General features: G+C 43.4%; 2 protein-coding genes across 9 annotated transcripts; one reads left to right on the top strand and one right to left on the bottom strand.

Moving 5' to 3' along the window:
- The first annotated feature begins 29,590 nt into the window (after positions 1-29,590).
- TAC1 (tachykinin precursor 1) lies at positions 29,591-36,646 on the top strand. 8 transcript variants are annotated; one of them, XM_032111499.1, is made up of 6 exons: positions 29,591-29,647; positions 30,465-30,602; positions 30,734-30,830; positions 31,453-31,476; positions 33,125-33,178; positions 35,405-36,646. In XM_032111499.1, the coding sequence occupies exons 2-6, from the start codon at positions 30,480-30,482 to the stop codon at positions 35,452-35,454; spliced, it is 348 nt and encodes a 115-aa protein (XP_031967390.1). In that variant the 5' UTR covers positions 29,591-29,647; positions 30,465-30,479; the 3' UTR covers positions 35,455-36,646. The 8 variants fall into 8 exon arrangements, with proteins under 8 accessions (XP_031967390.1, XP_031967360.1, XP_031967407.1 ...); XM_032111469.1 differs by having other exon boundaries at positions 29,635-29,722; XM_032111478.1 differs by lacking the exon at positions 29,591-29,647 and adding an exon at positions 29,692-29,757.
- Positions 36,647-45,341: 8,695 nt separating this feature from the next.
- ASNS (asparagine synthetase (glutamine-hydrolyzing)) lies at positions 45,342-71,411 on the bottom strand. Its single transcript, XM_032111437.1, has 13 exons — positions 71,125-71,411; positions 69,140-69,422; positions 65,651-65,888; positions 63,990-64,175; positions 63,585-63,686; positions 61,406-61,533; positions 60,513-60,639; positions 59,056-59,162; positions 58,606-58,706; positions 56,715-56,796; positions 56,291-56,446; positions 54,262-54,986; positions 45,342-46,946 (listed from the first exon to the last, which is right to left on the bottom strand). The coding sequence occupies exons 2-12, from the start codon at positions 69,386-69,388 to the stop codon at positions 54,777-54,779; spliced, it is 1,686 nt and encodes a 561-aa protein (XP_031967328.1). The 5' UTR covers positions 69,389-69,422; positions 71,125-71,411; the 3' UTR covers positions 45,342-46,946; positions 54,262-54,776.
- Positions 71,412-71,690: the final 279 nt, after the last annotated feature.

The raw sequence follows: 71,690 nt of genomic DNA, 5'->3' as shown, positions 1-71,690 counted from the left end.
AAATGACAGAAGAGGAGGTATCTGATCCCAGAAAATAATTTTATGCAGCCAGTGATTTAAACCACATTGGCTTCATTAGAAGAGAGGAAAAAAACAAGGAGTCAAATTAATTTTTTCTGGAGCAAACAAATTTCATTTCCTGCTCCCAAGAAACAGTAGAGAAAGACAGAGTTTTCAATGCTATGAGCTTACAGAAGGCAAAAAGTGCCAGACCATAATTAAAACGTAAGTAAGGAAAATTAAGTGATGTACTGAAAATGAAGGCAAAAGTGAAGAGAGGCCTTAATTGAGAGAGAAGTAGGAGAAAAGCAATTAAGACACCATTTGGAAGTAAACAGAAGAGATGGCAGAGCATAAATTATCCTCCAAGGAAACCTCTCTCTAGCTCAATAAATATTTCAAAATTATTTATTATGAGCAGTTCCCTGCTCACCTTCCCAAACTTTGTGCTGTGTGCCACAGTACTTGGAGTAGGAGGAGCACTCCAAGCCCTGACAGGTTGGCCAGTTCTCCTCTGGCCACAGAGAATGGTGACAGGCTGATACCCTAATCCGGTACTGCACTTTTCTAACTGACAGTACATTCTCAGCCACACTCACCTTCAGCCCTAAACACACAGACACTCTTGCTTAGCTTTCTGGTAGATGGTTTGCAAAATCTTACATGCAATGCATTTCTCATGTAAGGTGAAGGCAAAATGGAGTAACTCTGGAGGAGATCCTGGCCTCCTTGGGAGGGTTGTGCTCAAGTTTCAGAGCCATTATGCCAGTGACACACCTCTCAAACCCCTGCTCTCCTGTCACAACCTGCCCCAAGCATGTAACATTTCATGATGGACAGAGGCAATGCAACACGAAGCTCAAGTTGAGGATCAGGGCATTCAAAAGGTAGTTTTGGAGCATGGGCCTCCCATTCCAAGACTCACTCCACAGCTGCAGTACAGCACCAAGGCTTTGCTCCCACTTCTTTCTCTTCACCTCATGCCCAGCCACGACAATGCAAGAAAGAGACCACAGTGCACTGAGTAGTGATGTGAGGCGGGACCTAAGAACACAAGACTGCATGGGTGTGCCTGATGCCTGTTTAACAGATGCAATTCTCTCAGCACTCAGAACAGTTAGAAAGAATCGTTACAATGAAGATCCTTCCTCTTGTGATATCACAGGACGTGATTCTTATTGTGTAACTTGTTTGCTTTCAGATTAGAATTATTCTTCAATAATTCTTCCTGTTTGTTTCTAGTGCTGCTCACTGCCTATGGGCAGAGCCATTTAGCAGGTGTGGCCAGAAATGCTTACTGTTCTCCACTGATTCCTCTGTACATTTCATCATTTCATTGACACTTGTAGCTGCTGGTATTTGGCTTGCAAGAGTCTTCAAACAATCCTTTGAGGAAAAAAGCTCCTTTCTCCCCACTTTTACTCCACCATCAGAATATGGCCCACCACCCCTCAAGATTCCTGCCAAGTATAAATAAAAAAAGCCAAAAAACTCAAGAGAGCTGGGGACAGATTCTCAGGCCGAGTATCTTTTATCTCAGATAGAGATAAAAGTTGCCTCAGCAGATGGTTAGAGCTCCTTTTAATGTAAATGTCAATTTATGGAGCAAAACCATATAATTCTGAACATTCACTTGAGGTTTACAAGAGTGAAGTGTTTTCATATGTCTGTGTATCTGGGGTGGTGATGCACTACCCACACAGGTGGATTATGGAGCACTCCCAGCACACTGAGTCATAGGTCAGACCCTACTGAGCCCTTCTAGACAAGTGAGCAGAGCCCTGAGGTGAGAACACCCATTTGTTCCTTGCTTTTAAACCTTTACTGTTTTTTCCTTTATCTCAGTCCTTCTGTTTCCCCAGTGAGATACTAGGCAGTTGGAAAAATAGTTGTCCTACTGTAAGATTAGCTAATGCCCCAAAACTCCCTTTTTTAGAAAAGGAATTTATTTTTCTACACCCAAGGGACAGGGTGGGTGGGAGAATGGATTCTGCTACCTGCTCAGTTTGAAAGCAAAAGTGCATAAAAGGATGAACACTACTAGCTTCTCTACCATTAGCTAATTTTTGCATACTAATATATCAGCACCATAAAGTTCCTGGTAGCTTAAACATCATTATGCTGCTGCAGGATTTGACAATTTATATCACATACCACCTGGCCAGATTTTGGGAGTGGGCATGGCTAAGAGATGAGCATTGAAGCAAGTAGATGGGACCAGCTGTCCTGCAAATCTTTGTGTCCCTCCAAGGCAAGGGGCATCATTGGTCCACTAGCTGCATTTTGCTCCTTTAACAGCATCTCCAACCTCTGCTGAGCTGCTGCCAACAATGAAGATTTTTCCAGCATATTTTTTCTGCTACGTTTCTTTTGTGCTCCATGGCTTGTTTTAAAGTATCTTGAAACTACATAAAGTTTTTTGGGAGTTATGTTTATGTCTTTCAAAGGTTGAAAAGGTGGGGAAAAGGAATACTTTACACAAAGTTACAGGTTTTTCAGGGTGTGAAAATATTTTGAAATTATTTGAAATATCAGTTTTCTGTATCAGAAATAGTGTGGCCAGCAAGACTAAGGAAGTGAATCTTGCCCTTCACTTGGCACTGGTGAGGCCATGCCTTGGGTACTGTGTTCAGTTCTGGGCCCCTCAAATCAAGAAGGACATGGAGGTCCTCAGTTCAAGGAGGACATGGAGCAAGCCCAGAGAAAGGCAACGAAGCTGGTGAAGGGTCTGGAGCACAAGACCTATGAGGAGCAGCTGAGGGAGCTGCGGGTGTTTAACCTGGAGAAAAGGAGGCTCAGGGTGACCTTATCATTGTCTACAACTGCCTGAAAGGAGGGTGTAGCCGGGTGGGGGTCCATCTCTTCTCCCAGGAAACCAGTGACAAGATGAGAGGACATAGCCTTAAGATGCATCAGAGGAGTTTAGGTCGGGTATCAGGAAGAATTATTCACAGAAAGGGTGATTAGGTACTGGAATGGGCTGCCCAAGGAGGTGCTGGAGTCACTATCCCTGGAGGTGTTTAAGAAAAGCCTGGATGTGGCACTCAGTGCCATGGTCAGGTTGACAGGGGGGTGTTCAGTCAAAGGCTGGATTCTGTGATCTCAGAGGCCTTTTCTAACCTAATTGATTCTATGATTTTGTGAAATTTTTGGAGATCATGGCTGAAGTCTGCCTGCCTGCAGACCAATTTTTTTGGATACAATGTAGCAGCTGTGAATTTGAAATAGAGTTCTATTACTCTATTTATTAGTGTGAAACTATTAAGAAGACCTCTGCTTGTTATCACATTGATCTACATGTAAGACTACTGTGAACCACTTTTAGCAGACCAGAAATACATATATGCAAATATACGATAAGGAAACTCACTATGCCCTCACAGGAATTATGGTTGTCCCCAGATCTGCATCTCACATCACACACAGTCATTCTTACAGGTTCCTCATGGAGTCGGGAAATGGACCCTTTAGTTTTTGACAAGGGAATTAAAAAGTGTTTGGGCATAGGGCATGAATCATCCTCCAGAGGTGCTGGCTTATCCCCACTGAGAACAGAGTGATTCTGGGAACTAGTTTAAGGTAAATATCTAGCTGTTAAATAAAGATGCATGGGGATGACCTTTAGTAGGTCACTAAGGTTTGCATCAAATATTAATTATCCATACAAATAATTTGTTAATTCATTATACCAACACAATCCAGTCTGTAGCATGTGCTAAGTACGCCTGGATTCATAATGAAAATGCCAACGACTTCTGGTAAAAGTCTGGCTACCACAGTAGGCAACAGACATGATTTTTCTTCAGTTTTACTTTTCAAAAAGTCTTTATGCTGCACATGAAAAACCTTTATTCAATACAAGCTGAATTACAAGGCTAAATACTATGAACATTGAAGTTATTACTGATAGTAACATTAATTCATATCACAGCTTTTATTTTAAGATCCTACTTATCCTGAAAGGGCACAGTGTAAGTTAATCTTAGAATTATGATTTACCACTGTGAACTTATATAAGTTGACTAAATCACCTATAGAGCTGTAAATATTAATGAAGTGTTGGGAATAGACAGCAGTTGTGAGTTGTGTTGCTTGGCTTGCAGCTATGAATATTAATGAAGTCTAATGAGCAGCAGTTTTGGCTGTGAATGGTGTTATATGCATAAAACTGTAAATATTAATGATGTGGAAAAGACAGTCCGTTTGGTTGTGACTTGTGCTCTTTTCTAAACAAATATATATCTTTCACTCTTCAGTGTTTTGATGGGGCTTTAAGCAACAGCCTCAGCCTCCACTGCTGCTACATTAAAACAGTATTTTGACAAATATGTCCACCCAAAATGCACGGCGTGGTTCCATTTCTGAGTTTTGAACACAGCCCTGTTTGCCAAAGGCTGTCTCAGTCCCACCATCAGGGCTGCATTTCAGGGCTTTGAGAGGAGGATGTAGCTGCTGAACCTTTGGCAGCCCCAGACGTACATCTTGTACTTTATGCTATAAGCGGTGCAGATGGCAGCACTTATGTTTGACTTTTCCTGCTACTTCCCATGTAAAGCTTCAGTTTCGGTTGTTTTAACATTTCCCAGAGTTTTCTGGTGTGCCTGGCCCCAGCTCAGATTTTCCATTTATCTATCAGTGCTGCAGGGAAGGGGAGGACACAGGCCTCCCTGCATGCCAAGAGGGGGGCAGCATCCTCTTCGCCTTCATTCCTCTCTGAAGCCTGGGATGTGCCCTGATGGCGCTCCAGAAGATCTGCCCTGGCACTTCTATGCAATTTCTGGTGTAAATCAGGGCAAAACTCCTACTGTGTCACTTGTGGAAATCCACCTAACCCACCAGTACCCTCTCTGATTATGTAGTATGTGTCAACATTTACAGGATATTTAAGCACCTTCCAGTGCTGTTATGTTAGACAAATATGTGATGATTTCCAGAAAAAAAAATCACCAGGATGAGGAAGATGGAGATACAAAGAATACTCAAAAAAGGTCTACTATTATGAGCAGTTAATCAGGATGGGATAATACTTCAAGGCAACTGAGTTTCCTTTAGCTGAGTTTCTACAGACAGGCTCAGGGCCTTCTGGAAGAGGGCAGCAAATGCTCACTTCCATACTTGTTGCATTTGTTGGTTTTTTTAAGCAGAAAAAATAACACAAGTCCACCAGGAGAAAAAAAATTGGGGAAGAGATCTGAATTAGGAGAGCAGGTATTGTAGGGCATTAAAAGGAGTACAGGAGCTGCAAATGCTCACCTTTGTTAGAAATGAGAAACCAGTTCTTTGAGATTTCATTTTCCTTTTTTAGACTTCCATTTGGGAGGTTAGGTAAACACAGTTATTTCTAGATCTCCAGTAATGAATATTAGATGAAACTACATTTTCTAATAATTGTCCACGGCTTCTTGACATAGCTCATATCTTTACTTCAGTTCCAGTAAAGCCTACATTTTCTGTAACAACTACAAAATTACACTAAGCATGTTTTTTCCACGCCTTTCTTTCTCTTTTTAATTTAAGGCAATTTTTTTCAGAGTGTTTCAATTAAAAAAGAAATGGCTTTGCAAAATGACTGTAATACAAATGGAGTTTGTGACTATAGTCCAAATAATATAACACTTTGACAGAAGAAAAGGAGTATAAAAAAAAATGCAGGAAAAAGCCTTTACTGAACTTTCTTCCTTCTTTCCTCCAGGGACACAAAGCACAATGGTAAGAGATCCAGCAGTTTTCTGGAACCTGTTAAGAAAATGAGGGGTTTTGAAGATTTGTCTTTAAAGACAAGTATGAAATTAAGAGTTTCTTGTATCAAGGCTCTGGAAACCAGGCTGTAGTGGAAACCAGGCTGTAATAGTATCTTGATGTTGCTCAAGAAGTGTGAATTTAGCCAGAATAAACTTTCTCAAAAACACTTTAAATCATAGGAGGAAAGTTTCTTAGGTTGCCTGATCTTGTATAAACTGGGATTTCTAACCCAGATAAAGCCTGTCGGTTTGTAAATTAGTTTCTGTCCTAGAGTAAAGCATGCAGTGCATCCTGACTAACACCCAGACTTTCATCAGTGTTATGGATGTCCCTATGCTTGCTACAGATATTACTGACTAGACCTCAGTTTCAGGCTATAGGATATAGATTAAATAATTGCATGATATCGATATGTTTAAAATACGTTTAATGCAGCTGTAATTGTCTACCATGTATTAACAATTTGTGTTGGTGCTTTGTAGTTTGTCACATTAATCAGCAATATTGCCATCACTCATGTGAGTGTGTATGTGTGTGTTTGTATCTATTTGTGTGGGAGGGAAAAACTGACAATCAAGGCTTTGCTCTTTGATATAGCCTCATGATTAGTCTAATATCTAAAAATATTGAAATAATGAAAAAAGATACAGTCATCTATCTTTACATAATGCTACTACGAAGGTTCTCATTCCTAAAACACCATGTAATTTACATTTCCTTTTCCATCCAGGTTCAGTTGCTATTCAGCCTTTCAGCTTATGATGATTTCCTTCTCCAGATATCAGCAGTCTTGTCCATCTTGTCCTTTTGCTCATTTGGGATTATCTCCACACCAATAAATTGATTTCCAAAGTGAGGCCTCTCAAACACATCTGCTTCCTCAATTCCCTACTGGCCAGCAATAGCTTTCAGGAAAAAAACCTCACACGAAGCAGGCTCTCCTTCCTCACATTTAGAGCTACATTGCACTGGATAAAACCATGGCCAACAGGAATTAGCATTCTTTGTACAGCTTCACTTTCAAGAGCTGAAAAAATTGCTTCTGGATTTTATTTAACCATTATTTTTACTGCCTAATATGATCACGAGTAACACAGAGCTCTACATATTATGACCATTAATCATTATTTGCACACATCTCATTTCTGTGGAGGCACAACTTTCTGTATAAGAGAAATAGAGGACAAAAGTAACTATATTTTTAAATGTCTATCTGCCAAAGGACAAGAAGATTTTTCTCTATCTGACTAGCCCACCTAGCTAGTATACTAGTTTCCTACTGCTTAATATAATTAGACTAATTTAATTACTTTTGCAACCCGACCTAAGGGATGTTCCCACCATTTAATCCAAATGATGGGAACTTTTTTAGGACAGAGACTATGAATGGCAAATGACCCATATTTTTATTCCTGTGGAAGTATAAGCCTTACAGAGTTGTAAGTTTGCGAGTACTTACACAGATATGCTTACATGCATAAATGCAGTCTAATGAAAAAAAATCTACTGTTCAGTCTAGTGTTTCCAACTGCTCTCATAAGCACTATTCGAGCAATTGTAAGCAATCATAGGCACAGGTTGTTTTGATAAATAAAGACTACTATACTGTTTACTCTTTTCTAGCTCTCAGGACAGCTACTATCCTTCATAGTGTGTATGCAGGGATTGCTTAAACAATCAGGTTGGAGCTTTCAGATACAGTATGACGTTTTATTTTAAAAACATAAATGAAAACTACACTGTTTCCTTCAGATGGTCTGGTATCTTCTTGCTTCTTGAGACATGGAGAGCAGCTGCATTCACAGTCACAACTGGGGTATCACTGCTGTGGTGTGTTATCAAAAAAGCCCTGGTATCTGTCATATAATCTGAAACTGTTGCCCAGATGCATCAAAAAAGCCACACTGGGTTAGACCAAAGATGCATCCTCCCAGAATCCTTTCTTCGATACTTCCCCAGCAGGGATGGGGGACAGCCTGATCAGGAAGATCATTTTCCCAGGGTGAGGCTTATCCCTTGCATCCCTAGAGTGCTGATCTTTAATTTTCCCAAATGCAGGAAATTTTTGGTTGGCCAAGCCACGTTCAGTCTCTTCCTGTAAAAGATTAACACGGAAAAGGAAAAGGAAAAGGAAAAGGAAGGAAAAGAGGCCAGTACCTACCCACCAGTGAAATGTGCTAAAGCTCCCTAAGAAGTCACTACGGAACCTCAGCTCCTGGTGCGTCCTCCAAGTCAAGCATCAATTCCCTTCCTGAATCTGAGACCAATCTGAGGAACACGGGAACAAGCAGCACATGGTGAAAACTGCAACTGCTCAAATTGGCCATATTTTCAGCCTCCCATCATTCCCTTTTCTCCTGGTGGCATATCTTACAAGAGATACAAGTGCTATAGTCTCCCTCAAAGGGGCTTGGACCACAGGTATCCTTTAGAGGAAGTGACATACCTTGATTATCTCTCCAAAAGAGCACAGTGGAAAATGTGTCACTTAGAAGGACAGGGAAAGAATGTGAGCAGTTAGAAGCAGCTGATGGAGCAAAAATGGATGTCCTGTCTCCAGCCTGTAAGAGGGTGTCTCTGGGGTGACACCCTCAGGTGTCCCACACAAACTCATGAGCGTGAATAAATCAGTGTAAAGCAGTTTGTCTTTGGAAAGCAGTAAAATTACCAGGAAATATATAGTACTGTAATTAATGTACAACAAATCTAAATAATGGAAAGCATTTTGTGTAATATAAACCCCATTTCCCAAAACACAGGAGCAGATAGCAAAGAGACAAAAATTGAGACAGTAACACTCCTGAACATTTCCTGTCCCCCTAAACTTAAATCTCAAGGACATCCTGAAGCTCTCAATACATTTTTTGATTCCTTTTGATTGTGAAGCATGGCTGGTTGTTAATGAACTCAATAAATGTTTTTACAGCATCCCAGGAAGAGATGTCCACAAGTTGCCCCTATGATATATAACTCTTTGTGAACCTTCCTCCTGCTGGGTGCCCTTTAATGCCTCATGCTTCTTCTACTGGCAACACTAGTGAAAAACCAGTCCACATCCATCTCTCTATGGAACAATGTTTTTATCTCTCCTTTGCTTAGCTCTTACAGCCTGAAAAATTGCCAGATCCTCTGCCTGCCACCCACCTGGAGTCTCCCAAAATGTCCTGAACTCAGTGGCTTCCAACCAGATGGCAAAGACTCTGTTATACATCTTTATTATTTATAAGAATGAGTCTGGTGTCTAAAGACAGAATATGGAGCTCTTCAAGTGTACAAACTGTTTAGTGAGCAGGCAAATACACGCATTTGGTTTCTTTAGGCTCCAGCCTATTTTCGTTTTCCACAGCCACATCCTGTGGCCTTCTCTCCAATAGAAAGCAATAATTTCAACCATGTTGTTAAAACATACACTCTGTTTTCCTGATATATTTGAGGAAAATCTTTCAGGAGTCATTACTTTTACCCTATTTGGTTGGCATTGTGACTATCATGTTGAAAAATGTTCAGAGTGGGCTGAAGGACTGATGCAGAAACACACAGACCTCATGATGATACAAGCCTTGTTTCTGAAGAAGCTGAGCTAAAGCTTACAACGAACTAATAAATTATTACTCATTCCAAGTCACATTTCTCATATGATCTGTTCTTTTATGAGCAAAAAGGGATATTAGGCCAATAAATCCTTTATTAATTGACAAGATAACAGACCTGTTAACATAAAAGCATTTTATTTTACATATTAAAAGTAAGTCTTTTAACCAGTTTAACAAGAAAGCATTTATCTTCTTTTTTTTTCTATTGTTTTAGTGATTCAAAAGCTGAGAAATCCTGAATTAATTTGAGAATGAGTTAGTTAATACATTAATTATCCTGCATATTATTTTACTTTGAAGTATAAATGCTGGTGCAAAACTGGTAAAGAGAATGAAATTCTACAGATAAGATATTAATATGGAGGGAATAATTTAATCAAAGCAGATTGTTTGATAGAGGTGGAGGTAGGGGGAGAAAAGACCTTCCAGACCCCAAATTTAAAGTCTCTTTAAAGGAAACTAGGTCCACCCTTGACAAAGCAACCTTATGCTACGTATTTGGCACATTGCAGATAGTCACAACAGTATAGCACCACTCTGCATTCCCATTTCAATTCAAATATGATTTGGTGGCATAAATCCAAAACTGCTTGCTTAATGCCTTTGTGCATCCTCTTTATTATGCAGACACTCTCAACACATTTGCAACAAGCTCCCATACCCTTCCTATTTTTAAGCAGCTCAGGTGTTTTGGACCAGTATGGAAGTTGTTCATTTTTATTGTTGTGCTTCTTGTCCATTTCTCTTCTCATGGCATAATTTCTCCTTGAGAAACTCCTGATCTTGACTGTAATATATGGTCTTGAAAAATTTATTTGAGAGTGATGTTTTCCCCTCTTTGCTCTAAAATGTTGAACAGTGACTGCAGTCAGTTGGGATACATTGATGGCATTGACAGCTTAGACACTGTGCATGGCTCATCACTGAGACGAAGAAACTGCAACGTGTTTTAGGAAGAGCAAATGCAGCTTTGAAGATCAGTTAACTTTCTTCACCAAGACAGATTGTTTGAGTGAAAAAATCCTTGAAGATATTTTGTGCCCCTATTGTATGATTTTATAATGTCCTACCACAGCACTGTAAACTGTGCAGCTTACCTAACATGGCAAGCTGTTTATGATTTCATGAGTTTTCCTTTTTTTCCCCTCCATTTTTATGTACTCTATTAAAATAAAACCTTTCCAGTGAAAACATCCTGCTTCTGTGAACTATCAGGACGATGATTTTGTCAGCACTTGACAGATTAATGTATACCAACAAGAGTAAATCATCTCTAGTGAGAGTGTCACAGGTAAGGTTATTTTACATGACACGGTAATCTAGACCAAACCTGGGGTTTCTGACAGAATGATGTAATTTATGAACTTACTGGAAAAGGCTACTTTCTACCAAAACAAAATGGAAGATATGGAGGATAAACATTTCAGTACCAACAGGATCAATCCTCACTATTCCTATTTACTTTGATTTAAATATAATTCTGGGCTTGCTTCTCCTTCCAGAAACCTGAAAATTCTATTGTACATCCCTAAGGGCAAATTGGCCAGGTGTTGAAGCATTCCGTGAAAATGGGAATTTGTAATTCTTTTATTTTGAAAACCGAAGATGTAGTCACTCTCCAGTGTTTGAATGCCATGGGTAACATGATCTTAAGACCTCTAGGATGCTTAAAGCACCCTTCAGATAGGAGTAAAGCTGTCTAACTGTATCCATATAATATTTAGTTATGGTAAAATACCATCACATAGACAATGTCTATATTACTGGGTTTGGGGTGCAGAGAGATTCCTGTGTTCAGTAACATAACTTAGCCACATACCAACTCTGTCTCACAGCAAAACTTAAGTGCTTATCACCAGGATGTGGGAGAGGAGTCACAGAAGATGCAAACAGGTGCCTGTTGTGGGTAACTGGCGGCAGTCCCATGGCACATCACAGTGTGCATCAGAAGGTGACTCAAGACACAAACTCAGGGCTCCTGTGGAAAGGCAGCTCATCCCTACTGTCATAGGACAAATCCCATCCTGGAGTGTTTCTTAAGCAAAAGGAGTTCTAAATGCTCAGTTGTGAAATACATCCAGTCAGAAAAGCATGAGAACAGAGCAGGAAATTTGTATCATGAATCTTGAAGAAACCAGAAAAGTACTTTTGCTCTATGCAATTATAAATATAATAGCTCCTTCTTGGAAAGGAAGAAAAAAATCTTGAATCTGTTATTTTCATATTACCCTACTGCTACATTATGTTATATTCAGACCATCTACAGCTTCAGTGGAATTACTTTATAACAGACAGTGATGAATGACTCAAATAATCTGTTTTCCCCTTGTGAGTAGAAATAGTCCCCATAACTGTTTCTCTCTCTTGATTGTACTCAAAGCCCTGGACAAGCAATGGTTCTTTTCTCCTGGGGACGTATACCACAGCAGCCCTGATCTGCAGTGGCACATTTATGTGGCCTAAGTCATGAACCTAAAGTGCAAAAGCACTCACTGCCCATCACCTCTCCCTTTGCTCAGGAAGCACAGCATTATCTTCCTGGAGCTCTCATCAGGTTCACTGTTCATGAATCATCTTCCTGTTTCGCCCAAACAAAACCAGCCTAATTCAAAAGGAGCTTTTTTTTTTTTTTTTTGACTGCTTCTCTGCTGACGTACTGAAGTGTTGGGCCAAAATCGAGCAGCAGATCCTTGCAACCTCAGAAACCCCAGCATTAAACAACAACAGATCCTTCTGTACAGACCATTGCACTGGTGACAGGAAGGCATCCAGGTCAAAAACAACACACTGCTCACTCAGCAGTCACCATGCTATCTGAGACGTGGGACAATGATTTCAGGTGAATAGCAAGAAAAAGTGATTTAAAGACATGTTTCCCAAACCAACTCCACCCTGTCACGGTGCTGATCATCGCCCTCTCCACCAGAGAAGAACTTAGGTTGAAACGTTTCTCTGGATGTCATCCAGTCCATCCCTTCTCAATTCTAGGATAAATTCAAAGTTATATCAGGGACAGCAAGCCTGCTCTGCACTTCTTAGTCATGGATAGATTGAGAGCACACACTCTTGTGCTTCTCAATCAGTTATTTGTATATCACTACATGGAAGGGGCAGAGCAAAGATTCCACCCAGCAGGCTGACTGGGACACTTTCTGATCGTGGAGTCAGTGTAAGTTGAAGCAACTCTCAAAACTTTCTCCAAGTCCCAAATTCTTTTGTTTCCTCCAAGCAAGTATCACTTCCCGCATGCAACTCTGAGGTGCAATTTTGTATTTAGCTTTTGTTTCTCCCTCTTTTCCAAAGCTTTCAGGTTCTCAAAGGGTGGGATCCCTTCTCCCATAACGAGACCAGTCTACTGGTCCTCAGAACTGGCCACACAACTAAGGTTAACTTGAAGAAGGCAATTTTTGACATTTTGGAGACCCCTTACCAGCATCTTCCTCCCTCAAGAAACCAACAAAACTTCTTTAAGAGCCTTCTCTTATTGCACATAAGATACTGTCTGTACACAGGGCTGCATGTGGCTCCTTCATGAAGGCCTTCATGCTCTAGTTGTGTTTGCCACCTTCTGTTCCTCAGGCACAGAACTCACATCTTTTTCCACAGGTCTTGGGAGCATGTGGAAACTATGGCACTTGTGAAGACCCTTGAAGTACAGAAGACCTAGAATTGTTTGTAGTATCAGAGCCTCTGTTCACGATGCACAGCTACAGAAAAAAAACCACAGACTCATCTCCATTGAAGAGAAGGCACCAGATAAATCTATGCATGTTTTGACATCAAGATTAAAGTGGTGTTTATGTATGCACTCTCCTAATCTCTGCTTTACTTCTGTGAAAAGTCACACCTAAATAATTTATGGTCTAAAAAGATGCAAAAGAGATGAAGTGCCTTTAATGTAGAAGTAATAATGATGGCGAAATTAGTCTAGCCCTTAGCAAATGTGTTTATTGATGTTTTAAAGAGAAAAGGCTTTTTCTCACCTGATGTTTGTTTTCCATGCTGTACACTTGACCACGTGTGTAGACTTTGCCTGTATATTAATAAAAGAATTTCAGTTAATAAAAGAATTGTAATCAAGCCAATCTGCCAGAGACAAACCCTTACTTTCAAAAGTTAGTATAAAAATACAGAGTTTGATTAAGAAAGCAAATGCTGTCATCTTCCATTTTTTTAAGGAAAATATCAAGGGAAAAGTATAAAACATATAGAAAACCACTAATGTTTAATGAAGTACTGGAGAACATATGAAAAATAGAATATGTAATTTGTCCTGAGGTAATAGACCTCAGATCTATGAGTAATATTTTTAACTTTGATGTGTCCAAACATATTTAACATGTTTCTCATTATCTGCTGCACAAAACTTGGGATAAGCTACTCAAGAAAGACGTGCACATTTTATAAGCACAACCTATCTTCATTCTAAGATGGGCAAGAAAACGTTCACCACTCTAGCTTTCACTTGGACCATGTTTATTCAACATGCTGCCTTAGAGTAGACATCTTTATTCTGGCATAAATCTTATGTCATTCTAGTATTATCAGCAAAGTATTTTCCCTACTGCAATGGAAGTGTATCTATCAGCACTGCTAGGCACAGTATCACCCCTCAGTCTACCTTCACTAACCAGAGCTTTATGTGAAGGTCAATGGCGATGCCTTCATCCTTCTTTTCTAACGCTAAGAATAAACCGCAGAGCAATTTGCATTGCCTTTTATGCATTGTGCAGTGAGTGTACACCAATTATGGTAGATCCATATGCAATCCACTTCTCAAATTAGTTAAAATGAGCAGCATCCTTCCCGTCATTTTAAAAGACCACAGCAGTTCCCTTGAGCTCTTTGGCAGAGTGGTTTAGTTCTTTAATTTTAGGAAAGAGCAAACAGCTGATGAGATTATTAACTTGAAGATGGGCAGGATAGGAGAGTTCTACACTTCCTTCTGACTAACCCCAGGTGGTCTGACTCTGCATTGGATGTTTGCACTCTGTTTCCAAGCATCTGCTTCTTCCTGGTGTTGGTCAGGAGAAGTAGGAACCTGAATTTCATTCCTTGATGTATTCTAATAAGAAGCTAAAACTTAAACACTGCAGTCCTTATGCTTTTATGTATCTAAATCCTCTTTACTACTACTACTAGTAACAATAATAATAAAAATTGTTGTTGTTGTTATTATTATTGTTATTATTACTAATTGCATATGAAAATACAGGAAGACTTCTCTTCCACAATTTGGAACACATGCAAGGCATGTGATATGCTTCCATCATTAGGACAAACACTGTGCCAACTGAAGTAAATTTTACTAAACAGCCATTCCTCCTTCACATTCCTGGCCACAGACAGGCAGTGTTGCCTGTGCACGGAACAGCCAATGCCCCCAGCTCTGTGTGCAGCTGTGGATACAGAGAGCCAAGTGAACTTGCAAGTTGGCATCTTATGTGGGAGCCAGCACAGCTGCAGATTTGCTCATCATTTCTGTCTGAATTAATTATTCTGGATGTCGTGGGTAAATCAACTGTCTAGGAAACTGTTCAGGGCACAATTTTATAATTGATACAAACTACCAAAACTATTTGTGTACACACAGTACAATGCATCTGTGAGGGCAATGGGATGGAGAGCCAGGGCTTTAATGGCCACTCTGAGATAAGACCTCATGCATCCCTTAATTAATTAAAATATGACAGCTTTGCCTTAATGGAGAATGGTATGAACCTAGATGACACCCATCTCTTATGGCTGCGACCAGAAAGATGAGAAATTCAGCAGAGTTCAGGAATTTAGCCATTCTTTGAGTAGGGCTGGGAGGTACGCAGAAGCAGGCTCTAGATATGAGAATGACACAGTCTGGTGTGTAATTTTTGAAGGGATGGAAGTTTTTGTTTCTTGCCAAATAATGACTGAGTGAGGTTTACTGGTAGGCATTCCTAAAAGACTTGATTTTCTCACCTTCTTAATTTGACTACTTCTTGTTTTGTGCCTCAAACTTACAAAGAATTAGTTTCTTAAGACTGTCTGAATTGTTAATGGGACAGAAATTATCAAGTGTCTGAGGCAGACCAGTAATCTCATTTCAGATGACTGCAAGCCCAGTAGAAGTGAAGACTCTCCCAAAGGCATGGGTGCTTCCAGGTTAACATGTCATTCACTGGTCTCCACTAACAAGAGGGAGAACCTGGGAGCAAAGTCATACTGGTGGGTGAGATGTGAAAGAATGAAAAGGGGGGAGAGGAAAAGGGCTCTCACAGAGCTCTGGCTCGCAGGGAACCACAGGGAACAGCAGGGCCCAAACACTCAACAGGGAGGCATCTTTCCTTAGACCAACCCAAGGTTTTGTGACCCTCCTGCTCTGTCCTCCAGCCCTTTGCAAAGAGCCCTCAAGTCTTTCATCATGCACATCAAAAGGAACACTAGAAGAAACAGATGCAAATTATCTAAGCAAGAATCCCACCATATCAAGGACTTTACATCAAGCAGTGGGGGCTGTGGGGTGAGAGGAAGCTTCTTTAATTTCCTTGGGCTTGGACGTGGTCCCCCAAGACTTGCTGTGGGGAGCCGTCCCTCCCTCTTACCTGCCAACAATGGTGGGGCTCAGCCCTTGTTAAAGCATTTGCGTCAGACGTGACGAGGTTTTAAAATTGCTCAGAAGTCAGCGTGGGGTGAGTGGGAAAGGATGACAGTGACAAACAGGCAAAATATCCTCACATATGATCTGATGAAAAAGTCTCCAGTTTCCATAGGATCCACCAGCAGTTCTGTCACCTTCCTCCTCAGGACACACATTTGAATTCCAGTATGAATAGCCCTTCTTTGGTTAGGCAGCTACTTCTGTTAAACTTCCATGTAATAAAGAATCCCTATAAATTAATTTCACACTTTTTGTTATCTTTCCAGCTGAAGGATTTGTCAGGAAGTGACCTACTTAAAAATGAACTTGTCACAAATATGAGTTTAGAACTTGACAGTTTTTTAAAATATGGGTATATCATAAGATTCAATATTGGAAGACAAGACAGCCAGGCCACAGAAAGGTATTTTACTTCAAATGATTATCAAAGCAGCAAAACTGTCCTTGGTATCTTTTCCCTTTCCCTACCTTTCTTTTTTCTCTTTTATTTGAGCATCTGAGCTCCTTACATCTTCCACCGATTTCGTCCTCAAGCAATTTCTTCTTCTTTACTTCACTTATATCTCGCCATGCACAATGCTACATCCAACACAAAATTTCTAGGTGTTTGTTCCAAAAATGCCAATGTGCTTTTACAAGTTGTTGCACAGGGTTTCATATACGTATTAAGGATTTAGAATGAAGTCTCCTAAAAATTGTGAAGTAAACACAAAGCAGAAAACTCATATGCAAGATTTTTGAGGACTTCAAAGACTTCTGGAAGTACTGTGAACTTCTGTTGAAGATATTTGAGGAAGAAGAGAGATACACTGAGATGCAACAAGTGTAAATAATGAAGGTAGTGTTATGGATTTGTAAAAGTTGTTTTACATAACTACTAAAAACCTGGTAGTTGTAGTAATATTAGAATTAATCTAAATTTTTCCAAAACTGTGCCCTTTTATCCTGCTGATGTCTGAATCTGTTTTTCAAATGTACCAAGTTACTGAGAAAACTATTAATATTCAATGAAGATATAGTCATATAAATTATCCAGTTTCTAAAACAGCGTAGAAGAGAGGATGATTCATCAGTGTTTGATCTCAAGTTAAGAAAGTGTTTCAATTAATCAGAAATCATAGCAGCCATGAGCAGCTATTCCTTTTTTGATGTTGCAATGAGCACTGGGAAGCTGTGGGGAATCGGCAGAAGGAGACGGTGTAAAACACCCCTCATCATCCCTGTGGGAGAAGGTCTGGAAGTGGGGGTGGGAGGCAGGGCTACCCAGGCCCGTGCCCAGCCACTGAGGACTGCTGTTGCACAGGGGTCAAAATAGAGTGAGTGAGACAGTGATGTGTCCATGGCTTTCCCAGATAACCAAGCAGTGCTGTTGTGTATTCCCATGGCATGAGGCTGGGGCTCTTCCACTTCCTGGGCTATCACTCCAGCCTGACCATTGTCCTCCACCACTACTGTCCACAGCAGGAGCCAGCCAGAGGCCAGTGCAATGAGGACAGGTTCTGGTGGCAGGAGAAGATACTCGGGTGTTGAAAACAGGCAAAGGACCTGGCTTTGATGATCCAACTGTGACATTTACTAAGGCCAAGGTCGTTCTCTGAGAAAAGATTGTACTTCCTACAGAAAAGCTTTACAGAAGGTGCGCTAAGGCTAGATTTTAAGACAGGGTTTTGGTTTCACCTGTTGATGAAGTAAGTCTAAATCCTCCCTTACTTTCACAGGTCACTGTGAGGTAGTTTGCAGATAAGCTTGGACAGCTGAAGCAAAAAGCTTTAGAGAGTGAGATCCAGACTCACAAGGTTTGGTTTGAATCAAATTAACTGATTTATAAATATATTTGTAAACTAGAAAGTATTCAGGAGACAAAACAGTGTCTCTGCATCAGAACAAAGCAATGTCAGCAGTTTTCTTCCAAGAGTGACAAACCTAATTAATCTCAAGCATCTGCTCCTTGGCTGCTCTGAGTCCTTTGCACTGTGAGGAGAGCTCAGATTGCAGGTTTTCCCTGGTCAAGCTCAGGACAATGATGTTCACACTCTGCCTCAGCTTTGGAAATATTTTGTACCATATTTCATGGTTGTCCCTGGCTGTTGCTGCCTGCTCTGAGCTTCCTTTCCCCCTCCCCAAGACACTTGCCTCTGCCATGTGCTCTGAACCCCTTTGTTCCAAGCGCGAGCAAAACCAAATGTAACTCAAACTCTTTAGCAGTGTCTGATTGGCCGGTCACCCTGGGTCCGCCCCCAGTCCTCCCCTTTCCCCTTCTCCAAATAAAAGAAAGGACCAAGGGGGGACCCACCCTCTTTGGCTTGCACCCTTTCTGTGAACATCTTGTCGTCTGTTTCTGTTTAAAAGCTCTAATTGTGGGAATTAGGCAAACCAAAAGCTATATTTCTCCCTCTTTGCTTCTGCTGGTGATATCAGTTTTGCAGCTGTGATTTACCGCTTTTAGAGCTACTGAAATGCTGGATTGCCCGTGCTACCTCTCTAGGCTGCCTGAGGCTTTCTAAGGCATTGAACTACGAGCCTAGCCGGTAAAAAGCTGTAAGTATATCTCTGCATCTGGTGCCCAGCGTGCTCTCTCTGAACCCCAGTTCAGAGACACCTTTAGGGTGTCCCAGCAGCTGCGTGTCTGCTGGAATTAGCTCTGTACCTCCTGCCGTGCCAGCTCTGTGTAGCGAGTTGTTACTTTTTGTGTAACATCGAGCCCAGAGCCTCAGCCTGTACCCTCCCCCACACCATGTGGTGAGGGAACGGCTGGAAAGTAGAAGACCCACTTTGCTTATTTTTTTCTCCAGACCTGCTTTCCTGTGATAAATCCAGAATTCTGGTGAGTATTTCCCTGCTGGTTTAGGGGCTCGTGTCTTAAGCTGGTGCTGGTGCAAACTTTCTCTTTTTTTTTTTTTTTTCCTCTTTTTCTCTTTTTTTGCGATTTGGGGCTGAAGTTTGTGGTGCTGCATTTGTAATGGGATCTGAGGTTTCTGCACATCATAGAGAATATACTACCAAGTTCAAAGCTACCTTTCTTGTACTGGGCATAAATACCCTAAAAATCTAGTTCAATCTTTTGTACAATGGCTTTTTCAGTACTTTCCTAATCTGACCTCCGAGGACATGAGATCTTCTGAATTTTGGGATAATGTTGGGAGAAAACTCTCCTCTCTTAGGCATTCAGGAGACGAAACAGTTTCAAAATGTTTTCCTCTCCTGTTACTAAGTTATACTTTGCTGGAGAAAAAAGCAGTACATGAAAAGCCACCACAGAAATCCTCTTTTAATTCCCCTACACCCTCTTCTAACCCCTGTGTCCCTGACCCCTCTTCCCCTACACTGGAAAACACAGATAGAGCAGACTGCTTTTCAGCACAGGAGTGCCATCATCCTCCTGGCTCACCTGTGTTTCCTCAGCACCCTCCCTTGGACGGGAATCTGGAGCCCGTCCCAGGAGCTTTCCAACCCCTTTTTTCCACTCCTTTGTCCCCAGTTTCTAGCCCTCATGTTTCAAGCGCGCGTAAAAACCCCTTCTCCCCTGATCTCTTTGTTCCCAGGACAGCCATTGCCGTGTGCTCACAGCCCGGGAAAAACCCCCTCTGCCCAGCCCCTTTTCTCTGAGTTTGTTTGTCTCCAATAATGGCGGATGCAATGTTTTTTCATCTCCAAACTACACCTCCCACAATCCCTTTCTCCCCACCCCACAAATCCCTTCTTGTCCCCATCCCCTCCCACTCCCGTGTCAGAACCTGTCCCCGCCCCCAACCCCACCCCCACAGCGTCGTGTTTCACCCCTCCCTCTGTTCCCGCCCACGGCTCAAGTGCCGCCCCTGCCTCCCACAACCCCGCCCCCGACCCCTCCCCTCCTCCGGCCGTGTCCCCGCCTCCACTCCCCGCCCCTGCTTCCCATTGTCCCGCCCCTGGTTCCCACAGTCATGTGACTACTCCCTTAAATCCTGAAACCCATGGCTACCCGGAAGTAACTGCTGCTGCTACTGCCACACTCTCTCGTACTAGCACAACAGCTAACCCTGGCTGGACACCCTTTCCTTATTCTAATATTAAAGACTTGTGCAAGGCAATTAAGGAGTTTGGGAGGCATAGTAATTATTTTAAGAGCCTTTTAAGTGCTACTTTTGCTACTCACTTACTTGTACCTCATGATTTAATTACAATAATGCAAACTCTTCTCACACCTGGTGATTTTGTGTTGTGGAAACAACAATGGAAAATAATTTTATCTGATTTATTGCAAATTTTGTGGCAAACTCCAGATAATTACCTGGACTTTGGCAACAATTATATCACATTAGACCTTTTATCTGGTGACAATAATATGGCAAATCCCCAAAAATAAGCAATGTTTATCCCTCGTGCAGTTCTTACTGAAATCACATGTGGTGCTGAAAAGGCCTTAACATTACTACCATCTCAGACTCCTACATCTCATTATACCAACATCAAGCAATTGCCAAATGAAAATATTATTCACTTTATAACCGTTTGCGTGAAGCTATCTTTTCCCAGGTCCCTAATCCTGACCTCCAACAAGCACTCCTACTCGAACTGCTCCAAGTGAATACAAATGATGCTTGCAAACAAGTCATCCTCACTCTCCCTCTGCATCCTCCTCCTACTGTTGAATCCATCCTCAAAGCCTGTACAAAGAAGGTGCAGCTGAACACAGCTGTTCCCTTTTTGAAAAAAGTGGGGATGGTGGGAGAGCTTGTGGAGAATGCTATGGATACAGGGGAAACTCAATCTCGAGGTAACCTTATATGCTATCGTTGTCAGAAAAAGGGACATGGAGCTTGCAATTGCAGAGCAATTATAATTGCTGATAAAAACTCTCCAAAGACTGTTTCCCCAGGTCAACAGCAGGGAAACTAGCGACCCAACGCATACTAACAGCCCCGTGTTCTGACATAAATGGAGCTGCAGACAAAGCATCTTGGACTTCTGGATTCAGGTTTAAGGTAACCTGTGATGAAACACACCATTTCAACAACAACAAACAGATTGTAATACCCTTCTCATTCCAGAATGTGGACCACATGCCAGACTTTACATACCTTTTTGTTATTGGGGACACTCGGGAAACACCTTCTGGGATAGAGGTTACACCCACACTCATGAAAGTGGATCAGAACGGGTGTTCTAACCTAATGGTACAACGTATATATCCACCATACTTTATGCCAAAGGGTCAAGTCACAGGCCATTCCACTGCCCAAATACCTGCCCACAGATGGTCATATCCCAACCATGTATTGGACTGAGGTTTTGGGAAACGACAAACCTGTAATAGAATGTAAGCTCTGTCACAGATCACATAAAATCAGTATCATGGGAATGATAGACACAGGTGCTGATGTGTCTGTCATTCCATTTGATAAGTGGCCTGTGCAATGGGAATTGCAGTCTCAGAGCATCATACAAGGGATTGGAGGTACCCAAACTGTGAAGCAATCCAAAAACACCATTCAAATTGAAGGTCCTGAAGGACAAATAGCGACACTTTGTCCATATGTCCTGGACACCAAATTCACCCTGTGGAGAAGGGATGCCATGTCTCAGTGTGGAACAAAAATTGATATCACCCCTAGACATCAAAATTTTCCCTTGCGGCTGTTGGAGCTGAGTTGCCAACCACAAAAGCTAACTTGGAAAATAGTGTGGGTTAACCAGTGGTCGCTAAAAGAAGAAAACTTAGAGGCACTCAAAACATTAGTAGCTGAACAGTTGGCTAAAGGGAATATAGTACCAAGTAATAGCCCCTGGAATACTCCTGTGTTTGTAATACAAAAACCAGGAAAGAACAAATATAGGCTCCTCCAAGATCTTAGAGAAATCAATAAGGTTATTGAAGACATGGGACCCCTTCAATCAGGTATGCCATCACCTTCAATGCTCCCACAACATTGGCATTTAGCTGTTCTTGATATTAAAGATTGCTTCTTTCATATTCCACTCCACCCTGCAGATGCCCCTCGATTTGCATTTTATGTGCCCTCTATTAATCGTGAAACTCCCATGGAACGTTATCATTGGCTTGTGCTTCCCCAAGGTATGAAAAATTCCCCAACTCTCTGCCAAGAGTATATTGCTAAAATTCTATCTCCCATCCGTGCCAAAGCAGAGAAAGCCATCATCCTACATTACATGGATGATGTGCTGGTGTGTGCTCCCAATAATCAGTATCTCGAGCAGACACTTAACATGGTGATTGAGGCCCTAGAGGCCAAGGGCTTTGAATTACAACCAGAAAAAATGCAGAGAACAAGCCCTTGGAAATACCTCGAACTCAAAATCACAGAAACCTCTATCACCCCAACACCCATCACCATTAATAATAACCCAAAAACACCAGAGGAAGTGCAACAGATCTGTGGGACACTGAATTATTTAAGGTCCTGGTTAGGACTCGCCACAGAAGATGTACCTCGTATTGCAAACCTGGTAAAAGGGGAAGGTGGTCCAGCATGCCCTAGATCCCTGACAGAAGAGGCAAGGCAGTCTTTCAAAAAGATACAAGAGATCATTTCCACCAGACAAGCACACAGGTACCAGCCCTCCCTACCCTTTAAGCTTGTCATTCTAGGGAAGGTACCACGCTTTCATGGCCTCATATTTCAGTGGGACAAAGAGCAGAAGGAACCCCTCATCATAACTGAATGGGTATTCCTTCCACTCCAACCGCCTAAGACCATCACACAGCCACAAGAACTAATGGCAAAAATTATCATGAAGGCTAGAGCAAGGCTCCGCACCCTGGCAGGATGTGACTTTGCATTCATCTACTTACCTGTAACAACAGACACATTAGATCACCTGCTTCAAAATAATATAAATTTACAATTTGCATTAGATAGTTACTCAGGCCAAATCTCAAATCATTACCCAAAATATACATTGTTTAATCTGGCATTCTCTTTCATCCCTCGAGAGATTCAGAGTAGAAAACCCCTCGATGTGATTACCATTTTACTGATGCTTCAGGAAAGAGTAAAAAGTCCGTGATCACATGGAAAAACCCAAAGACACAAAAGTGGGAATCTGACATCAAAGTAATCCAGGGATCACCACAAGTAGCTGAACTAGCAGCTGTCGTTAGAGCATTTGAGAGGTTCAAAGAACCCTTTAATTTGGTCACAGACTCAGCATATGTAGCTGGAGTAACTGCTAGAGCTGAGCATGGTCTCCTAAAAGAAATCTCAAACAAAAAAATTTATGATTTGCTCTCAAAGCTAATTTATCTGGTTTCCCACCGAGAGCATCCCTATTTTGTCATGCATGCGAGGTCACATACAAACCTGCCAGGATTTATTGCAGAGGGTAATCGTAGAGCTGACGCTCTGGCTATGCCAGCAGACATAGTTCTATCAGCCGACTTACCAAAGCTCCCCCAAGTTTTTGAACAAGCAAAATTGAGCCATGCCATGTACCATCAAAATATTCCTGCTCTTATCTGCATGTTCCATCTGTCGCAGACACAGGCAAAAGCAATAGTGGTAACATGTCCCAACTGCCAGAAGCTACAGCTTCCATCACTGGGCATGGGGGTCAATCTCAGAGGCATTAATAGCGGTGAAGTGTGGCAGATGGATGTCACATATCTCCCTGAATTTGGGAGATTAAAATATGTTCAAGTTTCTATTGATACCTTCTCTGGTGCTATGTATGCCTCTGCACATGCAGGTGAAAAAGCTAAGGATGTTGAAAAACATCTTGTCCAAGCTTTTGCTGTGCTCGGTATACCTGAGGAGATAAAAACCGATAATGGACCTGCCTACACCTCTCAGGAGTTTAAAAACTTCCGTCAGCAGTGGGGATTTCGACATGTTACAGGTATTCCTCACTCCCCAGCTGGACAAGGCATTGTCGAACGTGCCCATCAAACCCTCAAGCAAATGCTGCTACAACAATCAGGGACCACTAAACTCAACTCACCTGTCCTCAGACTCAGCAAAGCGTTGTTTACCATAAACTTCCTGAACGGCACCTTTGAGGATCCGAACCCTCCCATCTATCATCATTTCCAGAACACCGGGAGACAGAAGCTGAAGGAAAATCCAGAAGTCCTGATCTGGGACCCAGAGACTCAAAAAATCCAAGGACCATACAAACTTGTAACTTGGGGACATGGGTATGCCAGTATATCTACCCCTCAAGGACTGAGGTGGATCCCAGGGGAATGGGTAAAACCTTATGTCACTCCCTCAAAAGTTAAGGAGGTTAAAACTGCCTCCTGGAGGAGACGCCGTAAAAGGGTCCTGATTTTGCACCCTCATATAAACCCCCTACTGCAGATTTTGATGTTAATCCCTTAAGTTAAGTTGCACTGTTTTGCACTCACACTTTGCACTGTATTTTGTAAATCTTTGTCCTGATAGCCCATATCATAGATGTCCTGACTAACCCCCTGAGTTTTAACTGGGGAACTAGTTTAAAGACATCCTAGGTACTGTCGAGTTGTAGGGATGATAGATTCCAATTATGTTTTGCACTGTTGTTTTGTTACTGTTCTATGCACTGTAAGTTACTAAGAGTTACAGCCCAGCTTTAAAGAAAAAAAAATAGGGAATTGTTGCTGCCTGTTCTGAGCTTCCTTTCCCCCTCCCCAAGACACTTGCCTCTGCCATGTGCTCTGAACCCCTTTGTTCCAAGAGCAGGCAAAACCAAATGTAACTCAAACTCTTTAGCAGTGTCTGATTGGCCAGTCACCCTGGGTCCGCCCCCAGTCGTCCCCTTTCCCCTTCTCCAAATAAAAGAAAGGACCAAGGGGGGACCCACCCTCTTTGGCTTGCACCCTTTCTGTGAACATCTTGTCGTCTGTTTCTGTTTAAAAACTTCTAATTGCGGGAATTAGGCAAGCTGAAAGCTATATTTCTCCCTCTTTGCTTCTACTGGTGATATCAGTTTTGCAGCTGTGATTTACCGCTTTTAGAGCTACTGAAATGCTGGATTGCCCGTGCTACCTCTCTAGGCATTGAACTACGAGCCTAGCCGGTAAAAAGCTGTAAGTATGTCTCCGCATCTGGCCATCTTGTTAGTGATGGCAAATGTGAAAAAAACCCTGGTTTCATGGTTAAAAGCAACAGACACTGTCTCTGTGAGAAGAATACTGTCCTGTATTTTCTATCGAAATGTGCTGTTCAAATGTCATTCCCTGTTGGCTTTTTTGAACAAAATGAGCAAATATTGTATCTCCCATTTTTCTTATGAAAATCATTTGCAGAGTTATGGCAAGGCATCTCCAAGTAGCAAGTCCAGTTCTTCTCACAATTGTTTTGAAATAATACACATCTAGAAATTCCTCTAGAAGCCCTTCTCCTCACCAATTCCTTCACAGCTCGTGCAGATGTAGAGATGGCTTTGCACAGCTTTGTTTCTCAGAGATCTACAAACAGATGAAAGTAAGTGCTTTTTTCCCTTCCAAGGACATGCTCTCTATTGCACCCAAGAAGCTTGACAGGACTGCAATTACTTCCCTTGCAGATGATTGCCTCTAGAGACATTAGGCTGGGGAGATAACCTTCTCTGCAACGTTTATATTGTATGTTTACATTCAGCATTTTAATACCCTGACATTTATTTCCATTAGGTCCCACATCCCAGCTTTGTGTCTAACTTACTGTGGACAAAAGTGGGCCTCAGATCATGGTTAAAGAAGCTCGCTCTAAGTAAGATGTGATACTAGTGGGTTGGTGGGATGCAGAACAGTGATGGGAGTGTAAAAGATGACAGTGACGAGAAGAGTGGGGAAAACCCTTTAACTTTTCAAAGTGAGAATTAAAGACCAATATTGCATTTTAAGCTCTTACCAGATGATTCAGTAACTGTGAGATCAGCCTTGCTTCTGCCTATGCCTGCCCAGGAAAGGGCATTCCTGTGGCATGCAGATCTCACGGCTCCCCTCCTTGCCTGCCTGTGAGCACAATATGTTTTATTTTACAGACAGAAGAATAAGAAGTCATTCTTTATAGATGGAGACGGGGGAAGAGAGAGAGAGAGAGGGAGGTGCATAATTACCACATATGCCTCATAGGCATTTATAAGTATGAGCATATGCTCTGAAAATGTAAACCTTCATTAAAGGAAAAATTGAAGATGACAAATTTGCAATGTAAGATTTAAAATACAAGAAAGGTGAAAGATTAATTCAATAATCTGTCCACACTTAATTAGAAAACAGGATGCTATGGTGAGTTCTGCTAATTTTTCCAATGCCACTTGAATGCATTGCCAATAAATAATCTTACAGCGGCAAAATAAATCACTGTGTTACGAAGAGCCCTCATCTGCAACTGAAATCATTCTATTTACACTGGAGACACATACCTATGAAAAATTTAGGAGGTCATCAATCACGGTCTCTCTTTCCAATGTTTACAAAGTTGTATCTTTGGATAGGAACATTTCCAGTCTTCTTGTCACGATCAAAATCAGAGCTGAGGTCTGGTATATGTACAGACAGGATCACTGTGCTCAGTAATGACTGTATCTCATCCCTAATTTTTGAAGTTACATAAAATATCTCTTCTGGGGCTGTCTCTGTTATTTGAATGTCCCTGGTAAAGTGATGAAGATATCTCAATGTACATGAGAATTAGGCTCTAGGTTTAAATATACAGCATGCAGTTGTAAAGCACAAGACCACTGAAGGACAATGACAGATGCATTCATTTCATGTCAAGTGCTCTGAAATTGTGCATACTCAAAAAATTCAAATCTGTATTCTGCACAAAATCTTCATGGGCACATGTAATTTGCTATTTTGCCATCACACATTAGCTGTTTGTTAATGGTATAAGAATCACCAGGTAACAGTATAGCAGCCAATGTAACTTACCGTTTAACTACCAGACTTTTTACTGGAAACCAAAACATCATCATAAAATTCAAATAAACTTTTCACAAGGATCATTACACAAGAGGTGTCACATTAAGCATACCGAAAAACCAATTCTCTGAGGTGTGTTGCACAAGCAATTGCTTCCCAAATAGTTTTCCATTAGTGTTGAGATTCAAGCCACAGCAAGTGCCTTTAGTCCAGTTCCTAATCTTTATTAAGGAAGTGTCTGGATAAGGACTCACTCTGAAGGCAGCTTTCTCTGTCACTTCCACAGGAAATGTCAACCCTTATTTGGGTCATTTAGATCTAATGATTTCTTGATTCACAACCAAAAATCTTCCTGCTGGTTGTCAGAAATCACATGGTCTAGCTGCAACAGAGGGGTGGGGTCTGTGTCCTGAGCATGGATAGAAAAGAAATATCCACCATAGACACCTTGTACCTGCCTTTGAGCTCACACATTTATTCAAAATGTTACTCAGAGATATAAAGCTGATATACCAATATCATACGTCTGAGGCAGAGGCAGTTTTGGTGAAACAGGGGGTTTTGTTTGTGCACAAAGGGCACTCTGCCATGCTCTGGTGCATCCCTAGGATAGGGACTGGGCAGCACAAAGGCAGGCACTTCAGCTTGCTTCCTTTTTTGAGCCTTCTACCTCCTTTTCACATGAAGAAATGAACTCAGAAAATCTTCCTAGGAATCAGCTTTGCTCATTAGCCATGAATTCTGCTCACTTTCTGAAAAGTTCATGGTGCTATGTCTGGCTATTGCAGGTCAAGGAAAGATTAAACAGCCAATTTATTTTAAAATTGAGAAAGGGAAAAGTGAGCTTGATATATTAATCAGTTTTTCATTTCCACCCAAACTATTAGGTAAGTCTGAGATAAAGTACTTGAATTCATTAAAGTCTCTGAAGACTAGAAAGGACCCCTTTTAAATTTTTCTTCTCTTGCTCTCTCAAAAAATAAAATCCCTGTAATTTCATAGGTCAAGTTATGGTTACATCCATTTTGGTAAAACGTTGAATTAGAGAATTAGAACAGATAGGATTTTTTGGTTCAAACTTGTGCTTTCCATGGACTCCCAGGTGATAGATATTGACTTCATAGGAAGTTGGGAGTTGTCAGGATTTCTGAGAGACATGAGCTTCAGGAACATTTGTAGGATTTGCAAGCCTGGCTTGATATATCTGACCTGTGCTCTGTTGTCACCATAGTAAACAGAAACAACATAATTAAAAAAACCACGAGAAAATAATTTTTCTTCAAGAGACTTCAAAGTTCACACATCAAAGGGAATGCTGCAAAGCTGCGGCATGAAAATCTGATGGTTTGGGTTTCCAGAGTTGATAAACATTGTAGTTTCTGCAAGCTTGTTGATAGTCAGAATGAGGAGCATTCTCACCACCCATGCTTGAGGTCTCAACAGAGGTACCCACTTCAGGCGCTTGGGCTGGATGAAGTCCCTTGCTGGGCTTCTCCAAACCGCTCTTTTTCTCAACCACACTCTCAAACAGCCCATGTTGACCAGAGTGACCCTCAGCTCACTCGGTCACAATCTTTCTTATTTAAGTGCAGTCTTATAGACAAAGTGTAGACATCCACAGAACCTGGACAAGTCTCATGACTGATTGTGTTCCGGGAAATGCTTTGGGTTCTGAGGAGCATTTCTGGTTAACGGGGAGGCCTGATATTAATCATACTTTTATTTAGAGAAGGTTCTGAGTCTCCCTTGGATCTACAATTATATGCCAATTAACAGTCCTTAGAGAAGAAGTTTACCACTGTAACCTTAATGGCAGCATCCTGGAGCAAGCAGAGTGGTGGTACCAAGGAGCTCCTGAGCATTCCATTCTTTATCAAAAGAAACATTATTAACTCCCAATAACTCTGTCCAAACTGCCTGATTTAGGCTTATAACGTGGGGGCTGAGGGACCACCAAGGTTAACTGAGAAGCCTCATGCACAGTTTACCTTGGAGAAATAAGATGGGGCAACCATGAAACAGATAACAGCCTAAGCAATTATCTGAGCCGAATGCCAGCAGCAGTGCAAAGCTGTCCTAGGGAAGGATGCAGGCAGGGATGTGCTGCTGGAGAGACTGGCTCAGTACTCTTTCCAGCACAGGCGTTCGCCTGTTACAGCAAGGAGCCCAGCGGTGCCAGCCTGTTGCTCGGTGGCGGCAGACCCTCTGCAGGCACATACACACCAGACCTGGGGGGTCCGGCGCCCCAAACATGGCACCCACCCCGTCAGGCCCTCCTCAGCTTCGTGCATCCCTCACTTTTGGTCCCGATGGGCTGGGGCTACCTGAGCAGCGGCACGGGGGAGACAGACCCGGGGGAGGAACTGGCCCAGGCACGGGAGGCTCCGGGGCTCCCTCCCCGCTTCCCGCTGGCCCCCGGCCCCTGCCCGCTGCTCTCTCTCCCGGCGGTGCCTCTCGCAGCGGAGAGCGGCTCTCCATGCCCTGGGGGAGCAGGGCGGGGTGGCAGAAGCGAAAAGCGGCATTTGCGCCCGTACATCCGCACCTGCATCCCGCATCCACATCCACACCCCACGTCCGCACCCGCGTCCGCCGCCGGGACGCGCCTTCGCCGCGGACGGTCCGGGGCGGCCCCGAGGGCGCGGAGCTGCGGCGGGAGGGAGCGGCGGGGTGAGCGGGGGGAGCCGCCCGGCCGCCCCGCACTGCCTGGCCGCGGGCAGAGCCGGGAGGCGCCGCGGGAGCCGGGGGCGGGGGCTGCTCGCCGGGGCGGGGGCTGTCACGGGGCTGGGACGATAAAACCGGGGGTAATTGCATTTAGGCAAATGAGGCTGCCTCGGCCCTCCCCGTCTCCAGGTATATAAAGTGGGGAGCGCTCCTGCGGCCGGCCAATGCGCTCGGCGAGCAGCGCCCGCCTCCCCGCTGCAGACGGTGCGTGCGCTGCGGGAGCCCGGCCGGCCGTGCCTGTGTGTGAGGGGTCCGCTTGTCCTGTGGTTGTGAGCGGCTGTGCGTGTGTACTTATTTGTCCCGGTCTTGATGTGTGTGCCTCTATGCGGGGGGTGGGGGTGCCTATACGCGCTTGTGTGTCTGCCCGTGCGTGTCCCTGGATGTGCCAGCATGTTTTTGTGCCTGTCCTTATGTGCCTATCCGGATGTGCGAAGGGATGAGTGCGCACCTCTGGCTATGAGTCTCTGTGTGTGTGTGGACAGCTACGTCCGTACACGGGTGTGAGCATTTAAGGTGTGTAGCTCTTTGTATGAGTTTGTAAGTGGATGCCTGTGTACCTGGATGCGTGTATGAGGGGAATGCACCTGGCTGCGTGTGTATATCTGGGAAAGTGTGAATGCCTAGATGTACACAGACGTGTGAGGGTGGGTTTATGCCTTCCCCTGTATGTACATGTGCGGAGGGGTACCGCTGGCTGTGCGTGTCTGTGTGTCTGCGCGCTGGGGTGCACACCGAGCTGTGTGCCAGTCTAGTAAAGGTGGGGGGTGTGCGCATCGAGAGGGGTCTGTAGCAGTCGGGGCAGGGTGCCGGAGTAACTCGGCGCGTGTGGGGCTATCCGTGAGAGGGAGGGCGTGCCCAGGTGTGCCCCGGGGCGGCTGTGTGAGAGTGCGTGCAGGGCTGTGCGCGCCAGCCCCGGCTGCCAGGGCTCCAACTTCTGCCCCCACAGGACGTCGAGGCGGCGATGAGGCTCCCGCTGGCTTTCGCCGTGCTCCTCCTGGCCTCGGCGCAGGCGTTGGGCGAGGAGATGGGAACCACGGACGACCTCAGCTACTGGTCCGACTGGTCCGACAGTGACCAGGCGAAGGTGAGCCCCGGCGGCCCCGCGGGGTGGGGCAGCGAGGGGTTCGGTGCCAGCGGCTCTGCGGTGCCGGGCACTGCCCCGGGCGGGTCTGAGTGGGGGATCCGCACTGAGCGCCGCCCGCTGTCGCCCCGTAGGAGGAGCTGCCGCTGCCCCTGGAGCACTTCCTGCAGAGAATGGCCCGGAGACCCCGGCCCCAGCAGTTCTTCGGCCTCATGGGCAAGCGGGATGCCGGTGAGCGGGGCGGGGGGCTGCCTGCTGCTCAAGCCTCTCCGCACGCCTCTTCTCCCAGCGCCTGCCCAAACTTTTCACTGTTATCGCTCGGGTTTAATGTGTTACATCTTTTTCGTAAGCCGCCATGAGGCTAGTTTGGGTTTAGGCTTTTTTGTTTGGTTGTTTCTTTGAAGTTTTATATGAGTTAAACTCACCGATTGGAAAAGAGAGGGCTTTAAGGTCTTAAGTGTGCACCAGTTACAGCACGTAAATCCCAGTAAGGAATAGCAGGATAACTCATAGGTCAGCATACATGCCACTGAATGACCCAAGTGTGGAAATGAGTTGAGTATACAATTATTGTTATGTTTTCTACATGTTTACTGCACCAAGAATTGATCTAAGAAATTGAAGCTAAACTAATCTAAATTGTGTGGGCTAAGCTGAAACAAGTCTTTGTAGTCTCTTCAAAGAAAAATGCAGTTGTAAACAATCACCTTAAATTCCCTTAAGTGGAATATGGATAGGTTTGGTTTTTTGTTTGATTTTTTTCAAAGCATTGCAATAGCATCATACGTATATGCCAATCCTTTTTTAACAACTCTTTTTTTTTTTTTTCTCTTTCCTCTCCTCTTCCAATCAGGATATGGCCAGATCTCTCACAAAAGTAAGTTTAAAAAATACAAATATTTTAAGTAATCATTAGAAGATATTCAAATAGAGGATAGTGTATTTGACTGGCTTATTTAGAAGGTGACTGGTTTCAGCTAGGGACTGGCAGCACCGCTGGTGGAGAAATGATCTGTTAAAGAATTGAAACCTCCCCCTCGGTGCCACTGTGAGCCTGTATCTCATCTGAGCTGCTGCAAGCTTTGAGATTTCAATCCATATTAATGTGCGGATGTTGCAGCTCTCTCTTATTTCCCAAGGGGGGGATTTTGTAAGCCTTTCTCATTGGCGAGGCAGGCTTACTGCCAGACTCTGAGAGGAGCAATTAAGATGGCAAAATCTGGAAAACTAGAGTAATGAATTCCCAAGCCCCCAGGAATGCTTTCATGGGAGCGCCCATGTCCTCACATGTGAGACATTGTATCTGTGCTCTGAGCATTGCCTGGCTGGGAATCAGACTCCTGCTCACAGTAGGGGCTGCTTGATGATGTGCTGCCATAGGAAGAGCCATATCTTTTTCCATTAATAAGTGTGCCTTGCTCTGCTTCTGTGTACCACCAAGCAGGAGATGGTATCAGCACTGTGGTGTTACCTTGCTCTGCACAGTGGTAGTTTTATTTTCTGAAATTGTCTCATGATGTTTATAGAGAAACTGGAAGATTTTTGTAAAGTAAAAATGATCTTGCATTCTGTGAAACCTTCTCTGTCCACAGAGGTCAACAACTGTCCCAGTGTTCTATTATCCACAAGAAGCTTTCTCTAGGGTTAAGTACTGGAAAACCAAATAAAGAGTCTGATACAAAGCTCATGCCAAATTATCTGCTGACTAAACTAAAAAATTATAGTTTTCTGAAACTGCTTCAGCTTGAATTAACACACGTGAGGTCTGAGGATCTTGCTTTGTGTATGAATTCTCCAAGCAAAATTCTTTCCAAAGAGAAACTTCTAAGTTTGTCTCAAAAGCCGGTTTAGATAAAGAAGAACGGTTCATTTTCATTCCTTATCTGAAACTGTAGCTACTACTATAACCTGGTATGTACTGTAGGCCTAAACTTGGAGTTAATTTATCCTCGACACTTCCAGTGTCTTGAGAAGTACTAATGGACAGGAAAGTAATACCTGAACTTATAAATATTCCAAAAATAGAGCCAGACTGTCTAGCTCAGATGTGTCGAGACATAGTCCCATTGGCTTCTTCTCCAGTAAGGGTTCCACCTGACCTGCAAGGGAGGATTTTCTTCCACGTTACAGAAATAAAACAACAGGTAGAAGAGATGCATCATGCAGATGCAGGCTATACCAAGACACTGCCTCCTTGTGCATTTGCTCAGATCAATAGGAATTGTATGGGGAGAGAAATAAGAATCTGTTAGTGGCCACTGTTTTTCCATACTTAAAAAAAATCCCAAACCAAAGATCTGTCTAAGCTAATGAGAAGATGTCCACTAACTGGCCTGTGCCTTGGTCTATCCTGTTTAGTCTGATTAGTCAGACTGATGTTTGTTCTCTGTTGTCTGAGTGATGTGAACAACTGGTCTGTGAGATAAACAGTTTTGGAGCCTGTCTTCTTTCCTTGCACGAACCTGTTATTTTAAAAGCCTGCCTAGTTAAAATGTATTAAAACACCCCTAAATATATTTTTTCAGGACATAAAACAGACTCCTTTGTTGGACTTATGGGCAAAAGATCTTTAAATTCTGGTATGTATTTGACTAAATCTGATACTTAGTGAAACACAGCCTCTTCATTCCGCTGCCTCTTCTCTCTCTCCCAGCGGATGGAAGAAGCAGTCTTTATGTAGTGCAGATCCAGAGTTCTCTGAAAAAGAATCTGGGTTTTCTTTGTTACCCAAGATATTTCAGAGTTCCCTTCACTCCAATGCTTGAAATGACCAGGCTGGTCTGAGCTGCAGGTGAGCTCAGGTAGCATTCCCAAGAGCACTTTCATTACTGCCCTGTCTTTGCATGTTCTGCTAGTCCCCAAAGTGCTAGTGAAAGAGAAACCCCTAAATTTTACTGACATATCAAGAAAAATTTGGAGGTTGAAAATGCAAGGGTCATTTAAAATTGTGGTCTAAATCCAGATCTCATCAGGTAAAGACATATCTTCTCTGGAGACCATTATTCCTAACACTAGGAGTAGAAGGTGAAAGAACAGAACTTTGCCATTAACACCAGCTCATTCTGCAGATCAGGCTGTTAAACATTCACAGCATCTTCCAGCTTTTCACTTCACCTAAAGTATTTTATACTGAGTGGATACTGTGAATTTATTTTCCCATAGCATCCATGCAGGGCAGAATTCTCTTCTCCCCTCATGTGCAGAAGCCCTCTGGGATACCGGAGACTCCCCATAGCTCTACCTTCCTTGTGCTATAGGACTGTACTGAGGAAATCCCTCACTGTGAACCATAAAGTATGAGTTGATTCTCCAGGATAAGAATTTAAAAAATAAAAAACCTAATATGTATTTAATGTCTCTGAAATAGTTCTCACTGTTTCATTAAATGGATGATAAAAGTTAAGTTACTAGCTGACACCTTTATATTATGTGGATACGTGCTGTGATCTATGTTCTGCAATTATGGTTGTCAGTAACTTTTATTTTCAATTAAACCCCCTTCAAGACTAGTAATGTTGCTCTCTGCATTATTTTGCAAATTGCTATGTATCATGAATAATTTTGTACAATTTTCTGTGGTGGCAATAGCTGTTAAATACATAATACCTGTAAATACATCTGCTATCACAAAAGCAAATAGCCTGTAAGTAATAAATTTGGGTTGGTTTCCACTGGGATTACGTTTACATTAATATGAGAATGTAAAGTACAGAAAATGTTTTTTAAAATGCAAAGATTTTACTGCTGTAATTTCAAAATTTCTGGTATAGTGAGGATACTGTAATGTGATATTTCTAACAAAAAGGGAATAATTATGTTTTACTCTGTTGGACTATGCAATACCTGTCTGACAGGTAAAACTAGAATTCACAGCTTTTCCGCCTGATTCCTTGAGGGGGAAATCATAAGCAGTTGCTTCTGCTCCACTAGAGGAGAAGATGGGTCCTAAGGACTGTGTAATCAAAGCAAGATCAGGAATAATAAGTGCTAGGACTACCCTCACTTCTCTCTTTTGGAAGATATTTAATTGGGCCCCACCTTCACCCCATGCTGTGGCTTTCTTCTGCAAAAAGCCCCTGAGCACCCTGGCAATGTGCAGGAGTTCACGCTGTCCCTCTGGGTGTGAGCAGGATGCTGATTTACAGTCTCATGTGCCAAAGCAGGGTAAGGGGGTGCTGATGTCTCAGTCCCTGGTTTGGGGACAGCCTTGCTCAAGAAGGGCTCTCTAGGTTTTGCTCTCATTTTACAAGAACGAGAAGGAGAGATCTACCACTACTAAACACAAGTTACTTATGACTAATTTAGCCTGCAGCTAGTCGATGTGTTAGTCTAAGTACATCTGAGGAGCTTGGCTCCTGCCGCATTTTAATAGTAAAATTATCCCTGCGTGCAGGGCTTGTGGACAGGGAGAGTTTCAAAGAGCTGATGGTACTGGAATGAAGGTGGATATGTCTGTGCAGAAAGCCTCTACCACAAATTGACCTGAATGCTCAGATTCCATCGCTTAGATGAATTACTGGGATGTAAAGTGGCTCTGAGATAATGGTGCTTCAAGCAGCTCAGCAGACAAAAGGTAGAAAACACTGCTCAGACCTTCAGCGTCCTGGAGGACAGTGTAGTCAGAGAGGTAAAACCAGATCAAAGCAGCTCAGGGCTGGGCCAGGAGCCCTGGTCTCTGTTCCAAACATGCTGCTGGGGTCTGGTGATGCCCCAGCTGGCTGCAGATCTCTGACTGACACTTCTCGTGCTTGCTGGGGTTTATGCCAGTCTGTACCTTGTGCTTCAATCTGCTTCTTTTTTTGCAGGGTCCTCCGAAGGGAGCATAGCACAGAATTACGAACAGAGGCGTAAATGAGACATTCCTGTGCGTTATTTATTAAACTTCATTTGTTCTAATGCAGTGTAATATAAACTAACTGCTGTATGAAATAATTATTTAATAACTGAAGGGGTTTGGTTTTTTGAGTTGTACATTCAATAAAATTATTATTTTTCATATTGTGGCAGTGATACCTGTTGTGTAGGTGTGTTGTGGTTCTGAAAGGACCAGCGACCCTGGTGATGTCTCACAACAAAGCACATTGTTTGATATGACCTGTAAAGTTATGTTTACTAAAAAAGCAAGTATTCTTTTGTCCATTGGAAGTGAGTCTATCAGCTTCACAGCTAGTGCAGACCAGAACTGACGTTCCGTCTAGTGCCTCAATTTGTTCTCATGGTTTATAATGTACTGTAATTTCTGTATCAAAAAATATATTTGTATCACTGCAGCATGTTTTATGTTCTGTGATTATGTTATCAATATATTTTAAAAAAGGGAATGGGTAATGTTTGAATGGGAGTCCAAGGTCTTAATTTCATAGTCTGGAATTTTATGATAGTAACATTCTAAATAAAAACTACTCTGGGGCTTTTGCAACATCCTTCCTTTGGTGAAAATGATGGAGTTATTTCCCATGTTGGTCTGGAATGAGATTTGGATCCAAGCAACAGTGGTCTGAGACTGGAAAGAAATATCAAATTAATGTTTTCTTTTTGCAGGGAGGCTCCTCATGTGTATTTAGTGAATGTTTGAGGGATTTGTTACTGGAGATAGGAGTTCCTGGGACTGCTCCAGGTCATACAAGGTGCCGTCCCTTCTAAACCCGACGGAAGTCATGAAGCATGCTGACTGAAGGGAAAGAGCATAATGTATCCCCCAGCCCCAAGGGGAATAATTTGCTGTGGAATTAATCCAATATTGTAGGTTTATTATTTGAAAGTATGCTCTTAATAAACTCTGTCCCTCAGATTTATAATAAAGCACCTGTTGGTGTGAATCCATGCAATATAAAAAAAAAAAAGTGACTGTAATTATATTTTTAATTAAAATATCTGATTGCTATATATCCAGGATAGTCCTGAAATGCTACATCCATCTCACCAGATGCTAAGGCAGCTGGAGTTCTATCTTCTTTCCCCCTGCTACAAGCTGTACTTCTCTGATGCTATGATGCAAACTTTCATTGCAGATGAATCACCAATAAAAACAGTGTATACAAGCTAAATTTAATACAAAGGGACTCACTGCTTGTTGTTTTCCATTTTGGAAATGAACTTCTAAACCTCTATTTTCAAGGTTACCTAAGGCATCATCACAACTACCCCCAGTAGGAGCAGGTGGGTACAGGACCTCACTCCTGCTACGTTAGAAGCAGCATGTAAGCCTGCCCATGCTTAAAACAGATCCCACTTTCAGCTAGGTAGAAGCCAGATCTAACAGGGTGGGGGGGCTGCATGGTGGAAAAACTGGGGTGGACTTGTGGCAGGGACCACACTGATGTGAGACACTGGGGTTGTACTGGCATTCTGGCAGCTCTTTGTCTTTCCAGGGCTAATTTTCTGACTAATAAACTTCTGTATGAACTCCCACTGAGCTCACTGAGGAGGAGAAGCTGACTGCTGGGATAGCAGCACAGCAAAAGGACTGTGGAAATCATGTTGAGTAATGCTCAGTGAAGGGTAAAAAGAGAGGAAAAACTCTAAAATGCTGTTACCCTTGCCTGAAGGTCCCCAGTGCTCACAGAGCTCACAGTCCATGTGCTGAATTGTGAGACACAGAGAGAAGAGCAAAAGCCACACCATCCACTCCCTGCAGCCTGCACATCTCAAAAACCTCCCTGCAGAAGAAACCACTGCAAAGCCCACAAACAGACAGTGGGCTCTGAGAGTTTGAAAGACAACACAGGTAAATAACAGCATCCAGTAAACAGATAGGACTGAATTTTCTAGAAAAAATATAGAATGGTTTGGGATGGGGGCATCTTTAAAGATATCTAGTCCAACCCCCTGCCCCAGACAGGGACACATTTCACTAGACCAGGTTGCTCAGAGCTCCAACCAAATTGCCACTGAACACTTCCAGGACGGGGGGTACGCAAAGCCTCTCTGGGCAACCTGTTGCAGAGTCTCACCACCCTCATTGTAAAGAATTTCTTCCTTAAAACCAATCTAAGTCTCTCTTTCAATTTAAATATCTGATCATCTTCATGCCCATCCGCTGTACTGGCTCCAACAGGTCCATGTTCTTCCTGTTCTCAGGAACCCAGAGCTGGATGCAGCACTGCAGGTGGGGTCTCACCAGAGCAGAGCAGAGGGCTGGAATCACCTCCCTTGCCCTGCTGGCCACGCTGCTTTTGATGCAGCCCAGGATGTGGTTGTGTTTCTGGGCTGTGAGCTGGGTCATGTTGAGTTGCTCGTCCACAAAGAGTCCTAAGTCCTTTCCTCAGGGCTGCTCTCAATCCATTCTCTGCCCAGCCTGTATCTGTTCTTGGGATTGCCCTGACCCGGGCGTGGAACCTTACACTTGGCCTTGCTGAACCTCATGAAATTCACATAGGTTCACTCCCCACACCTGTCAAAGTCCTTCTGGATGGCATTCCTTCTCTCAAGCATGTCAATGGCATTACCACAATTTACTCTAGAAGGAAAGGCTGAGCCTCTGTCATTAAAACAGTTTTCTTTTACATGTCAGTCTGTTGAGTGGTTTTAATTTAGCATTTGAAACAACTCATTTTAATTTCTGGTGGCAAAATAATATCAGATTTGTGCTAATTTGGGTTTTGAAAAATAAGTTTCAAATTGGCACTGATTTATATGTTTGTATAGACATATTCCCAGCTAGATATAAAGAAAACACACCAAAAGGCATAGTCTGAAATGTTCCAGCTGACTCTACCAGCAATACAAAAAACCCATCATCACATTTCAGTGCTGGCAGGAAAATAGAACCCTCCCCACATTTCAGTGCTGGCAGGGATGGCTCAGCCAGGCCATGCCACGTCAGGGCTATGGGGCTGTGCCTCCCCAGCAGGTTCTGGGCAGATGTGGAGGTGCATGAATTGCACACATCTGCAGGCATCCAGCCCAGCTGCCTGTCCTTACCTCAGACTCACTCCCAACACCTCCCCATACCAGTATTTGCCTTCACAGGCATCTTGGGATCCTGGAAACTCAAAGAGGAATTATGTCTTTTATCAGCCCTTAGTCTTTACCAGTGCAGTCTATGGACTATTGAGTATTTCAAAGAGAGTTTTAAATAATTTTTGTGGTCTTTAATCTGCCTTTTAGGGCTCCATCAGCTTTTAAACACTTTTATGAGTTGGACAGCATTGCTTGTAGCCCTGGGCCTCTCATGCCTTGGATCACTGGGCAGTGCCCACTCTCCAGCTCCAGTGCAGGCTTTGGAGAGGCTTTCACTAAATCCCTCACTGTCTCCACAACAGCCAGCCACAGCTGTGACACAGACTGAGCTGTTTTTGGTGGCAACAGTCTGACATCCATCAGGCTGCATAACCTAATCAATAACACTGCAGCAAGGACATCTCTCAGCAAAATGCAAGCAAGCGTTAAATAAAGCAATAAAAATATTTCTAGGAAATAAGCATAGAGAGTAAACCCAGAGTAATGCTGATAATTGTCCCCACTGAGGATGCTACAGGCAGTTTGACATTACAGCTCACCTTCAACATGCTCAGCACCCTTTTTGCTTCTTTTTTCCCCCAGAAATACATCAGTCATCTGCATTGTGAGGTGTGGCTGCTCTTCTGGTACGCACTGTCTCCCTCACACACACGCACTCCCCTCCACCCAGATGGGGATGCTGAAGTCAAACTCTCAGAAGCCTGTCTTGCCCAAGAGTGACACAGAGGACCAACAGCTCTACCCGTCATCTCCATCTCTCTGCCGTTGCATGGAGACTGGTTGTCCATGGTGCAGATGCAGCCAAACTTAACCTGGCAAGCCAAAGCCAGAGCCAGAGCCACTGCTCACAAACCCTGCCCATGAACTGGGGAGCTGCAAGGGGGGTCTGGCTCCCCACAACTCACTTCACCTGGAGAGCTCAGACTCTGCAGCACTTGCCTAACTCTGAGGCCACAAGCAAGTCCTTGTTTCATGTCAGGTATTTTTCAGCATGGTCCTAACCAAAAGAAAAGGAAGGATCCGGAAATGTCTAGGCATGGGCATCTTGCACGAACCCAGCCTCTAATCATCATGAGCTAGAGCAGAATAACGTCAAGAAGTTTTTTGTAAATTAGTAAAGTGATTCTTAAAAATTATGTTTATTCAGAGTATGCCAGTAACAGCTCCTTCAGAGCTACCAATAGCCATTATTTAAACGCAAACTTTGTCCTTTCAACTATGTCTCTTAACTGCTTTATCATAGGAGATACTGAACAAGTCCCAGTGCAAACTTTGGTAACGACCAAATGCTCTTCTGATGAGCCCAAGCAGTTCCCTTAGACGTAATATTACATGCTGCACTGACAAACATCTCATGGAGTGACGGGAGTGACAGGACAAGAGCACACACTGGCTCCTTCCATGGAGTTGTACTGTGTCAGCATAGAGCCACCTGCAGTGCCAGATACAGCCACATGTCCTCATGTTATCTTCAAAAGATCTCACTTCCCTTTATAGAAAATATTTGTTACTGGAAGAGTAATGATTTTTTAATTTTTGTTTTTGGTGTTAGCAAGTGAACAAACATCCTTGAACCTACATCCTTCAGGGAAGAAAAAAAGATACTCTGTGCATTATTCTTTTAATATTCTTGATAGAGACTGAAACATTTGTCAGCTGTAGATGCTGTGTGAAATTCATTATGATATTCATTAAAAATTGTCACTGCTCCACTCCTGATAGGTATCTGATTTCTTTCAGAATAAGCCAGCTCAGAAACTCCTATTAAAAGAGAGGTACACAGAGCGTGTGCAAAAAAATCACCTCTTGTTTTCTACATCCATCTCCAAATTAAACAATATTACCACTTACTGCATATGGAAGAAGTGAAATGTGAACAGACTGTTGGACAACAAAACACTTCGTCTGTCATGGTGCTTCATGCTCTCCCAGAAGCCTGGAGGGAGGAAGCCCAGCAAGGTGAGATGGCTTGGCCAGAAGTAACAACAGTGGCTGCGCTAGAAATGCAATGCACACCATGTACCTAACCAGCAACTTCTGCAATGTGCTAGCTAAGTGCAAAGAAACTTCACAAATTATAAAGTATGTTAAATGCTAAGAAAATATTTGAGGGGAAAAAAAAGTGCCTTTTCTGTTTTTTTCCTATCTAAACAATTTCCTACATTTTTATTTCAGCAGCATAGCTATGGAAGAGTTAAAGGATACACCTGCACCAACATAGCATAGAAGCATTTAGGTTGGAAAAGACCCTTAAGATCGTGGAGTCGAACCATGTTAACAATGGAGACACCACCCAAAGGCAAGAAAGGGTGGAACTGTGTGAAGCAGGTAAAGAGCTGCATAAATTCATGCCTTTTACTTTCAATCAGAGCTAGAGTGCCTCAGCACCAGCACATGTTAATATAACTTCAACTTTATTTTCATAAACTAGTTAGCATTGAAAACATCTAGCTGAGTAATAGAACACCTTTAATCACAGATATTCAATTTTGCACATAAAAATGATTTAATTTTCACTGTTATAACACTCAGACAACAATAGCAACATTGTGTTTCTGTGTACCAAAGCATTAAAATTCAAGCAATACCATCTGGAAGCAAACCTTGCTTGGAGAAGATACACAATAATTACTGAAGGAATATATACATACAATGTAGTTACTCTTAAGACTACATTTTAAAGAAATTATAGTTCAGTGAATTTTAAAACTGTGGATTTTCATAATACCCAGAAGGTATCATAGCTATTTTGTGAGACTCGAGCATTTACAGCTTGGAGTCCCACAGTGCTAACTCAGCCTGGGCAAAACCTGCACTGTGTGGGCGTGAGTGAGACCAGCCCAGTGCACCGCAAACCTCACCAAAATTGTACATAGGCACAAAACAGCACTTCAGAGCAGTTTCTTGAAATACAGCATAATGAATTCTGATGTGTGCAGATGGAAACCTGTTTATCCACAGCACATCTTCCCCACACTTCCTTACCAGCCCAATTCCAGCTCTAGGAAACAATCAAACCTTCCTGTCCTGCCCTCCCAGGCTGCCAAAGGAGTTCCAATTAGTGTCAATTGGGATAATAGCTCTATTTGCATTTTTAAGCTATTATTAGCAAGTTGTCAGTCAGCCAGAAATTTGTATCACTTTGGTATAATGAGTATTTAAATATTTAAAACGAGAGCACTCCTTTCTACCACCCCCTTCCTTTTTGTGCTAAAATAATAATGGTTTTAATCAAAAGTAATTTGTATTAATATACATTTTGCCCCAGGTGTTAAAGGCAGTCTTCAAGAGCAGTGGTGAAAGACGTTAAATAATACAGTTTATTAATATAGACAACTACTTCTATCCTTGATAGAAGTAGCAAAAATGGAGTCTGCTTTTGCAACCAGAACAATCTGACTCTCCTCTTGGCCTCTGCAAGATGATTATGGTTTAGGAATTGAGGTCAGTTCAAATAATTTTATGTACCCAGTATTATAATTTTCTAAAGTACTGTTTTGGACTCAATTACTCTATCTTCTCCTTGATGAAAATTCATCAATTAAGCATCCTGTACCACCAAAAAAAAAAGAAAAAAAAAAAGAAAAAAATGCAGAAGACCTCTCTCACAGCATGCAGAGCGTGTCTTGATGCCTGGAGCAGGCAAAAGGCTGTGTGTGTTTCCACATTGCAATTACACCACCAGTGGTCGCTGGGGGATATTTTTTCCTGACAGGGCTCAAGTCTAGATGCTCAGGTATACACAATTTATCATCACAGAGTTCACAAAACAACTGGATTGACCATTAACATAAAAGGGAAATCTTTCCAAATTTATATTAGGTACTTCATTTAATAATGCATACCTATTTTTAAAATAGTGCTTTTGAGAAAACAAGTGCCTAAGCCTCTCTGATGTGCACCTGTAAAACTTCCTAGCAGCCTTGAGAGGTGGGTTCCTGAGGTTCAACTAGGCCAAGGGCAAGGCCTCACGCTTGGGTCAGAACAATCTCAAGAAAAATACAGGCTGGGTGGAGAGCAGTCCCAAGGGGAAGGACTTGGGGTGCTGGTGGACAAGCAGCTCACCATGAGCCAGCAATGTACACTTGGAGCCCAGAAAGTTGATGGTTTCCTGGGCTGCACCAAAAGAGGTGTGGCCAGCACATCAAGGGAGGGGATTCTGCCCCTCTACTCCACTCAGATGAAACCCCCTGGACTGCTGCGTCCCGCTCTGGGGCCCTCAGCGCAGGAAGGACATGGAGCAGTTGCAGTGAGTCCAGAGGATGCCACGAAGATGATCAGAGGGCAGGAGTACCTCCCCATGAAGGCAGACAGAGATTTGGGGCTGTTCAGCCTGGAAAAAAGAAGGTTCCGGGGAGACCTTATAGCACCTTCCAGTACCCAAAGGGAGCCTACAAGAGAGCTGGAGAGGCATGTTTTACAAGGATATTTAGTGATAGGACAAGGGGTAATGGCTTTAAACTGAAAGAGAGTAAGTTTAGATTAGATATAAGGAAGAAATTCTTTACTGTGAGGGTGGTGAGACACTGTAACAGGTTGCTCAGAGAAGTTGTGGGTGTCTCATCCCTGGAAGTGTTAAAGGCCAGGTTGGATGGGACTTTGAGCAATCTGGTCTACTGAAAGGCATCCCTGCCCATGGCAGAGAGGTTGGAACTACATGATCTTTAAGGTGCCTTTCAGCCCAAATTTTTCTATGATTCTATCATAATGTTCTCTTTGTATGACTATCTGAAATCCTGTGATCCATACATTAATCACAAAGAAAAAAGGAAAAACTAAAAACCCTAGCAACTTCAGAGGTAAAATTAACTCTGCTTATTCCCTAGTCTGGTATTGTCTTCCATCTTCCCTAGAACTGACATTTTTTACTTGTTCCAACTCACATTACTGATTTTTAATATAACTAGTTTTGAATTATCTCTAAATTCAATATTGAATGCCTTCAATACTAATGCAATTCAACTGTTAGCTGCTGCCTTAACTGCAGAACCAGCATGAGAAGCTCTGCACAACATCTTTTGAGCAAGACCAAATTGAAAGCGTTTTATTTCATGCTTGGCTTTATCCTTATTCTAGTCAAGTACTTATTAAATTCCATTAAGCTCACGCACAAATCCCAGTGACAAGCGTTTGTGAAGGAAGATACTAAAAGCAGAAAGAGAGCGGGAAGGAGAGCAGGATGGAGAGCATCTTCCCCAGGGATGAGGAGCTCATTTGCAAGGACGAGCTAAATAGAGGCTGCCATCTGCCGGCTAGAAAAAGGAAATTAGGAAAAAAAATTAAATCATCCCGGAAGCAACTTCTCGATCCGAATCCAAATTTTGACAGACTCTTTGTGTCATGCTGAGAGAAACGTGGCTGCCCGTTGGCTTCCCGGGACACAAAACAGGGGACAGAATCAGCTCTGACTCGCTTGCATGCAAGAAACACAAGAGTCAGGTGGACTCCAGAGTAGTCAACCTCTTTTGTTGTAGCTCATACGATGACTGAAAGATCCACACCTGAGCATAGTGCTGGAAAAAACTGGTTGCCCAGCCAGTTCTCTTATTGAAAGAGTTTCCAGGCAACAAAAAGATGGAAAGGGGCACTACAGAGACGGGTGGGTGAAAGACCACAAACAGGTCTTAGAAAGCAGCTGTTAATGTACCACCTCCCCTAGCTATTAACCCCTACCAACTCGCAGGACAGCACAGCAGCAAAGACCACCTCTCTGCTTCATTCTTCTTTGTCCATTTCCTGGGAACAAGCTTTATAAAGAAAAAATTAAAATTACTCTTTTAAATTAAAATAAATTGATATTATTAAATAAAAATAATTACAATTGTGTGCGTTACCTGCATCCAGAGTCAGGCTCACACAAAACTTTCTAAGACTTTCCTAACTGCAGCCTTTCCATCAACCACAATGTCGATGAAGACACATAAATAAAAAGCAACAGGCCCCAAAGTTCCAAAATGAGGAACCTGCATGGTGCAGGTGATGCATGCGCTTTGGCTATCCCATGGAGAGGCGCTGAGGAACACAGTGTAACTCGTTACAGAAATAAGCAGCCTCTCCCACACTGCAGCCACTCTCTCCTTTGGAGAGACTGTTCAAAAGCCAGCTCAAACACAGGCCTACCTTGTATCAAATCCTCCTTCCACAACTTCTGTTAATGGGAATCGGAAATTAGGTCTGTATCAGAACAAACTAAGTCCACCCCTCCAAAGACTCTAATTAAAATAGGCTGCTTTTACACTTTTCTGTGATTTTAAACACAGTTCCAAAAATTTTACATAATTTCAAACCATCCCACACAAAAATCTCTGACCAATGCACTAAGGGTCCCTAAAGTCCTGCCAAGTGTTCCCTGGATCTTACATGCTGGTTTGTACTGGGGAGCTTCTCTAGAGAGCCACTGTCAGGGACACTGGGATGTGGCACAGTCAGTGAGGCTCCACACAACCAACCAATAGGAGGCTGAAACAGCACATAGGCTTCATTAAAAAGATGAAGGGCATGGGCATCACTGGGCAACCTTAAGCACCTGGTAGGTCTCATACCCTGCTCTGCTCTCTTTGGAACTGTTAATTTCTCCTTCAAAAGAAGGAAAGATTGCCGGGAAAACCAAATTTAATTACTTAATTCAAATTAAAACAAAACCACCTCAAATCAATGAAAAACTCCATACATTCTTTTAGCCACTTTGCAAGAACCCTACAGTCCTGCAAGACAAGCAACTACTCATCTCTGCCTTCCCCATTCCCATCTGACACAATACTCAAACCAATACACTCAAGCTGTCAGAACAGTCCAGCTTAATTTTATTCAAAAGAAACAGAGTGAGAAAAAGAGGCTACCACATCAGGAATAAAGCTAGAGGAAAACTAGACAAGACAGCAGTGCACCCTGGATCTGCATCCCGTTCCCTCCTGTGACAAACTACAAACATCATGTAGCTAACAGATGATCCAGAGTAGCCGAATGTTTTTTGTCTTACATTTTCTTTTTTGTTTTGTCTTTTTTTGGCCTCAATTTTTATTTTAAAGGATAAAAAGAGAAAATATAGTATCCCAGAAACCAAAAAGGCTGTAGAATTCCATACATGGAGAAGGAATGAATGGATTTTACACTCAAAAGACCTTTAACGAGGCAGCAAATACTGTATTCTTCCTCTGCACATCAGTAAAAAGCTAAAATAACTGAATCATCAGTCTAGAATATTGCCCTGATATATAAACCTCCAATGTATTAGGAATTTTTAAAAATTTAGCTGGATTTCTTTGACTGCTGCAAGGTTGCAGCAGAAAGTACATTTGAGCAGTGACCCCAAAATGTGTTTAGCCTATTTTCACTTCGGGCAAATGCTGTTTTCTTACCTCCGTCTTGGAAGTTTACAGTGAGTAGTAAATCTTATCTTTACAAATCAGTACCTAACCGCATACTCTAAACTCCTCTCTCAAATCAAAATATCCATTACTGCTTCAAAGACATCCAAAAAGACAAGCACATGGCCCTTAAGTGAAGAAAGCTGCAGGAACATATTACAGACAGCTCTCAAGTGCAGTGGTGCCACCAAAAGGTTACAGTAAAGTTTCTGGGATAGAGACTCAAATGCAGGATTAGGGTGGAGCAACAAACAGACAACCAGTCATTTTATGAAGGTTTTAAATCAGAACAGCTTATATTGTATCTTTTAAATAAAAAATGGCTTTGGTCTCCTAGTCAAGAGGGACAATAAAGCAGACTTGTTTTCATAAAGAGCATGATGCTAATCAAGTCAATCTGCGGCACACATACATACTTCTTGACCACCCTTATATTTAAGTTACCTTCACAAAAGTAACACCCACAACTAAGAAGTTAATAAAAAGTTGTCTTGGGTAAAAAATCAGGGTTTTTTTCAGTAGAGTATTAGAAGTTCTTGTGATTTCTGAAGCAGCTTTTCCCCCATTTTTCCAAGCAAGGTGCCTGATCCCATTGTTGTCAGCGATGTTTTGTCCAACTAGAGTCTATGGCTGACAGGTTCAGTTCACCCACAGTCAGCCACATGCAGTTCAGCAGCAGCAGTCGACCTTTTCATCATACGGGTGGGAAAACTCTCACAACAAATGAAAAATTTCTTAAAATACTTATTCATGCAATTTTCATCAGACTGATACACTTCACCCAGTTAACACGATTTTTTCAAGAATAATAAATACATTAAAAAATGGAATTCCTTGAGTTAGAAACAAAGACATAACTTGGCTTCTCTTATCTATTCTGCTCTTTGATAACAGTCTTTCAACTGTTCTTTACAGAACAGCCAACTGGTGGCTTCACAGTAAAAAATAAGGTTGCCATTCTTTTAATTAACACCCAGCACCACCCCTATTATAAACTATAGTAAGCATCTCTGCATAGCTATGATGTTGGGGTTTTAGTTTAGTCTGTTTTTTCTCTGTTAAAGGAATTTTCTCCCATATGCATGTTGCTAGGGGACAAATAGCTGTACTTAAGAAAGACAAAAGGGGAGTGGGGCGGACCTGGCTACTCCTTTGTCTACACCTGGGTGTGGGGTCAGTTCGCTCTGAGCGTCCGGGGAGAGAAGCTGCAGAGAAAGGAGCTGCTGCTTCTTTCTTTTTGGCCGTTCTTTCTTCCTGCTGGAAACAACGCCGGGACCCCAAAAGCCGCTTTCCCTGCCCTGCTGGAGACCGAGCTGTGGCTGCCCTGCTCCGCTGCTGCTTCGAGCTTTCGCTACGCTGTAGCCCTGCTCGCCCTGCCTGCCTGGGCCTCCGTGGGGTTCTCCCATCTGGATACATCTCGCCTGCCACCCGGGATTTGCGTCCGTCCCTGCCGTTCCAGCCTGCTGTCCCTGAGAGCCCGGGATCAACTGCCCAGCGGTTTGTGAAGCCTTTGTTCCATCCCTTCCCGGGATCCCAGGGCACCAGAGCCGCGGGTTTCCCGAGCTCGCTCCGGAGCGCCCCCTGCAGCCGCGGGGGAACCATCGCACCTGCCCTGCTCACCGGGAGCCGCCAGCGCCCCTGCCGGCTGCGAGCGGAACTGCACCCGAGGGGAAATAGCCTGACAGCCGAGAAGGCTGGCACTGGGTTTGTGATTGCTGTTACTGCCATAGTTGTTGTTGTTTTGTTTGACTGGTTATATACATATATATATATAGTAAAGAACTGTTATTCCTATTTCCCACATCTTCGCCTAAAGGCTCTTGATTTCAAAATATAATAACTTGGAGGGAAAAGGGGTTATATCTGCCACTTCAAGGGGGGCCTCTGCCTTCCTTAGCAGACACCTGTCTTTCAAAACCGAGACAGATCTTGGCGCCCAACGTGGGGCCTAAGGGCATTAAGAGATAGAGGTGAAAAAGGAATAACAGTTCCTCGATAACTTTATTTTGTGTGCTGGATATTGGAACCTTGTTAGGCAGCACTATGTGGTCTAGTTTACCCTGGTTCGGGTGGCATGTAGCCGTGGCTATATTCTTCCCCTTTGCAGCTCCTTACTTGAATATGGGTCCTCTGACTAAGGCTACCATTGCTGTTATCCAGCTTGCGTTATGGGTCGAGAAGGTGAGGAATTCATGGGTTTTTAACTTCCTCCGGAATGTGGGCACATGGATAAACAGCTATCACACACTGAGCACATGTTTTTGGGGTTATGTTAACAATGGTACCTTCTGTGAGGAAATGACACCAGGAGAAGTTTTCTCCCAACCCCTCAACCAGTTCTTTGGGCCCACCCCATCAATTTTTGAAGGGTTTAAATTCCCTCTGAATACTAACCATCTGCTGCTGATAGGCCTACTCTATTTAGCATTCAAGGATAAGTTGAGATTGGCTTGGATATCTACCCGGACACCAGCCCCAGAGACTAGAGATCCTGCCCCAGAGCCTGATCCTGCCCCAGAGCCTGACATGGCCCCAGAGAGTAGAGTTCCTACCCCAGAGCCTGATCCTGCCCCAGAGCCTGACACGGCCCCAGACACTAGAGATCCTACCCCAGAGCCAGAGCCTGCCACAGCCCCAGACACTAGAGATCCCGCCCCACAGACTGATACTGCCCAACAGTCCACCTCAGAAATGGACTACCCAAACTGGGTGGGGGTACTGGCAAAAGGGATGCAGGAGATGTGCCAAGAGATGGGTCAGGTGCGCCAGGGGATATGCCAGGAGATGGGTCAGGTGCGCCAGGAGATATGCCAGGAGATGGGCCAGGTGCGCAAGGAGATGTGCCAGGAGATGGGCCAGGTGCGCCAGGAGATATGCCAATTGCTAAGGGAATACACCTCCTCAGCTAGTGAAAAACCCTCTCCCTGCCCCAAAGAGGGTGAGTCCGATGGTGCAGCAGTGGAACCCACGGATGTTACAACCATCCAGGCTTCAGCTGAACCACAAGGACAACCACAGCCAGCAGCAGTCGCCCCTGTGCAAAGGAGGAAGTATAAGACCAAATCAGTACGACCAGTTAATGATGATGGGCAACCAGGGCCCTCACAACCAGCAGGAGAGCCAGAGCCAGAAGTCATCACTGAGTCCCTGTCGCACGACAGTCTCCGTGCTATGCGAAACGACATTGTGCGAAGGGGGCGTGAGCCTTATACCACCTGGCTGCTTCGGGTTTGGGACCTTATGGGCACAAGTGTGCAACTGGATAGTGGTGAGGCAAGGTATCTGGGATCGTTGACCCAGGACCCAGGTGTGGACCAGATATTTGTGAGGGAGCCAGGGCCTCTCTCTCTTTGGGAGCGGCTCTTAATGAGTGTGAGAGAAAGGTTCATTCACAAAGAAAGAATGCAGGAGTACCATCATAGAATGCAGTGGAAGACACTCGAGCAAGGGATCCAACAGCTAAGAGAGGTGGCAATATTAGAGGTACTCTTTGGGAAGGATGGACAGCATGATAATGACCCCGATAAGGTCAGGTGCACAGGACAGATGATGTGGAACCTGGCAAGGCTAGGGCCATCACAATACACCACCTTCATTGCAACGATTGATGCTGACAATACCCGAGAAACAGTGGGCTCTGTTGCCAACAGGCTCAGGCATTATGACAGCATGATCAATGGCCCGCTAAAAGCTCATGTCTCTGCTGTGGTCCAGGACCTCAAAGAGGAGATGAAGGAGAAGATGGAGGAGATGAGGGAGGAGATGAGGAGGGTCAGTGTGGCACCAGTGCGAGTCACAGGCCCCCAAGTCAGAGCCCGTCGTCCCCCTGCTAGAGAGAGAGGGTACACCCCACGAGCTGAGCTGTGGTTTTTCCTGTGTGAGCATGGGGAAGACATGAGAAGGTGGGATGGGAAACCCACCTCTGCCCTGGCAGCGCGGGTGCGTGAACTCAAGGAGGGAGGCACTAACCGAGGGGGTTCCGCTAAGGTGAAAGTAGCCCCAGCCTCCCGTGACCGAGCTGCCAGGCATTACAGAAGGGAGGATGATATGTCGGATCCCCTTGAAGGTACCTCGAGCATGTACACCCAGGGAAAGAATGATAACCAGGGCTAGAGGGGCCCTGCCTCTAGCCAGGAAGAGGCACGGGAGAACCGAGTTTTCTGGACGGTGTGGATCCGATGGCCTGGCACATCAGAGCCACAAAAATATGATGCATTGGTTGATACTGGGGCACAGTGTACTTTAATGCCATCGGGACATGTGGGGGCAGAACCTGTATCCATCGCTGGGGTGACTGGGGGATCACAGCAGTTGACCCTTTTGGAAGCTGAGGTGAGCCTGACTGGGAAGGAGTGGCAAAAGCATCCGATTGTGACCGGCCCAGAGGCCCCGTGTATTCTGGGCATAGACTTCCTCCGGAATGGCTACTACAAAGATCCAAAAGGACTCAGATGGGCATTTGGGATTGCTGCTGTGGAGGCAGAGGGCATTAGGCAATTGAACACCTTGCCTGGACTATCTGAGAATCCTTCTGCAGTTGGGCTCCTGAAAGTGGAAGAGCAACGAGTGCCAATTGCCACCTCGACAGTGCACCGCCGGCAGTATCGGACAAATCGAGATGCTGTGATCCCCATCCACAAGATGATCCGCGAGCTGGAGAGTCAAGGGGTGGTCAGCAAGACCCACTCACCCTTCAACAGCCCCATCTGGCCTGTGCGCAAGTCTGACGGGGAATGGAGATTGACTGTGGACTATCGTGCCCTGAATGAAGTGACTCCACCGTTGAGCGCTGCCGTGCCAGACATGTTGGAGCTCCAGTACGAGCTGGAGTCCAAAGCAGCAAAGTGGTACGCCACTATTGACATTGCCAATGCTTTTTTCTCCATTCCTCTGGCAGCAGAGTGCAGGCCTCAGTTTGCCTTCACCTGGAGGGGCGTGCAGTACACCTGGAACCGACTGCCCCAGGGGTGGAAGCACAGTCCCACCATCTGTCATGGACTGATCCAGACTGCACTAGAAAAGGGTGAGGCTCCAGAACATCTGCAGTACATTGATGACATCATTGTGTGGGGGAACACCGCAACCGAAGTGTTTGAGAAAGGAGAGAGAATAATTCAAATTCTCCTGCAAGCTGGTTTTGCCATCAAGAAGAGCAAGGTCAAGGGACCTGCCCGAGAGATCCAGTTCCTGGGAGTAAAGTGGCAAGATGGACGACGTCAGATTCCCATTGAGGTCATCAATAAGATCACAGCAATGTCTCCGCCGACCAACAAGAAGGAAACACAAGCTTTCCTAGGTGCTATAGGTTTCTGGAGGATGCACATTCCCGAGTACAGCCAGATCGTGAGTCCTCTCTACCTGGTTACCCGCAAGAAGAATGATTTCCACTGGGGCCCTGAACAGCAGCAGGCCTTCGCCCAGATCAAACAGGAAATTGCTCACGCCGTAGCCCTTGGCCCAGTCAGGACAGGACCAGAGGTGAAGAACGTGCTCTACTCTGCAGCCGGGAACAAGGGTCTGTCCTGGAGCCTCTGGCAGAAGGTGCCTGGTGAGACTCGGGGCCGACCACTGGGATTCTGGAGCCGAAGCTACAGAGGGTCTGAAGCCAACTACACTCCCACAGAGAAGGAAATCCTGGCAGCTTATGAAGGAGTCCAGGCTGCCTCAGAAGTAATCGGCACAGAGGCACAACTCCTCCTGGCACCCCGACTACCGGTGCTGGGGTGGATGTTCAAAGGAAAGATTCCCTCCACGCATCACGCCACCGACGCTACTTGGAGCAAATGGATTGCCCTCATCACGCAGCGCGCCCGAATTGGAAACCCAAGTCGCCCTGGGATCTTGGAAATAATTACGAACTGGCCGGAAGGTGAGACTTTTGGGTTATCTTCTGAAGAAGAAGAGGAGCAGGTGACACGTGCTGAAGAAGCCCCACCATATAACGAGCTACCAGAGAGTGAAAGACAATACGCCCTCTTCACTGATGGTTCCTGCCGAATTGTAGGCGCTAGCCGGAAATGGAAAGCCGCTGTATGGAGCCCCACACGACAAGTTGCACAGGCTACTGAAGGAGAAGGTGGATCGAGCCAATTTGCTGAGCTCAAAGCTGTCCAATTAGCTCTGGACATAGCTGAAAGAGAGAAGTGGCCAAAGCTCTACCTCTACACTGATTCATGGATGGTAGCCAATGCTCTGTGGGGTTGGCTGGAAAGGTGGAATAAGGCAAACTGGCAGCGCAGAGGAAAACCAATCTGGGCTGCTGAAGAGTGGAAAGACATTGCCACTCGGGTAGAGAAGCTATCCGTGAAGGTCCGTCATGTAGATGCTCACATCCCCAAGAGCCGGGCTAATGAAGAACATCGTAACAACAAACAGGTAGATCAGGCTGCGAAAATAGAGGTGTCCCAGATAGACTTGGATTGGCAACATAAAGGAGAACTGTTCCTAGCTCGATGGGCCCATGATGCCTCAGGTCATCAGGGCAGAGATGCCACCTATAAGTGGGCACGAGACCGAGGGGTGGATCTAACCATGGACAGTATCTCCCAGGTTATCCATGATTGTGAGACATGCGCTGCGATCAAGCAGGCCAAGCGGGTGAAGCCTCTGTGGTATGGCGGGCGATGGTCCAAATACAAGTATGGGGAGGCCTGGCAGATTGATTACATCACACTGCCTCAAACCCGCCAAGGCAAGCGCTATGTGCTCACAATGGTAGAAGCCACCACTGGGTGGCTGGAGACCTACCCTGTGCCTCACGCTACTGCCCGGAACACCATCCTGGGCCTGGAAAAGCAAGTCCTTTGGAGGCATGGCACCCCTGAGAGAATCGAGTCTGACAATGGGACTCATTTCAAGAACAGCCTTATAAACACCTGGGCTAGAGAACATGGCATAGAGTGGGTGTACCACATCCCTTACCATGCACCAGCAGCTGGGAAGGTTGAGCGGTGTAATGGACTGCTTAAAACCACCTTGAAGGCACTGGGTGGGGGGACTTTCAAAAACTGGGAGATGCATTTAGCAAGAGCCACCTGGTTAGTTAACACTCGAGGTTCCACCAGCCGAGCAGGCCCTGCCCAATCTGAACCCCTACAAACAACAGATGGGGATAAGGTTCCAGTGGTGCACATGAGAGGTATGCTTGGAAAAACTGTTTGGGTAAAGTCTGCCTTGAGCAAAGACAAACCCATCCGTGGGGTTGTTTTTGCTCAGGGACCAGGTTGCACCTGGTGGGTGATGCAAAAGGATGGAGAGACCCGATGCTTACCTCAAGGGGACCTTGTTTTAGGGTGAACTACCCATGGCTCTGTACTTGTATCAGTATCAGCATGTATATTTGTATATAATTTGGGTAATGCATAGATTTATATGGTTAAAAAAGTTAAGTTTCATGTAACATGTTAGTATGGGAAAAAATTCGGGGTGGATAATGTTGGGGTTTTAGTTTAGTCTGTTTTTTCTCTGTTAAAGGAATTTTCTCCCATATGCATGTTGCTAGGGGACAAATAGCTGTACTTAAGAAAGACAAAAGGGGAGTGGGGCGGACCTGGCTACTCCTTTGTCTACACCTGGGTGTGGGGTCAGTTCGCTCTGAGCGTCCGGGGAGAGAAGCTGCAGAGAAAGGAGCTGCTGCTTCTTTCTTTTTGGCCGTTCTTTCTTCCTGCTGGAAACAACGCCGGGACCCCAAAAGCCGCTTTCCCTGCCCTGCTGGAGACCGAGCTGTGGCTGCCCTGCTCCGCTGCTGCTTCGAGCTTTCGCTACGCTGTAGCCCTGCTCGCCCTGCCTGCCTGGGCCTCCGTGGGGTTCTCCCATCTGGATACATCTCGCCTGCCACCCGGGATTTGCGTCCGTCCCTGCCGTTCCAGCCTGCTGTCCCTGAGAGCCCGGGATCAACTGCCCAGCGGTTTGTGAAGCCTTTGTTCCATCCCTTCCCGGGATCCCAGGGCACCAGAGCCGCGGGTTTCCCGAGCTCGCTCCGGAGCGCCCCCTGCAGCCGCGGGGGAACCATCGCACCTGCCCTGCTCACCGGGAGCCGCCAGCGCCCCTGCCGGCTGCGAGCGGAACTGCACCCGAGGGGAAATAGCCTGACAGCCGAGAAGGCTGGCACTGGGTTTGTGATTGCTGTTACTGCCATAGTTGTTGTTGTTTTGTTTGACTGGTTATATACATATATATATATAGTAAAGAACTGTTATTCCTATTTCCCACATCTTCGCCTAAAGGCTCTTGATTTCAAAATATAATAACTTGGAGGGAAAAGGGGTTATATCTGCCACTTCAAGGGGGGCCTCTGCCTTCCTTAGCAGACACCTGTCTTTCAAAACCGAGACATATGAGTATCTAAATACTTTTTCAAAACTAGACCAAGGTTTTCAGGAGTGTGTAGAAGGACATTCAGAATAGAATAATATAGAGACTATCCAAGTCCCACAGACAGGAACACAAATCACTAGATAGCAAGGGTCCAATTCCCCTTTGCTCAGAGGGTCAGCAGCAGTTTGCATCCCTCAGCCTGACTGAAGTCCTCAAAACAGAGCTCACATTAAAATATATTAAATGACTTCAAGGAAAATTAATACCATCAAGGTTACATAAGGAACAGAGCTGTCAAATAAAGTAGTCCCTTGTCCAGAAAGTATTTTCCCATGAATTACAAAGGTTTGGTACAGCAGCATAAGTTTTTAATAGTACGCTAACAACAGAAAGCTGTCATTTCCAATAGCATTGTCAAAGTACATCTTAAAGATGATTTAAGCTTTAGGTTTGCATAATTTGTTTGGTTTTCTTAAAGCAGAGTGCACACAAAACGCTTGTAGCACTTTTATTGGGGGATTATTTGAACAGCCTATTCTTGGGTATCCGACTTGTAATGCTTCAATGTGCGTGCAGAAGGATCAGTAGCTTTAACCCATCTTGGCATCCAGTAGTGGGGCAGCCAGCTGCTCCGCCCGCAGTAGTGCTTTTCAAAGATCTGGCGGTAGTAATAACTTTCTTTTGTTTTAGGAGGATTGAAAGGATATTTCTCTGCTGCCTTCTCCAGTAAAAGGTCATCAACCTACAGACATAAGCAAAACTCAAGTTAAGCTGCAAATATCTTCAACTTTTAAAGACACACAAGGATTCACCCACCACTGAATGTCCAGTTTTGAAAAAAAAAAAAAAAAAGTCTATTCTAGAGGCACAGGTTTGACCTGTCACAGGTTCACTTGATCTTTATGAATATGCAAATGTATTTCCAGCGCTGTTGGTATTTCTCTGCATGATAACGGAAGCCCATTTCTCTGGGTCACAACCACCTTTATTAGTGAGGTCACAAACATTTCTTTCCTACCCTTCCTTTGCTGCGAAACAAGTTGAAAAACTTAACACAGTCATTTTGCCCTGTAAGTGGCTTCCTAGGTTGTTTTCATAGCTTGGGGAACAGGTGACTTTGTATAACCACACTCTTAGCAAAAAAAGACCTGGGATGCAGAGGCAAAGACACCTGCAGTTGCTAAGTTGGCTGAGAAAGGGAGGATGAATAGTTGCACCAGTTGAGGGAATTTCAATGAGCAGCTTCCACTGCCAACATGCTGCCTAACTTTTCATCTCTGTGAAATAGATCTGCTGCTCCTACAGCAATACAGGCTCAGAGCAGGCAGCACAACACTGTTGCCTGACCCAACTACTTTCTTGCCTGAGGAAGCACAGAAAGAAAATGGGGAACACAGAGTTGGTGGTAGGACAGACAAGCTCCCATCAACAGGCTTGACTACACATATTTCCATGTTATGGAGCTCTGCTGTAAATAGGGTGTTATTCCTTCCTCTCCATGATTAAACTACCTCTACACTCCAGAGAGGATTATCCCTTGTACAGAGTCAAAATGCTGTAAGTCTTCACTGGTTAACAACGCAAGCAGAGGCTTTAAAAAGCAAAAAGGCTTAGCTAGGGACAGCTTTGAAAAACTAATGACGCAAACTAGAAAGTACATTATAAAGTCATTATGTTGTTACTCAGCTGCAGAGTAAGTTCATGCAAGTGCCTTCAGCTGAAGCAGCTGCTTTGCCCGTAACACAGAAATTGTGTTTGTTGATGCACAATCTAATTTGCAATCCAGACACTTAAATGATGTTCATTTCCTCATACAGTCATTTCTGGCAGGGTCTAACATTTCTTTGTAACTAGGATCACGAATGCCTTTAACCAACTCAGATATCTAGAAGCACACTGATTAAGATTTATCTTACTCCTCCACCAGGAAGCTCAAGTTAACTGTTATACCCAGATTTATTCTCTCAACTAAGCATGTGAGCTGCCTCCCATTGGCAACCATACCTAACAGACCTAAGTGAGAAAGGAAAGAAAGTGGTATTGTACCTGTTGATCAATATAGTCCTGAAGAATGGAAAACCAGGACTTCTTTACTGATGCTATACCATCACTGAAAGCTTCTTTGGGTCTCCAGAGAATTTCTTTGGGAAGTAAATTGGAATCTTCAAACGACAATCTTAAAAGGTATTTTTCAATTCCATTCTGTTTCCAGAACAAAAAAAACAATGTCATGAGTCTCAGGAATTGTAGTGCAAAGATCTGGATTTAAACACTTATGAAATAGTTTCCCTTCAGAAGTTTTGCTCAGAAAAGGGTTCCCAGTAGCTCAACAATTCAGTAAAGTACTTTAAGAGCATGCTTGATTTTGGGTGGAGGACTTAACCATCTAATTCAGCAATCTGGTCATGCTTAGAACATGTATCAGTGAATTTGTAAACTTTCACTTGCATCCAACCCTAGTTTTACATACCTTTGGGATTCGCAGTTCTGCTGGCAGAGATAAATAATAAGAAGTAAACCGATGATCCAAAAATGGGACTCTCAGTTCAAGACTAAGCAGGGGGAATAAATAGAAAAGATACTGAATTAATCCAACAAGTCATCTACTTACAAATTCCACAGCAGCTAAGCTTTCCCTGTCTTTCACATAAACACCAGGTTCTGCTTTTACTTAGAAGAAATTTCACTTGCATATTTACGACTACCAGATTCTAATTCACCAATTTGTAAAGTGTATGGTCTACACAGATTAAAGACTATGATGTTTTATAATGCCATATGCTGGGCAGTTTATAGTGCCCTGAATTTACAGATTACAGTCCTACAGGATCTGCAACAACCATTGCAACACGTATGCAAAAGCACATTTTAAAAATCCTCTCAGAGAACTACCAAGTCACTCACTAGGAGTGCATCAGCATTTGTAAACATATCACAGAACCAAGCAAGGACTTCTGCTGTCATTTCTGAAATCTACATTTGTTTGTGTTTTCAAGAAACAACAAAAAGGAGCCCTACAGCATTCACACTAGTTCTCTCCTATACCAGTGGCAGATACACACATACAAAGCCTTCCCACTTTTGTATACCACAGCTTCTAAGGACACAGAAGACAACAAAAAAATGACAGTAACTGCATCTTCAACAGAAAGAACCCCTCTCAGTGTGTCTCCTCAAGAGACATTATGCTGTCCAGCTTCACAAGTGAAAGGAGATGTTATACTGCACCCTAGTAATTTCATTGTCTCTTTAGTTTCTACTGTGATAAAAAGCTTCAGCTACCTCAAGTAATACCCACCTTTCCAAAAAAACCCCAAATGAACCCAATACTGAGTATTCAGTAATCAGATACTGAGGGCTCCATTTCTCCATATACTGACAAGATTTGCACTGCAAGTCTTTCCTTATAGTTATTCTTGCTCCTAACTGATAATGGTAATTTCATCCTTTCCTCTCTACTCTTAGTTCCTCTCCCATTTCTCCAAAAATCTGAACTCCTTAAATTCTGTTTTAATTTGTTAATGAGGGTTCTTTCTTCCTAGCAGTCCTGTGCAGCAGGGACCAAAGAAAAACAAAAGCAGCCAGCATGTGATATTAAACAGCCTTTCAAGTGTGGTGAAAATTTTAAGCATGAAACAAATTATGAGGCAAATGGCAGTTCTCCAGCACTTTACCCAACTTTTTAATAGGAAGGAGAAACATAAGAAAATTGTAAAAAGTTGGGCAAGTCATTTTGTGGTGGGATCAATATACAACAAAAGCTTCCCAATAGCTAAGTCGTTTGCTTTGCCAAAGGTACCATCTTTTTCTTATCTATAGACAGCTTTCCAACATTATTCTCGGTTTAATTAATGTATTTATTTTAGTAAAATGCTTCTGTTTAGTAAAACAATACTATTTTCTACAGCGCTCAATTTGGAGATTCTTTAAGGTATCAGTTACACAGATTGTATACTGATACCTCTTTATTACAGTCAGCTATCTGACTAATGCACATACTTTTCTCTTTTCAGTATGTTGTTTTAGTACTGATGATCATCGGATTCAAGATTCCTCTTTGTCTAAACCTCCAAAGACCCCAAAGTCAAATACAAGTTTGCCTTCCCTCCTTAACTCTGAATATTTGTATTTCTAATTCACTGCTTCTGTAAAGACCAGTACAGTCCCAGACAAAAAAAATATTTCAGTTGGCAACACAGTGGGCCCTATAGTCACAGATCAGATTAAATCTGGCAGTGTGCTTTCAAATTCCTTCAGGCTACAACTTCATGTTGGCATACAAATCCTCAGCAGTCTTTTCCTGCCTAATCTTCTTTGGTTTTAAGTTATGAGTGCTCAGCATCCAAGGGAATATATTTTACCCATGTGCTGCAGTAGTTCTGTCTGCACGAAGTACATCAAACAGGTAGAGCTCTTTCAGAAGCCTCTCACTCTCTTCTGCAGCTTCCTCGGGAGACGGCGCCTGAAAACAAACACAGCATGGAGCACACAGGTGGAATACGGCTGCACTGAGGCAACCATTGCTGGCTGCCCTACATTTGAATTGTAGGACCACCAAGTGATCTCAAACTCAGCAAAAACTATGTACAAGAAATAACAGTCTCAGGAATTGCTGAAGATTAAGAAAGCTATTTTTTAGGTCATTATGATGTCTGACATGATCTCTTGGATTTTAAGCCACCCCAGAAGAAAAACTCAACAAATATACAGTTGTGACAACTCTCAAACATCACACCTTGAAATCTCAGAGATGTTCTGTTGAAAGGCAGAACAAGCAACTCAAGGGCATTCTCTATAGTGAATGTACTTACCTTATGGAAATATATATATCCTTGTGTCAGCTCATCTGATCCTTCTCCTGAAAAAATGACCACACTGTCTGTTTTCTTCCGAATATATTTGGAGACAAGATACATACCTTAAAAAAAAAAAAAGGATAAAGTTATTAAAGTACATCTACATACATACATACATACAGCTAGTAGTTTTAAATTTAGCATTTTAGAAATTTGTCTCCTACACTACTTTCTTCTGTAGCAAACAACTAATGTAAAGTAGCATCTCATTTTTACTCAAAGCAACCAACAGCCACACTAAGTTGGTGCTGCAAATATACCTGAACTGTGTATTTACACTTGGCCCTCAAATATATCAGAAAGATGTGTCTACTTAGGATCCTGGGAACACTGGAGGATTCCCGTGGGAGCACACACAGGAGTTGCTCCGACCCAATACGAAATTAAGCATATTAATTCCAGTACAGTGCTGAAGAACCTTTCTAGCCTTGGAGAAAAGCAAAAGTTGATGTTTAACTCTCTGCCACAGAGTTGAACTGGATGAAGCCCTTTTTTCAAATTTTTTTGTAAAGATTTATTTATTAAACAGAATTATGCCTTCCACTCAATGCATCTCTCTGAATGGCACGCTTTTGTAACAAAAATATTACAAATCTAATGAAAAGGATCTAGTTCATTATTTCTTATGCTAAGCAGCAAATCACAAATTAAAAATGACAGAAAATGTTTGCTCTAATTTTTAAAGAAATGCATTCATTATTTTACATTGCTAAATCCCATCTTCATGGACAAAATTCCACACAGGGAGTTCAGTTTCGAAAACTGTGCTGCCTATTTGGCTTCATAACTCTTTTGTGACATTTTAGGATGACACAAGGTTAACTGGGTAAAATGCTGTAGCTTGCATTACGCAAAAGGCCCACTGGATTAGGGGCTTTTTCCCTCTTATCAGGCTGGCATTGCTTTGTTAGAAGCTGCTGGTGACTTCCTTCACTTCTTGGAATCAAACATACATTATAAGAACCTGTGTTACTAAACCTATGTTACTAAAGAGCAATAATAAATACTTCATGTTAGTATTAAAAATACTCAAGGAAAGGGTAACTATGTTATACTATCATAACATTCAATACCTCAGAAAACCTGTGAATTTCCCCCTTCCTCCAAGGTTCATACTTACTAGAGCAGAAAACTTAGACCTGCAGATCTAATGTTTCTTCTTTATGTAACTAATTGTTTTTCATCTCAAAGCTTCAAGAACAGCTCTTGACAGTTGTTTTGTGCAGTCAGGGACTTGCAAATAACTGCTTTTGCCTCAGTGTGGTATCACAGATCAGACTGGGGAGCAGAACTTTGGAATCCCAGTCCCCAGGTTCTGTGCCAGCTAAAGGATCTAGCAGATGAACATGTGGGTTTGCATAAAATTTTATTTGGGTGATATAAACCAAAGATTGCCATTAAAAAAATCTTACCAATAGAAGCTCTTATTGTTGTTATATCGTAGGTTTCCAATGAGAAGATAACCTCCTCTATTGCCTGAATCCCCTCTTCAGTATTAAGTATTACTTCATGATGTTCACTGCCTATATGTGCTGCCACCTGTTTGCAAGAAGTCAAAACAATGCATCACTTTTCAACTAAAACATTTTATAAACATACATTGTGTTTAAAGAAAACATTTATTGAAAGCACCAGTTCCCTTCTGCTACAGTGAAAATTATTACATTAGATCAAGAAAAGACATTACTTAGCAGCTCTTTGACTTGCAGTGATGTGTTCACCAGAGAGAACATCGTCTCCTTAATTACAGTGTTCAATCATGATTGCAACAGACCATCCAGCTGCTTGCCTAAAACATTAACAGAATCTGTAGAGACTCTAAATATTCCAGATATCTGCCCTTAAGGGAAAAAGCAGCACAAAAGTAATGAAAGCCTGCACAGTACCCCAGATGCCAAACGGTTTGTACCAAGCTGTTAATTCAGCAAACTGATAATTAATTTACAATACTTAACATATATACAAATGCCTTAGTATAGGAACCACAGCATGGAGATCTACCCTAAAACCCAGAGGGAGAACTGAGACAAGTCCAAAGTACAATCCTTCTGGCAACAATGCAACAGGGACTCCATCATGAAAGTCTTCCAAATGCAAGAGAAAACAGGTAAGGTTCCAGCTGCCTCTTTTGTAAGATTACGCAGCAAATGTTGTACCAAATGACTTACTGCAAACTGATCTACATCACAGCAATAAATGAATATGCAGGGTTACTATTAATGCCATACCATGAAGTTAGCACCATTAATATACACTGTTTAGCATTCAGTAGCTCAGAACAAACTGAAAGCAACGCTTAAGATACCTTCCTGGCAGCAAGTAAGTCAGGACTGTTTTCCATTCCAATTGCAAAGGTTTGTAATGGATAATTAACGTTGATTTCTTTCATCAGTTTCAGAAGAACGGCTGCAACCAAACTGGAATCTAAGCCCCCTGCCAACAAAACAAATCATCTGATTAGGTGTTTGAATGATGTCTTGCTTTCCCCTTAAGGAATCTAGATACTGGAATCCTGTAAGTGGGCTTCATTTTTAAGCTGTGTGAAGGTACTTCTCATACAAGTGCACATTTACCTCTTTAATAAAAGAATCAGGCAACTATGATGGAACATCTTCAGTTACAGTTGTTAGTACTTTTGGTGTCAGAAGCATCAGTGGGACTCCTTCTTTCAGATAAACAGAAAGTGTACTGAACACATTGTACCACTTGAGATTATGCCCCTTCTCAGCTCTGATAAAATGGGATTTATTCTTCATTTCAAAACCACTCCCTATCTTCCCCTCACCTACACATTTGATAGCCTACTGATAGGACTATGGATTTTTTTTGTTTGCAGTAAGTAAAAGAACAGAATTAAGTAAAAGAACAAAACGTTTAGTGTAAGGGTTCCACTCTTCTCCAATCATTCTTTTTTTCCCTCCTCTTCTTTCTAGAGCAGAGTGAAAGGATTTGAACAGTTTGGAGAACAAGCGAAAAATAAAACCAAGAGATGCACAAGCTCCCTAGATGTACTCTAAGGATCCACCTTCTTATTATTGTGAGCTAGTTCTGCTAATCCTTGGCTAGTTCTACTTGCTGTTCTCCTACAAAGTACTGAGCAAAACACAGTACCTGTTTGCCCACATCTGCCTGAAGTTCTGATAAGCATTAGGCAAAACCCTCTTCTCTTTGTTTCCTATTGTCTGCATGTGTTTCTTCAGCTAAGTGCATTAGCATCAATTCCCACCCTGATCCCCTTTGTGGGGATGCTATCTTGTAAAAAAAATATTTCCTTTCGAAATTACACGCAAATTCTGAGAAAAGGAGAGCACAGAAAACAGAGGGCTCAGGATGCGGAAATCAGGAAAATAAAAACCCGAGTTTTCACTGTGAAATTGAAGAATTCCCTCTGTGATTGGAAACAAAAGCAATTCTCTGTGATGTTCCAAGCATACTCAAAATTTTGAAGCACTGAGATACTCTGGTATTATTTATACCAGCACGGGCACTTAGTTTTGCTGCTTCCTCCATGTGCATCTGAGGAGCTGGTGACTGCCTTCTAATTTGATATTTGAAATTTGGGGTTTAAACAAGCTTTTTTACTGAAACTGAGATCTTCCAACTCTGTGTATCTTCCTATTTAATTTACCTTCTTCCTACTTTTTATGATTGCATAGTAAAGAAATGGTCCAGCAGTATCTCCTAGCCAGTTCTCTCATTCAGATGCACATTTAATAGGGTTCATGACAAATGAATGTAATTACTGTTGCTCAGTGAATGCATGAAAAGCATTTCAGAACTCCAGCCACAAGTACCAAGTGCTACACAAACACAGGAAATAAGGTGTCAGATCCATGGTTACAGAGCCTTACTTCTGTGAAGTACCTCTGTAACACTGAACCATCAGATGACAACAGTGATCAGTTAAGTCAGTGAATAACTTCCTGTACCACAAGCTATTACCTTATCTGCAAAAGAGTGTAGCAAATAATTTTGGTCCAGATGGTCTCCTGTAATATGGCAAATTAAGGAAGTTTAGGATGAAGACTAAAGCAAAGGTGGCAAGTAAGAATTTCACTTCCTCCTGCTTCTGAAACATGCCAAGGCTTTCTTCTAGGTTCAATCTGCACAAAGTGAATGTAATAATTACATTTTCTTTTTAGACACCAACCTAACTCTAAATCTCATGTATTTAAGAATACATTGAGTGATTTTCAATAGGAATACTATATTTATTTGCCTTATTTTAAAATGCTCAGTGTCTCAATAAGCCAAGATCCCAGCCCAGAGTAAACTTTAAAAGCATAAGACTTTCAAGGTATTTGTAAATTGGAAAACTTTATTCCAAACTAACAAGTTCTCTGTTGCCTGTTCTAAAATGCAAATGAAGATTCAGATCCCTTCAGGTACATCACAGCAGAACAGCCAATATATTTTCCTTTAACTAGTAGAGGATGGGGAAAAGAGAGAGAAGGTACAGAATCACTGTGGTTCTTGCTACTTACCTGACAGAAGACAACCAATCCTTCTGTGAGCCATCAAACGTTTTCTAACAGCATTTTCAAATAGAATACGGATGTTGCTTTTCACCGTTTCAAGGTCAAAACCTGCTCAAAAAAGAAAAGAGAAGGGCAAAAAATGTCCAAAAAGTGTTACTTAGACTTTGCAGGATGATGCTAACTAGGAAACAAAGATGTTTGTCTGAATCTCCTTTGATAACAGGGACACTCAAGTCCATCTTTGTACATGACTGCCTACAAAAACAATTCAAAAGTCCCTACATTTTAAAGGTTCTTCCAGGTTGTTTTCTTTCTTAAATGGTACTTTTTAAACCAATCAAAGCTAATTTTACATTCAAAGACTATGATTTTTTTCACTTTTAAATCAGAGTAAAATCTTTGCTGTACTACCTGAAGGCAGAGCTTCCACTGTATCACATGCAACATGGAGTGGTTCATCTTTGCAGCTATGAAATTTTACTAATTCCACTGATGCAACCTTGCCAGAGGGCTTTAAATCCAACACTTCATAATGACCCGGAAGAAATGGTTCCACTTTAGAACCTAAGGATGTTGAATGCTTTAAGTTGATAAGTCCTACACATAAAATGGGAAAAAAGAAAAATGTCAGAGTTTTTGACTTAAAATGGTTAAATTATTCCTCACTCAACAGCCTCTCTACTAAAACTATATACAAATATTTTCTCCGGATCCTAAACCTGGTATTAAAAAAATATCCTTTTGAGTCACCATCAGTCCTGGCTAGAGCATGATTCTGCCTCTGGCAGGATGAGCCATCTCAAGCTGAGGCAGATAGCAGAGAAAGTAAACCAGCAAGTTTTACTAATTGGCAAGTAGCAATTTATCCCTGTGAGCACTAGGAAGAGCACTTTTCTAACTGACTACATGATGTCCAGGTCAAAGTATAATATGCTTAAGAGAATCTGAATAACAATTATAAACTAATTTTGAGTTTAAAATTAAGTGTAGCCAAGCTAACAAGGGGTTTGCAATAAAACAACATCATTGTAGTGATTGCTTAATTGACATCTATTTAGTGATTTCAAAACTCATCAGTTCTCAACTGATCTACTCCACTGCTGTTGAATGCCAGGTATCAGACCTGTAGCCAAACCTCATTTCCATTCCCCATGTGAAAGAGGATGTTTTGCACCTGCTGGTCACCTGGATGCCCCTTGAGGACATCCTCAAAAGGGACACAGAATTGTTGTTAGAGAGAATTTGTTAGAATTTGTTGTTAGTGAATTACTGACCAGTAATTCACTGTGATTGTTATAGGACACAGTCTCCAAAACATTCCCTTCCCTTCTTCCTTCCCAAGCAACAGAAATGGTGCAGCTTTTAGTATTACTACATAGTACTACTATTAGAAGAGTCAACATTGGAGTCTGCTAATAAAATAGACAGACAATAAATGGGAGAGAAATAATCATAAAAGTCAATTTTAGCCAAAGTGCCTTTTAGGCACTCCCTTTTGATATTGTTTGGATTTGTTTATGATAGTGCCAAGACTAGAGATAATTACTTCAAAAGAGAGCGCAGTGATGTGTCATCTCAAACAAAAAAAAATGATCATCAAATAAAGTATGTGATTCTGGGAAATTACCCAATGCTGCAGTAAATTTCAGGAGGGTTTCAAAATTCCTGACTTTTACAGATTAGCAGTTCTCTGGCATAATTACTTAGTTCACTACATAACACCAAGACCAAAGTCTAATATAATTTATTGTAGCGTAAGTCTAGTCTAAGTCAATAGACTATGTTTAACTTTGGCCTAACATAAAACATCTTGAATTCAATACTGCTATAACTCCAGAACACAAAGAATTCTCATTAAATAAGCAAGTTATTTTAGAGATATTAAGGACAATTAAACATCTTGGATGTCTTATTTTAATGATGTGTAGTTCTTACACTACTAAGTATAGCTCATATATTACTGAACTTACAGTTCATTTTCTCTTCATACTAAGAAGAAAAGCCTGACAAAGAAGTTTGTCTCCAACAGCAATACCTAAGATTATTTAGGCACTAAACACAACTGGCTTTACCTTTTGCCTCAGAACAGACACCCAAAAATCCATCATCAGTCAGCACCTTAAACAGTGGTCTGACTCCATAGGTATCTCTCGCCAGAAACACTTTTCTGTTTGCAGTGTCCAGAAGGATGAAAGCAAATACACCATCTAGCATGGATGCTGTTTGTTCTATTCCTCCTCTGTTGTATAGATGAAGGATAACCTCACCATCCACTAATGTTTGGAAGTCAAATCCAAACTGCTTCTGCAGCTAAGAAAAAATATAAAGAAAAACATAAATAACCATTTGCAAACATTGGCTGCTTAGTAATTGTTTCATATGAATAATCTTGTATGTCAAATCACACTTTAGAAGTTATATAAATATTTCTGCCAAAGAAGGAAAACTTTTGCGTTCAAAGCTGTACTGGGTTTGTGAGGCCAAACTTTGGTAGTGGAGGGACTACAAGGGTGGCTTCTGTGAGAAGCTGCCAGAAGTGTTCCCCACATCTGGCAGAGTCAATGTCAGGCAGCTTCAGGATGGACCCGTCGCTGGCCAAGGCCCAGCCAATCAGGAATGATAGTAATCCTTCTGTGATGATAACATATTTAAGAAGAAAGAAAAGTTACTGTGCAGATGTAATTACAGCCAGAGAAGAGCGGGGTGAGGATATGTGGAGAGGAAAAGCCCTGCAGACAACCAAGGTCTGTGGAGAAGGAGGAGCAGGAGGTGCTCCAGGTGCCAGAGCTGGGATTCCCCTGCAGCCCGGGGTGCAGCCCATGGTGAAGCAGCTGTGCCCCTGCAGCCCATGGAGGATCACAGGGATGCAGAGATCCACTCACAGCCTGTGGAGGAGCACCACGCCAGAGCAGGTGGATGCCTGAGAGGGGGCTGTGAACCCGTGGGAGACCCATGCTGGAACAGGGTCCTGGCAGGGGCCTGCCAACCTGTGGAGAGAGGAGCCCATGCTGGAGCAGGTCTCCTGGTAGGGCTTGTGACCCTGTGAGGAACCCATCCTGGAGCAGGCTGTGCCTGGAGGACAAGCACCCCATGGAAGAGTGACCTACACTGAAGCAGTCTGTGGAGAACTGTTGCTGTGGGACAGACTCAAGCTGAAGAAGTTTGTGGAGGACTGTCTCCTGTGGGAGGGACCCCACAGTGGAGCAGGGGAAGAAATCTCCTTCAGCAGTGGCAGAGCATCATGTGATAAACTGACCATAACCCCCATTTTCTGTTTTCCTGCTGGGGAGGAAAAGATAGAGCTCAGGAAGGCAGAAGAGGTGGAGCGAAGGGGTTTTTTTAAAGGTTTGTTTTATTTCTCATTATCCTACTCTGATTTTGTTGGTAATAAATTCAATTTAATTTAATTTCCCCAAGTTCAGTCTGTTTTACCCATGACAGTATTTGGTGAGTGATCTCCCTCAGTCCTTATCTCAACTCATGAAACTTAAGTTGTATTTTCTCTCCCCTGTCCACTTGTTGGAGGAAAGCTTTGGTGGGTGCCTGGCACCCAGTCAGGGGCAACCCACTACAAAAATTTTACCCAGGATCATCTCTTAGGCAGTGAGACTGACACTGCAGTCTTAAGCAATTCACATTAAGGCAAGTTTTCAGGGAAACACTTCTATCTGAGGATGTCAAACTGCACTAGCCAGAAGTGCAGAAGCACTGGTCTTCAGAAGCACTAACACTGTTTAAAAAAAACCACCGAACTCAAAACACATAGACACGTGCAACATCTCTGCAGAGTGAAGTACTTTGGAAATAATCTTCGGTTTACTTATGCAGTCACTGCAATTCCTCAGCGTTTTTTTATGCAGAGAATTTCCTTCTGCCTAATCTTCCTCCATTCCTCAAACTAGCCCCTTCACTCTGCCTGTGCATATAAAATGGGGGAGGAAGAAATTAGCCATCAGACTTAAGTCAGACCAACTATTCTTCATGTTCTTCTGGTGCTACTCTTAAAAGTCCTTTCAATACATACAAAACAGAGGGAAAGAGAGGGTTTCATTAAAACTAACAAGCCAAGAAACCCCACAAAAACAATGCTTTAACATTTTAAGTTCTTTGGTTTTAATTGTTACTTATGGGGCAGTCTTAGATCAAATTGAGTCAATGTTAAAATAAGTAAGTCATTACCCTAAGGAAGGCACCTGTTTTACCAATGATCCTTTCCTAGGTAAAGGATTTCAGCCACAAGCTTGAAAGAAAAATCTCATTATAAAGAAAGAGGGTACATAATGTAGTGACAACAACCAAACAAATTCCTGTAGAATTCAGGTGTTGCACAATTAAGGTACCCTTAGGATGGTGCATAGCATGACTGAGAGTAATTCTTAACTGCTTTCAACACAGAAAAACCACAATGCAAAACACTGCAAGTAATACAGACTGTTGGTACAATACATTTCACATGTACTGCAGGGCAAAGTCTCACCCTTCAAACAGCCAAATACTTGAAGACTGGGGAAAAAAATATAATCTCCTGCCTATTCAGTCAAATTCCTAATGACATTACTGATGTCACTGATGTGACTGACTGCAGCCTGACTTGTCTTAAAAAATGCGACGTTAGAGATGTTGTAACATTAGTATTAGAAATGCTATAATCTCTCAGATTATTCATACGTTTCTGATGATACCACACTTAGTATATGATACATTTTACACATTCATTCAGCATGATTCAGAAGCAGACACAGTTTTAAGCTGCTTTATACATCAAATTTGGATGATCTGAATCATCTTGCCAAGTAACACAGGCAGTATGGACATCTCAGCACAGGGACTGAGGAACACTGACAGTGTTCAGCAACAGCATCACATCCATCAGGAACATTTAGAAACTTGAGGAACTAAATAGAGTTGCTGCTTGTTTTGTGCCTGAGAAACTTAGGTGACTCTCAAAAACCCCACAAAAAAATCTGACTTCTGCTGCAGACACCTAAGGACTTTTGTGGCACACTGGAAACATCTCCCTAAGCTTGTTGCTTTTATATAAATACGTAAGCATGCATACTATGCATCACTATATCTTAAGTGACATATCCCATCTAGATTGAGATGCAATAATAAGAATGCAATACCCAACAACTTGGGAGAATTACAACCCAAAACAACTGAAGAGCAAGACAGTCTGAAAGCATTAGTATTATGAAAAGAGAAGAAGGGGAGAAAGAGGCTTGGAATTCTCCTCCCAAAGAGACAATGAGGAATGTGTCTTAACTTTCAACTGAACAAACCTGAAGATGCAAATATTTACTGCCCTTCTTATCAATTAAAAAGCGATTTCTCAGTATTAAAGATTAGGTATGTTGCTAAATAAGCTACCAGATTCATAGCTCACTGAGACAATTTACTTCCTTTTAAATACTAGTTCTTTGCTAACTTTCAAATTTTTTCTGATATTCTCGTCCAACACATTTTAAAGACGTTCTGAATATCCACTAGTCTTGAAATTGAAAAAAAAAAAAAAGAAAGAATTTTTTTTTAAATTGCCTTATTATGTATACAACACTTACCTGTTTGAAATTGTAGATTTCTCCATTGTAACACAGCCAGAGGTATGGGAATTTCTTCACGCGGATAGGCTGCATACCATATAACTGATCAACAACCGCCAGGCGGTGGAAACCAAAACAGCAGTTGGTGAAACCATTGACGTTCTCAAAACGAAATGCATCAGGACCTCTATGCGCTATCTTCATGGCACTTAGACACTGCACAGAAAGGCATTCATCGCTCCCAAACAGGGCCCAGATACCACACATTGTGAGGCTCTTGTTCTACCTGCAAGTGGAGAACCTGTTCAATAGAGACACAAACACTGTAAGCAAGAGCTGACACTGTGTATTGGGTCTGGCTGGGAGGGAGTGCATTTTCCCCTCAGCAGCCCTCAGAGTGCTGTGTTTTGTATTGGTGTCACAGCACTGTTTTGGCTACTGCTGAGCAGTGCTTGCACAGCATCAATGCAAACCAACACTACCCCCTCATCAGAAGGGGCAGGCAGGGGGCAAGCAGGATCTTGGGAAGCAACATAGCCAGGACAGCTGGCCCAAACTATCCAAAGGGATATTCCACATCTGATGTCTGCCCAGATAAAAACCTAAGGGAAAGAGGGAAAGGAGGATAAAGGGGGAGCAATTACTACATGTGCTGAAGCCCTGCTTCCCAGGAAGTGGCTGGACATCACTTGCTGATGGGAATGAGAGAATAAAATCTTTATTTTTTCCTTTTGCTTGTGCATGATCCTCACTTTTCCTTAAGTAAACCGCCCTTATCTCAACCCGTAATGTTTTTTATTTTTCATTATATTTTCTTGCCCCTTACCCCATCCTGCTGAAGAGGGACTGATAGAGTGCTTTGGTGAGCACCTGGCATCCAGCCAAGGTCAATCCACCACATACCTAAAAACCACAGATAACAGATGTAGGCTATTAATCACTTAACCTTCAAGAGGCCTGATCAAAAGAATAGCAGACTTTACTAACACGAAGTAAAGCCTGGCTTGCTCAAAGTATGATAAGCAAATCTTAGCCAGCAAGAAATTACGTTTCAATTTTACCTTTAGATACAGCAAGGCTGTCTATGACTTTTTTTTTTTTTTTAATAGAGGACAAATAGAACAAATCATTACTGGTCATAGAGTATGATCCGTTGAAGTAACATCATCTGAGCAGAAACATTAACCGTCCTTTCAGTTTGTCGCCTTTACATACAAAGGGGGTTTATAACAAAGAGGGAGGCTCTTTAGCAAGACCTGTAGTGACAGGACAAGGGGGAACTGTTTCGAACCAAAGGAGCATAGGTTTAGACGAGAGCTCCCCATCAGCAGCGTAGCAGGCCCCGCTGGCAAAGTTGTGGAGGGAGCAGTGCTGTTGCAGTGGCATGCTCCCCTTAGCACGCTGCTGCAGCCCCGGTGCCTCTGGAGATACACACCGGCCTTGTAGCTCTCTGAACCTAACCCTAACAGCGCAGCTGGGCTGAAGCTGGGGAGCTCCAAATCAAGTGATGTCGCTGGAGACATCAGCCCAACGCGGCCACTAGGGTTAAGGTTCAGGGAGCCACAAAGCCTACAGCTACAGGGACCCTGGGGACGCAAAAGGCGTGCCAAGGGGAGCGCGGCACTGCAACGACACTGCTCCCCCTCCACATCTTTCCTATCTGGACAAGCGATGGCGCTGCGGACCTCAGCCTCACCACATGGAGCTGGGCTTTCCCACCATCTGGAGCGTCCTCCTGGTAACCCACGGTCCCCGGGCGCCAGCGGACACCCAGGGCAGGTTCCCTCCGCGCGCGCACCCGGTCCCCTCGGGCCCCTCCACACGGCTGCCCCCTCCTCCAGCGGCTGCCGCGCATCCCGGGCCCGCCGCCTCCTCGCCAGCCGGCGGCAGGAGGCCGAGTACTGCGGCAGCTCCCCCGGAGGCCCCCGACGGCAGCCCCTCCGCCCGGCCCTGCCCGGCCCTGCCCGGCACGGCCCCGGACCGCGCCCGCCCCGCTGCCTCACCCGGTGCTGGCCGCCGGCGCACGCAGAGCCGCCGTCCGTGCCGCGGCGGAGGATGGAGGAGGCGGCTCCCACCAGCGCCGGCTCCGCCCCCGCCGCCAGCTGCTGTTGAAACACGCCGCGAAGTTTCATCATGCGCCTCCTTGTCCTGCCGTGCCTGCTGGCGGGGCGGGGGGAAGTACGGTCGGGCCCGCACCCGTAGCCGTATCTCCATCTGCAGCCGGCCCGGGCCGCCCCGCGGCAGGGCAGGAGCTCGCAGGCCGAGCAGTGCCGGCTCCGGCACCTCCCCGGGCCGCTGTGAGGGGAAGCGTACGCCGGCAGGCACCGCTGGGCGCTCTGGGTATTGCGGGCTCAGGCGGGCGATTTGTAGCTATCAGAAATCCTGTCCCTGCAGGTCTACTCCGAGGCGTGCCTTGTGTGGTGTCCAGCGAGAAGAGCTATGGCACTGCTTTAAAGCTCCTTTATTTGGTTTGAGAGGGGTGAGTGCATGCGAAGCTCACACCTTTGGAAGCGTTTGCCGAGGACGTACGATTTTCTGTGCAAAACTAAGTTCTGAATCATAGACACGA

Source organism: Corvus moneduloides, chromosome 1, assembly GCF_009650955.1.
Source record: "Corvus moneduloides isolate bCorMon1 chromosome 1, bCorMon1.pri, whole genome shotgun sequence".
In the NCBI taxonomy this organism is placed as follows: Eukaryota; Metazoa; Chordata; class Aves; order Passeriformes; family Corvidae; genus Corvus; species Corvus moneduloides.
Note: the sequence above shows the minus strand (reverse complement) of the source record. Positions and strands in the feature narration are given on the sequence as shown.

Bases quoted from the DNA above. Each gene is read 5' to 3' on its own strand.
- TAC1 (XM_032111449.1), top strand. From the start codon at position 30,135: ATGCCTAGATGTACACAGACGTGTGAGGGTGGGTTTATGCCTTCCCCT. The intron at 31,477-33,124 runs GTAAGTTTAAAA...ATATTTTTTCAG, and splicing joins TGGCCAGATCTCTCACAAAA to GACATAAAACAGACTCCTTT. The intron at 33,179-35,404 runs GTATGTATTTGA...CTTTTTTTGCAG, and splicing joins CAAAAGATCTTTAAATTCTG to GGTCCTCCGAAGGGAGCATA.
- ASNS (XM_032111437.1), bottom strand. From the start codon at position 69,388: ATGTGTGGTATCTGGGCCCTGTTTGGGAGCGATGAATGCCTTTCTGTG. The intron at 65,889-69,139 runs GTAAGTGTTGTA...ATTTTTTCTTAG, and splicing joins AAATCTACAATTTCAAACAG to CTGCAGAAGCAGTTTGGATT. The intron at 60,640-61,405 runs GTATCTTAAGCG...TCTTGCAAACAG, and splicing joins ACTTACTTGCTGCCAGGAAG to GTGGCAGCACATATAGGCAG.